General features: G+C 46.8%; 1 pseudogene; it reads left to right on the top strand.

The window, feature by feature from the left end:
- Positions 1–16446: 16446 nt before the first annotated feature.
- On the top strand, positions 16447–46831 carry LOC144253750 (transmembrane protein 132B pseudogene; annotated as a pseudogene).
- The last annotated feature ends 25258 nt before the right edge of the window (positions 46832–72089 follow it).

Here is a 72089-nt window from a genome sequence, read left to right as displayed (position 1 = left end):
GGGCACAGTGTCAGCAGGCACCCAGGTGCTCTCTGGAGCAGGTGGTTTATAGGGTGCTTACTTGTGTCCTTGGTTTTTGTGGCCACTTTGTAAGTCTTCCATGTGGTCTGATACCTTCTCTGAACAGCAACAGGTATTTATATTGGTCTTTTGGCCAAAATTTCAGTTTAAATTTCTAGTTAACTTCTAGTAAAACTACCTGCAGAGTGTCTGGCACACATAGGCACCCGGCAACTGGGACATGTTGGCTGTGTTACCATTTGTTGTTACCATGAGTTGGAGAATCTTCTGATGGTAGAGACCTGGGTCACAGATGCCCAAACCTCCACTGAGAGCTATGGTATGCTTTTCAAGGCTACCCATGACCTAATGTCCTCAGGTGGGCTCTCGTTCAGACAGGGGTGTCCTTAGTGTTTGGGAGCTCATGGGCTGTTGTTCTGGTCACGGAACTTGAGTTGCACAGGTGGGAGGACAGGGTGAGAGAAGCCAAGCTTACAAAATCTTCCAGAGAATGAATCACAATGTGGTCTATTCCCAGTGGAGCAGGTGACGGTGACATTCAGAGTGAGGTAGGAATGCTGGCCAGTGCCGCCGTATATCCACTGTGGTCAGCAGTGTCCCCAGCCAGGGGCTTCTTCAGTTTGGTCTTGGTTCCTCAAGGGGCAAGAACCTTTCATAGCTTGGGGAATGGAGTCATGCAGGGGCAAGGACTGAGTCTGCCCCCGGGGCTTCTGGCCCAAGTGGCCCCATGGCAGTTCCCTTGGCTGTGTGTGGCCTGCCTCTCAGGTCTCCCGCTCGCTGCTTTTGGTTCTGGGGCAGGTTCTGGTGCTGCTCATTGTGGGCTTTTCCCATGGCATCGCCCTGGCCTTCAGTCTCCCCTGATGGGCTCATTGGTCCCTGAAAGTCTGTCACTTAAGGACTGAAGTGCAGAGAGGTCAATCAGCATCTGGAAGCTGTCCAGACTGGCGGTGCCTGTGCTGTTGCTGGCCTCCTGGCCCAGGATGAAAACTGCCTCTGAAACCATGTCAAGGGACCAAGGCTGTCTTACATTTCCATACCCAGTAGTCCTCTCTTGTTTGGTTGCCTCCCAAATTCCACCAGCCTCCTGAAGATAGCCTTTGAGGGAGCCTCCTGACCCTGCCTCAGAGGAGAGCCCTCCATCTTTCAGGGGCCTCCATATGCTTTTTTAGAGCCAGACCTGGAGAAATCACTGGCAGCCAATGCCAGGCGACTTCCCCATGAGGTGAGGGCAGCAGAGCCCACACCCCAAGTGAGCACCAAGGCCAGCACAGCAGAGGGGCAGTGACAAAAGCCAGCGGCCTCCAGGTTAGGACCTGGCCAGGGACAAACAGCACGTTGGCACATAGAACAGAGTCATTTTAATGGCACTCAAGAAGCTGCATTGGGGTGGAACATTCCAGAACCCAAATGTGGGGCAAAAAGTCATGTGGGGTTTAGTGGATGGTGTGCTCTAGGCCAGGGCACAGATCAGATGGGAGACAGAGCATCCTGGGCCACAGAGCCCCGGTTTGCATGCCAAGCCCTGAAAGTCACTTTTCCTTTTCCTCTGTCCTTGTTCCTGCTAGGCGCTTCCTGCAGGGTTGGGGCAGAGGCAACCCCTCTGCATGTGGCACAACCCTGAAGCAGTCTGCTTCTGCTCAATTTGTTGGCACATTGTTTCCAGTTCTTAAAAGTGGATTTAGTATCTGGGGCTACCTGGCAGGAGAGACTGAAAGTTCTTGACCTTAGACAAGCCTGGTATTTGAGGCAGGTCCTTCTTCCGTTCCCATCTGATCGTGGTGGTCTAGAAAGACCACTAGGTGACCTCCCTGCTGTGAAGTCCACATTTTCTGTTCCTGGGGCCTGGTTTCCACTTCTGACCTACAGGACTGACCCCTTGGGTTTGTTTCATGGCCTCTGTCCATGGAAACAGCCTGCAGTGAGCCACCTTTGGCAAGGACCATTTAATCTGAAGGCAGGAGTGGCACACCGCTCCCCTAGTTTGTCACAGCTTTGGGGAATCTTGATCAGACACTGGAGATTCCTGAAAACTTGAAGAGGTGTGTATTAATTTTCTACTCCTACTGTTAAGAAAAAAAAACATGTATTTTTTATGGTTGGAAGATAGGATCCTGGCATGTCTCATTAGGTTAAAATCAGGGTATAGAAAGAGACATGGTTCTCTGGGGCCCTCTGGAGAGAACCTCTTCTCTGCAGCTGCCAGCAGCTGCCAGAAATGAGGGGCCCACAGCCCTTTCCTCTGCCCTGAAGGTTAGCATCTCTGATCCTTCTCATACAGATGTGCCTCTCTCTGACTATGGCTGGGGAGGTTCCCCACTTGTAAGGATTCATGGGGTTCTGTTGGGTCTGCCTGGATAATCCGGGATAATCTCCTCCATCAAGACCCTTAATGGTATCCTATCTGCAAAATCCCCTTTGCCACGTGAGGCAGGAACACATTCAGATCTTCTGCAGATCGAGATGTGAGAGGAAATGCTACCCTGCCATGAGCAACTTGTAAGGCTGGTGGTTTGTCCCGCTTTTTATTGATGATGTTCAAGTTTTTAATGAAAATTTAATTACAAGAATAATTGATGCCTACATTCTCCTATGGTGAAGGAGTAGCCATGCAGACACTGCCAGCTCCACTGGCCACCCATTTCATTTTCCAGTCCCCAGTCTAAAGTTGGCAGTGCTATCCTGTTGGAGTCTTTCTTCCGGATCTTTCTTGATATATTTACATACTTGTGTAGCTGGACAACTCATACATGGCATGTTTGGGGCATGGGGTGACTTTTAAAATAAGTCAGTATTCTTGATGAGTTACTCTTTACATACAATGTATCTTGAGGAACTTTCTTCCCAGTGTAAATGACCTCACCTCATTATTAAACAGCTGTATAGTATTTTATAATACAGACACAACAGCATATATGTTTTCTCCTATTTCTGGATAGTTAATTTATTTCCATCATCATTATTTTGCTGCCTCAATGCAGTCATGTTAAATCTCATCTCATGGGGGTGGGAAGTCTGCCAGCTGGTGGTATTTTTTTTTTAATATTTATTTTTTAGTTCTCAGCGGACACAACATCTTTGTTGGTATGTGGTGCTGAGGATCGAACCTGGGCCACACGCATGCCAGGCGAGCGCGCTACCGCTTGAGCCACATCCCCAGCCCCAGCTGGTGGTATTTTGAAGGGCAGGGCTGGGACAGACTGGAGGGCAGAGTGGAGGCTCCCAGGAAGGGTTGCGGGATTGATGAGCATCCTAGCTGCAGCTGCAGGAGGAGAGATGTCCACATTGCTCTCGAGGGTCCTGCATCCCATTTCTACCTTGCGTGGTGGATCAGCCCCTGGAACCCATCTCCAGTGAGAACCACTGTTCTGAATCCTGACTCCACAGACCAACAGGTCTGCAGCTCCAGCTCCACAAGAAACCTCTGTCTTTAGTGGCGTCACTGGGTCGTTTATGAGGACAGGAACTCAGATCTTAGGTACACTTGGAATTGACTTTGGTTTACCCTCTACTCCAGAAGGCCATGAAGGTGCGGCCTGCATCTCGCCCCCACAGCAGGCTCGTCAGGATTCGTCTGAGCCCACATGTAATCACGTGGCCTACATGTTATTTGGTGCTGGGCTTTCCAGATCAACTCCAGGCAGACGGCACCTTTGTGTTCTCTTAGGACCTGGATGTCCAGGTGTCCTGCAGCTGCTGTCATCAGAGTTGTTACCAAGGGTCACCCTCCTGAAGGGAGTGACTGACAAGGGGAATGTGCATCCACTGGGTGCACTCTGCAGGTGACCAGGAGCAGTCATCTTTGCCTGACCAGATTTGACACCCTGTGCTTTCCAACTGTCCCCTCACATGATGGCTGGAGAGTGGGTAGCCACACTTGTAATGGCCCCCTGCCCTGGGGATTCAGCCACCTGAGGTTAGTGCTGCTGAGTATCTGAATCCTGTGATTAGACTCAGCACAGCTCTGATGTCAGGGTTCACGTGGCAGGTTCAGCTGTCACCCATCACTCAGCATCTTCGCTGGAGCCACTCTGTTTCTGAATCTCACACCTTTCTGAAAATAATCCTCATTGTAAAATGTCTGAACAACATAGAAAGATGAGAGCAAAAGCTCCCTCAGATAAGAGCATCTTAAAATAACTGTGAGCATTAGAAGACCTTCGTTTCAGTCGTATGAGAACATTTCTCCATAAGGAGATTTACAAATGCATAGAGCAGGGGACATAATCTACTCTCAGTATTTCTGCATAAGATTCTTGATAAAATTACAGTATTCATTTTTATACACAAAGGCAAGGATCTGAATCACGTCTACACTGGATCAAGGGGAGAATCTCCACCTGCTCCAGGTTGAAGGGAGCAAACCTCCATCTACAAGGCCTCAAGGCAAGTGGGTGGCCATCTCCAGGGTTTCAAGGGGAGCGAGTCCTTGTCTGGTTGTCCCAAGGTGGGGGCAGAGGGGACTCCAGGTGGATGCAGATGTGCTCCTGGCTGGAATCCATGTGGAGAAGCTGCAGCCGTCTCACACCTCCCTTCCACGGCTGATGGACTCCATGCCTGATGGGAGCCTGTACCAGGACGTCAGGTTCCACAGCCAGGATCCAGCTCCTCTGGCTGCCATGGGCTCTAGCTGCCCCCTTCTCTCTAGAGCCATGTTTTTCTGAATGCTGGTGCACCGAGGCATGGCTGCCACAACACGGTTGTAGAGTGCAGGTGGCAGTCCTCCTGGTCATCACTCGCCCTTGCTGTTGTCATGAGGTGCCTTGTGGAGGTACCTCAGGAGGAATTGCTACTGTGTCCTGAGACCCACCAACTGAAGAGCACCCAGAGGTTGGGCCTGTGAGACCCAGGATCATGCTGGGAGCCTGTGCTTGGAGCAGGGGTCCTTGTGTGCAGGAAGAGGAGGAATGGCAGGCCAGCTGGCACTTCCGCCATCCTTCTGCCAGGGCTAAGTGGCCTTCTCAGGTGGCTGCTGCTCTCAGGGCCAGGGGAGGTGGGAAGGGCAGGCTCACTGGGACTCCTCTTTGGGTAGACAGGGAGTCTGGAAGGATCTGCAGGGACTCGAAAGGTCCAAACCCCCGCTCAGGCCTCTGCTTGTGTGTGCAGCTCCCCCTGGGTGGTGTGGTGCTGGATATCGGGTGTGTAGTCATTGCTTCATTGTATTTTTGATTTTCCAGGGACACCCAGGTGTTACAGGGATCATAATGCATGTCAACGTGATTGTCAAAGTTGCCGGGTCCCAGTGTTTGGGGAGTGGCTTTCTAGAATGACTGGGTGATTTTTCCTCACCCTAACTCTACTGCGCATGGGCCACCATCTGTTTTGATGGATGAGGCTCCACACTCCTTGAAAATGCCACAAGGAATGCCATACATTCCTTGCACGATCCGCTTCTTCAGCTGCTTAGAGGTGGTTGCCATAACAGGGCGTCTTCCTGTGAGCATCAAATGCAGAATGACCCCCAGGCTCCAGATGTCCACCAGGGCCCTCACACTCTTTCCGCTGGACGACTTCAAGTGCAATTTGGTCAGCGTCTGCCCAGCTGTGGGCCTGGTGCTCAGGCTGAAGTCAATGAGTTTGAAGTTGCCTCTGCCGTCCACCAGGATGCTGTCTACCTCAGGCCTAAGTGTGTGATGCCCTTCTGGTGGCAGTGGCCCACGGCTCTGAGGATCTACCACAACAGTCTCTGGGCTGCCTCCTCTTGCAGGTGACAAGCCTCGGGGGTGTGTTGCCACAGCTGTCCCCCACCACAAGCTCCATGATGACGCTGATATTTTTGATGGTCTCAATGACCTGGAAGAGTCATGTTTCCATGTCCCATGGCCACCCTCAGATCTGACAGGACAGGGATGTTCCATTTGACCTTTGGCAGGACTTTCATTGCCACCTCTGTCCTGGTGAGAAGATGGTGGGCAAGCTTCACCTGAGCACAGACACCCTGCCTGGTGCTCCTAGGGACCTGCTTGTGGTCTGTGGAGACGGTCACCTAACAGGAGCTGGGCACCTGTAGCACTACACGACTCGGACTGCGCTCCCTACTCATCCTGAGGAGGAGCACCAACCAAGGATACTAGCGAAAAGAAAAAATGAAACTCCAAGGTCAAAAAACTATAACCACCAGCCACCACCCCTCAAATGCACTGAGTATCTGGGAGCCTGACAGCTCACCACCAAGAGCTTCCTGTACTGAGGGGCACAAGCCCAGCCATAGGCCACTTCTTATGTGGCCCATATGTGAAATTCCTTCACAATGGCTCCTTGTGAGGTCAGAGCAGGAAGGCCCGTTCACACCTGGCCGTAACTCCCAGGGGTCATCTCATATTTCCTGGCCCCCAGGACCTTTTTGACTTTCATAGTAAGAATAAGAAAGGACCCCAGAAGCTTTTGCTTCCGTGGTTACAGTGAGTGATATTTACTTGTTCAGAAATTAAAATGTATAGAATGTTAAAAAAAAAAAAGATGAAGGATCCAAAATGAAATCGACATACATTAAATAAATGTACGGTGACCCTAGAGACACTGGTGCATAAGACATTCATTTTTCCATCATGATTTTGGTATGACCCTGGGGACAAAATGGAGATCGTGCTGTTTTTCTACTGTATTGGATGGGAAATCTCAACATGTTTTTTAAAAGGAAGTTGCTCTGTAATTACAAGGTATTTCCATCCAGTCCTGTGTTCAGTGATCATGGATTGATGGCCTAGGTGCCAGGCCCTGGGCCTGGAGCTGGGCCCGGAGGAGCGCTCCGTCTCAGCTGCTGGCACCAGCGAGCTCATGAAGGCCCTGGGAAGTGTCTTCTGCACAGCAACAGAATTCTACTTTCTGGCAGAAATTTCTCTAATGAGAAATGAAACAATATCTCATAATTAAAGATTGAGCTTAAAACACTGCTACCCTAAGGGGAAGTCATTGTGCCTTCAAATTCTCAGAGCCAGGGAAGAAGAGCTGGGATCTTTCCAGAGCTTAGGAAAAGGATGAGAAGCTTTTAGAAGAACAAAAGCAAAACAGCAAGAGTATTTGCCAGGAACCTCAGGACCTCAGATTTGCTGGTCATTTCAGTCTTACCAGACACACGCCTTCCACTAAGAAATGTTTATCTGTGGCTGAGGAGGGAGCTCATTTAGATGGTGACTGTGAAATCTTGCTTTCTTCAGGGCCAGCGCTGAGAGAGACAGGCGGAGATTTAGCACAGTGCTCTGCCCAGGCAGTAGGAAACCTAATGGAACAGAACCCAGTCTGATTCTAGGGAGATTTATGCAGCCGCGCTGATTTTACAACCACATAGAATTTTCTGGTGTGGGTCCCTTGAGGGCCATTCAGAATTCCCAGCAGAGAGGTAGTCATGTACAAAGTGAACTGGTGCCTGCAGGGAGGTGGAGTGGCTCTGCAGGAAGAAAGTCCCTGTTTCCTGTCTGCCAGCTTTCTCTAGGACCACTGCTGGCCTTCAGACCTGCCAAGGAGCGGGAAAGGGTCCTGAGGACAGTGTCCCACGTGGAGCAGCTGTACTGGCATACATCTTTATTACAGGGTGGTGACAGACTGCTGCAGAGTAAGAAAGATTGACACAAAATGGGTCATTTCCTAAGGAGAACAGTCACATTTTTTTCAAAATGTAACAGGACAACTCAAACATCCGTCATCTTGCGGAGATGGATTTGGCTGTGAACACCACATTCTTCTTGTGGATGCAAAACTCTCCTCTGGCTTCCTGAGGGTCTCCTCTTGCTCCCAAGGCTCTGTGTCTCATCCTAGGTGTCTCTAATCCCCTTCCCCATCTCCTGTATGAATTGCAGGATCTCACCGTTCTCTCCGTTGTCATCCAGGATGAGGCTTGACCACCCTAGTTGCAGCCATCCTAAGAGCTCACAGCAGGTGACATTCTCTGGTCAACAAAGACTTATTTATTTCTGTACTTCAAATGCTGCATTCATGCTTCCTGGCTTGGTCTTGTGATGGTGGTGGCTGTGGTGTCCTGGACGTGGCACATCAAAGATACTTAATAAATACTTCTGAATGCGCACAAGGCTGTTTCCGTGCTTGGCCCTACTTTCCAACCTCTGCTTCCTCTCTTCTCTACAGGAAGCAGGTCTGAGGCTGCCTGACCTCTGCAGCCAGTCCTCTGCAGCGGCCCCATGAGCTACTTCCATGATGTTGGACCATCTCATTGGTCCTGTTTCCTGCTGTCTGTCCCTGATGACCACCATGTTAAGTCACCTAAGTGCTCAGGATGATGAGGCCCCTCTTCTGTCACCACCATAGAACTGCTACTGCTCTACTTGTGGTCTTGTGCATTTTGGCCACCAGATCTAGCCACACACTGTGCTCATTTGTTGCTCGCTAGCTAATCCATTATTTTGTTTTTGGTTCAAGGGCAAATGCTCCAGGCCACCCACGTGAAGCACTGATAGAGTGAGGGAGGCTCATTCAGCACGTCCCAGTGTGGACTGCTGTGTCCCAGTGTGGACTGCCGTGTGGAATGGATGACTGAGCTACTGCCACGCGTTGGCACACTGAGGGTGAACTCTCCTGGTGTGCCACAAGGAGGCCACTTCTTTCTGGAGGTAGACATACTTTTTGAAGGGCTGAAGTCCTAATTCCCACACCTCAGAATGCCACTGTATTTGGAAATAGGTGTCTGTGTTATTTAAGGTGAGGTCATTACAGTGGGCTGCAACACAGTCCTGCTTGCATCCTTTTACAGAGGAAGTGGGGAGACACAGAGGGCCACCAGGTGTGTGCACAGGGGCTGCCAGCTGAGACACAGCAAGGGGGCAGCACACACACCAGGGGCAGAGGCTGCTGGCACCCTGGTCTGGGCTTGCAGGCTCTAGAGCTGTGAGAAGAAAACCTCCTGGAGTCTGGGGAGCTGTGGTGGTGGTGGTGGTGGTGGTGTCCTGGTCACTGTTACAGGGCAGGCTCCTATCCACCCTCCAGTCCTATGTGGAGATATGACTTGTATGTTCTCTGAGCAGTTGAGATCAACAGGAAGGCTGCGTGGGCAGGAAGTGTGTGGTGCCCTGGCCGTGGGCACGCATCTCCTGTGGTGAGCAAGGGTCTTTCTACCAAGCCTCGTCTCCTCAGAGGGAAAGGGCGCTCTAGACAGAAATCCTGTGTCATTTCTTCCTGGGAAATGGTCACCTTTTATTACTGCTCAGCATAAAGCTGACTGTGAGAGAGGTGTCACATGGTGATTGTTTTAGATGTTTCTAGAGGAGTCTTGATAGACTTGCCAATCTCTGTAACAAATCCAGCTTGGATTTTAATAAGGATTACATTAAATATATAGATTATTTGTTTAAGGATTGTTGTCTCACAACATCAAGTCTTCTATACATGAGCATAGGCCTTTCCATTTATTTACATTTTAATTTCTTTCAACATTTTAATTTCTAGTTTTCAGTATAAAATTTTGCACATCTTTTGTTAAATTGATGCCTATGTCTTGATGCCATTCTAAATGGAATTACTCTCCTAATTTCATTTTTCTTTTTTTTTTTTTTTTTTTTTTGGTACTGGGAATTGGACCCAGGGTCTTGTGCGTGCCAGGAGAGCACTCTCCTCTGAGCTCTGTCCCCAGCCCCTTCACTTCACATTCCGTGGGCACAGCTGGCATGTATAAATGCTGGTTTTACTGTTGAAGAAAGTAGCCACTCTGGAGGTAAGAGTGCCCGTCCCCATTCCTGCTGATGTCGGACTTCTTCACTGAGAGAATGCAGCCCGCAAATCTGGCCAAACCCTAGGAGTAGGGCTTCTCTGGGGAATTTGCAGGGGTGTCCAGTAGAGGTGGTTTTCTGTGGTTTGGGTTTACAGAGAACCTTTTCCCAGGGTTTATTTTCCATTCAATGAGGGAAGAATAGATGAAGGACAGAGGAAAAACTACCTGAAAATGTCCGTGAATCTTCCAAATCTGATGGCTTCGCTGGAGGAGATGAGCAGTTTCCTGAGAAGTCCCTGCAGGGGGACAGGTGAGGATGGGGCGTGACTTGGTCCCTCAGCATGCTTTCAGCCAGCTCACTGTGTACTTCCAGGTGAGCTCTGTATGCCACACGTGCACATCTACAAACCCAGATGCCCATGTGACCATGCCTGACATCACTCTTCCCCTCTGTGTTAATAAACATTCTCATTGGTCCAGAGGACTTGATTTCACTCCTCCTTATGGCTTCACCCTGTAGCATGAACCTTCCTCCCTGAACTTTATGGGAAATTAAAGGCCCAGGAGATGGCAATCTTCTGTGAGGAAGAAGGGCTCACAGCAGTGGGAAAAGGTGTGGAGACCCTAGAGGCAGGAAAGGCTGGGTGCTTGCCAGGATTGAGGATGCTGACCTGAGCTCAAGACAGAGTCATGTAAGTTATGTCAGGAAGGTGGGAGCTCAAGCATGCAGGTTCCTCAGGGTGCTGAAAGGGCTCGGGATGCTCCTTTAGGATCAGTGAGAAGGTTCTCAAGTTTTTTTACAATTGTATGCATTTGAAATAGAAAATGTTTTGATAAACATAATGAAATATCACTACCATCAAACAAACTAAAATATGTATACAACACATCATTACCATTTTACTGTTTTCTTTGGAGGGGCACCTCAAGTCAATTATCCCTGAAAATCTCCACTCTGCACCACAGAACTGCTAACTACTGTCACTGTGCAGTGCCCTGGACCTGTAGACACACCCATCCTGTGTAGACACACCTGCTGTGCCTTTGCCACCTCCTCCCCACCCCCTACCCTGGTAGTCATCTTGCTCCTCCATTTCTGCATAGTCAGCTGTTCATAGACTCCACATGTAAGCGAGATCATGTAGTATTTTGCTCTTCTGCATCTGGCTCATTTCAGTGAAGACTTCTAGGCAAAGGAGAAGGATGCTCTGATTCCTGTTAAAAATAAATAAACCACAATGGAGCAGGTGGCAGGGGAGTGGCTGGAGACCTGGGTGTGGCTTCAGTAATCATGCTTGTGAGCTGGGGCTGCTGTTCCTAGCAGGAGACAGCAGAAGTTCCAACAGAGGAAGACCCCTCTCTAGGCAAGCCCCCATGTGCCGGCTCAGGTCTCAGCACCCTGGTTGGCAAGATGGTGTCTGCAGGTTGGGATGCCCAGTGCATTAGGAACAAGGCACCCTGCTACTGGGTTCCCCTTTCCAGCATGCAGGATGCATGTGGCCCTGAGAAGACCCTGGGAAGACCCTGGGAAGAAGCTGTTCCTGCTGCATATGGAAAGTCTCGTCTCAGACAGACTTTTGGCAGCTGTTGTGACATATTGTTTGTCATTGTGTATCTTAAGAAAAAGCACTCCGTGTGACAGCCAGCAGTCTGTTGAAACAGCTGCCAAAACCTGGAGGCTAGTCTCCCTTGCTGAGGAGGAGAGTGCTCCTGCGCTTGCCCCTGGCTCCAGGACACAGTAGTGAGGCTGCTCAGAGTCTTCTAACCACAGAAGCAGGTCCCCAAACTGGATCTTCACTTAGCAAACCCTTTCAAATAGAGCAGAGTTCTTTATCCACAGAGGAAGTGCAGGTGGAAGAGGGAGTGGCAGCGAATGCATATGTCCTGTTGCAGCAGGCTGGGCTGACTATAGGGACAGAGCTTGGACTTCCCAGAGTACTTCAGGACCACATACTTAGGCATCCCCAAATGGCTTCCATTCTCACACATCCAACTCTTATTTAAACTGCTTGAAATATACAAATCACCTAGGCCTTTAGTGGACTCCATTTTTAATGAGTAAAAGGGATCCTTCTTTATAGTCTATCAAGTGTTAGAGGTTCGCAGGAGAACTGACCCTGGAAACTGCTAGTTCAGAGTGGTAGCTTTTAGCTTTTAGCATCGTTGAACTGCAGCACCAAGGTGGGTGTTCTGGCTTGGAATGCAGGATCCTGGGCCACCAGCACCTAGAGAATGATTTGGGGTCTGCGTGTGTCCTTGGACTCAGCGGTGGTGTTGGAGTCCCCAGATGAGTGTCCCATGGACCCCAGAACATGCCCGAGGGCCCTGGCAGCTCACAGCATTATTTGGTGCGCAGTCTTCACTTTGCTCCCCTGTGGCTTGGAGGGAGCTCTAGGTAGACGATGGAGACAAGAAGCAAGTCCCTGTCTACAGCCTCCAATTCCACACCTTTCCCTGAATGCCACTCCGTGTCTTGTTGTCTTTGTCTTCCAGTAACCTGACTTCTTTTCCCCAGAGTCTCCATAACAGTTCTTGTCCCTTTACAGTATGTATGAACACCCAAGAGTTAGGGTTTGGATATGAGGTGTCCCCAGACAGCCTTGTGTGAGACAAAGGAGGAATGTCCAGAGGTGGACTGATTGTGAGAGCAGTAACCTAATCAGCAGATAAATTCACTTGAAGAATTAATCATTTGAAAGGACTGGGTAGTAATGGGGGAGCAGGTTGGGTATGACTGGAAGAAGGAAGTAGGTCACTTCACTAGGGTGTCCTTGTTTTGTCCCCAGTGTCTGCCTCTCTCTTGCCGTCTTGGCCACCATGAACTGAGCAGCTCTCTTCACCACACCTTTCCGCTGTGATGTTCTGCCTCACCTCAGATTTAGAGCCATGGCGTTAGCCAACCATGGACTGAGACATTTGTAACCATGAGTCCAAAATAAACATTTCCTTCTGCAAATTGTTCTTGTTAGGTATTGTGGTCACAGAGGCCAAAAAGCTGACTAACAACAAGCTCATTTAAAGCACCATGTGACAGAATAGTCTATACAAATTTCTTCCCAGATACAAAGAAGGAAAAAAACGACCATAACCTTAGCACTGCACAGAGGCCAGAGTCTGCCCATGGTAGCTCCCTGGGCAGGAGGAGGGTTCTGTTGGAGTAAACTAGGCTCAGTAGGAAGGCAGCTTAAGGCCACGGGGTCCAGACTCCAGCCAGAGGTGTCAGCCCCACTCCCACCATTGAGCTGCAGCTCTGCGTGTGTCTGGACCTGCTGGGCTGCCAGGCACACTTGGGGATTTGGGTGTAGCACAAGGAACCACATCTGAATGGCCCCTTCACATCACGGAGCCTGTAGTTTGAGATCTCAGTAGTTCACGGTTACAGCAGATGGCAGTCCAGCGTCCTGTTCAGCCAGATCAATAGTTTATGACACCTTTCAGTCAGACAGAGGCATCTCTAGAAAGGGTCCCTTTTCTCATGTGCATAGAAGAGCTGTCGCTGTCCACACTGGCACCGAACTGGGGGTAGAACCTTCTCTGGATTGGCCCAGAGTAGCAATTCATGCAGTAACAGCACCCATCTGCTGAAGGCCTGCTGGGTGCCAGCAACTCTGCAGGGCTCTCTGGAGACAAGGAGAACAAAACAATGAAGCATGCAGTCCCTGAACTCCCCAGGGACAGGGAGACCAGATAACCACGGTCACTAGATAACACCTGGTCATCATGGGCCACAGGAGGTGAAGGAGAGTTCCATGTGTACATGGGTGGAGGGGCTGAGCGCTGTGGGAGGCCTCTGAGGCAGAGAGAGGTGCGTGGTGGGAAGTCCTTTGGATTCACAAGCTGCTTGTTAGGCATCTGTGCTGATTTCCAGCTTCTCAGACTTGAATCTGTGGCTGAAACCAGTGATGCAGCATTTTGGCTGAGGAGAGAGGATGTTGTGCTTGCCTTCTCCCTGCTGCCCCAGGTCATGATAAGGCTCTTGAGATGCACCCTGATAAAGTTAGGGTGGCATGCCCATCCATCACTGAACCTTTAGAGAAAGAGGAAAAATCCCAAGAGATCACTAAAGCCCTTTGGAGAAGGTACCATGGAGAAACGGTGACCAGGAAGAGAAAGGCAGAATCGTGCCATTGCCTCTGCCTCCAGCCCGGAATCCACCTTGCTTGAGTGGCCTTATGGTTCAGGAGGCAGGGGACAGGGCAGGTTCCCTCCTCGAGCTTAGTGATCTCTAACAGGAATGCCCTGGGGCAGGTCCTTGGAGGGGATCAAAGAGACCAGAACCAGGCAGACACTGAGAATCCAGAAAGGTCATTGACAACAGGCCCTGGTATAGGTGTCCTGCAGTCCTGTGCCAGCCTGGGACTCTGGCGCGTGGGGTGACCAGGGTTCACGGACTGGACAGTTACCAGATGATTGAGACTGCCTGTGACCAGTGTCCAGTGACCTCTTCTTCCTCTTCTTTGCAAGCAGTTTGGGGAGGAGTTTTCCTTCCCGGGACAGATGATTGCATGTACTGTCTGGAGTCTGTTTCTCACAGACACATACACATGGACATGCATCCCCCAACCCTCCTGCACCTGCCTACCTGTGTCTGTACACTCTCTCTCTCACAAACACATACACATGGACACACATCCCCTGACCCTCCTGTGCCTACCCAAGAAAACATCTCGTCTCTGGAGTTGGCATCAGAAGCTGTCAGAAATTCTTGGATCTTTCAGGTGACCTGAGGCGTGCCTTTTGATCTCTCCTTTGGCTGTGTTCTGCCATCTGTACCTCAGTGGCCAGCCCTGTATCATCTTCCCCTCAAGAGAGGTAATAGGTGAACCCAGAGCTTAAAAATCCATGTTTTCTGTATAAAGTCTGTGATGTGGACAGAACTAGACAGTCTGGCCTGAGGCAGATCAGACATTTGGAAGATAAACAAGATTTAAGAGGAAGGTTTTACAGGGGGATGTCATCAAGCTCTTTGAGTCTGGCCTGGGTGAGAATGGGCATTGGCAGGTGGGGGATTCTGGTCTACAGAAGCCACTGAGATCTCATGGGCAATTGGGAGAGACTTGGGGAGGCAGACGTTTGTGACATGGGGAAAGGAAGATGCAAATACCACTCAACAGCCAGGGTGTGACATTCACAACACAGATGGAAGCCGTTCATTCAACACAGTGCCTAGGAAACTGTCAGAAGAGTTGTGCTGTTCTTTTAATTTTCAAATTCGTTTAGTTATTTACCCACTCACTTATTTTAGTAGCATATAAATCCATTCTAACTTTCAGGGAGGTTGAAAGAATGAAGAAAGCTTTAGTTATCCTTACAAAAAATGGGTCATTAGAAAAGCATCATTATGTCCAAAGGACTTTGTTGTTAAAAAAACCTGGCCTAAAGATCAAGGTATTATAGGCAGAAAATAATCAATCCATTAATTACTTCATCCAGTGATTTATCCATTTGAAAATTCATTCACTCATCAACCTATTCATCTCTGTATCCATTCATCCACCTATCTGTTCAGCCACTCATCCATCCACCCATCCATCCATTCACCCACCCATCTACCCATCTATCTACCCATCCACCCATCCATCCATCCACCTACCACCCACCCATCCACCCATCCATCCATTTACCAATCCATCCATCCATCCACCCATCATAAATCCATCCATCCCCATCCATCTACCCATCTATCCATCCACCCACCCATCCATCTGCCCACCCATCCATCCACCCATCCATCTACCCATCCATCCATCCATCCACCCATCCATCTACCCATCCATCCACCCATCCATCCTCCCATCCATCTTCCCTTCCATTCATCCCTCCATGCAAGCATCTGTATTTCAGGTTTCAAGTGCTACTCTCAGCTAAGTACTGCTGTGAGAGAAGAAGACACAACAGTTAAGCAAGAGAGGTTTGTACTCTTTTGTGCCTGCTCTAGAGAAGGCTGTAGAAAGTGAGTAAGGCTCCACATAAACAAAATATTTCACATAGTGATAAAACAATCTGATGAAAAAGAGAGAATAATGGCTTTCCACGTGAGTTTAGATAGGTGGTCAAGCATAGCCCGTCTGAAAGTTGAGTAAATCAAGACCCAAATGAGAAAAATCCAGCCACACCATAACCTGCAATCTGGAGAGTGTTCAGGCTGTGCACACAGCCAGGGCATACCTCCTGCAGTGCTCACAATCCTGGGGTGGGGTCGGGGGCAGGCCCACATGGCTCGGGCCCAGGCAGGAGGGCAGTATGCAGGCAATGAGGTGGGCAGGGGCAGATAATGGCCCATCCTGTGGGCAGTGACCATGAACCTGTGTTCACTCACCTAAAGGAGCTTCCAGGCAGCGGCTCTGTGGAGAGCTCAAAGATTCCTTCTGTTTCTTGTGGGAAAATCTATGGCCCTGCAGGGAATGCAGTGTGCAGGAGGTATGACTGTGAGCGTGGCTGTCACTGGCTAGGCCTGCAGCAGACGTGCTGGGGCTGGATCACAGGGTGAGATCACATTCCAGCTGCAAATACACACCGTTCTTATAAAAAGCTGAGATGTTTCCACTTCCTGTCCACCCTGGCTGGGACCAGGGGCACAGGCAGGTCTCTGCTGATAATCAGGACCACAAACATTCCGGAGCCTTGGGTGTGCCCACCCCCAGAGAAGGTGTCAGCTTAGAAACTCAGGTGCTGGACCATGGGGGCAGGAGGACAGGGCACCTCCTTGAGGCTCTGAAGTTGGTATTTCAGATGCTGTGCAAGGAAGTCCTGCCCAGCTGTGCCCCACCATGGCAGCTGTGATGGGTGAGGACATGTGGGCTCATCCTGAGCAGATCCAAGGATTAGCAAGTGAGAGGGTGTTTGGCAAGAAGAACGATAGGACAGAGGCCCGTGTGTTTGTAGGCGGGTCCTTTATTGCAGTAGAGGGTGAGTGCTCGGGGAAGAGACAGTGGGAGACTCGGGTGCTCAGAACTTGCAGGGATCACTCTTAATACCCTGTGCGACTTTGTCTAAGCCAGGGGACCTCTTTGAACCTTGGTGTCTTCATCTGGTAAATGACAGTACCCCTTCCCTGCCTGCCTCCCAGGGTTGTTATGGCTCCCATAGGTGGGAGGTGTGCTATATTGGGAGAAGGAGGCAGATTCTTACAGGACCTGGCAGGTGGGCAGCAGCTCACTTATGTCAAAATGAGTCATAGCCACTGGTGCATAGAAGTGACTGGTTTGAAGCCACAGCAAATCCAGGAAAGTGTTCCTGCCTGAAAATGAAACTGAGTTTCTAAATGAAGCGCCCATGTAAATTAGGCAGCAGCTGAACTGCTGCCAGTGCTTATTGAAGGTTTCCCTGCGCCTCCTGCAAATTGGACGAGAGGCTGATGTGTTCAGTTCCTTTGACACTTAGAGTCATTGATGGTGCAGAGCCAGGAGGAAGATCCAGGTGATTCCAGCCCTGACACTCCCTGGCTGTATGTCCTTAGGGCAAGAGACTCAGCAGCTCTGTTTTTTGGCATTGTCACATGTGAAATGTAGCCGTGGGCTCTATGGTAGAATCAGAGACACAGGGAGGTGGGGTCCCTGGGAGGCCTGTACTTAGGAGAGGATATTTGAGTGGCAGGGGTTGGGACACTCATCCTGATGGGGTCACTTGTGTCTCATGCCAGTCTTGAACCGATCCAAGGGCTGGGAAAAACCCAGGGATCGATTGTTTTGGATTTAACACTGAACCTGGGGTGCTGGTCAGTGGTGGGCAAGTCTTCAGGCTGAAGGACTCAGACAGACAGGCTTATGTGGCCTGGTCGTGTTCATCTGGGTGTGGACAGTCTCCCTATGCTGAAATAATGACACCCTGCTTTCTTGCTGTCTTTGGGATTTATGACCTTCAAAATCTAGTTCCAGCTTCTATGGTGACAAATGAACATGTAGATTGGACCTTGTGAGTGCCTGATAGAGCCCAGTTCCGTGCAGTCTGAGGAGTGAGGACGATTCCTTGGTCTCTCTTCTGGAGTCCTCACTTGGTCTCCTCAGCACAGGAAACAGCTCCTGCAGGTGAAGTGCCCCAGGGCTGGGCACCTTTCCTTCCTGCCTCACAGCAGGTGAGCTGCACCCAGATGCCCCGGCTGCCTCTGAGTCTCCCCTGCAAATAGAATCTAGAGTTTATGTCTGTGAGCTTCAATTTCTCATATTAGAGAAAAGTAAAACCCTGTAATATGTATTTTAAACGGAATTAATGGACAAGAAATTGCCAAATGGAATTTGCTGACCTGCTGCCATTTAACCACAGATATTCTTGTTTTCCTTCTTTCTAGAGTTCAGCAGAGTTAATATTGCTGTTATTGAATGTCATCTAGTAATCCTCTGGATATGGTGCTGAGAGGTGTCATCAGAACATGTTTTGGAATTGCTAAGAGTAAATTTTAAATGATTTCCCAAAACTGATGAGCATGTGGGCTGATGGCTGCATTACTTCTCTGTTTATCACTCCACAGTGTCAACCCACATCCGCATGTTTCATTCTGTTCCACGAACATCTACAATTATTATTTGTCAATGAAAACTTTAAAAAGTAAAAACAGGTGACCTGAGCGTGAATGCCATTGGGTATCAGGAGGCACAGAGGATGGGGACACCCTGCAGTGCAGGAACTCATCATAAAACAAGTAAGCAAACTGTTTCTCCAATCTAGTGATGTCTATTAAAGGGTGGGTGAGGTTGAAGCTGTTCTCAATAAAGCTGGGGCCATGGAATTTGTTCTGTGTTTTCTTGCCAAGCTGAGAGTCAGGGCTGGTCCTTCTCACCTTGCTTTATGAGCAGGGGAGGACAGTTCACCTGTGTGGACGATGGTGATAGAACAAGAGAGTTGAGTGTCTCACATTGTGGAGGAAACACCTTTGAAGCCACCAGTTTCATTTGTGGGTCCTGAAATGCTCCACGCGTGTCGGATGCAGAGTTATTACTTGCTAAGTTGTTATAATAACCGAACAAAGCACCTAGGTCATTTTTAAGCTGAATGGCTGGGTTTATCAGTGGATGAATCTTTGAGTCCTTCCTAAGACCTCATGGTACCTCCTTTACAAGACGCAGCATGAGGCAGGAGCCAGAGAAAGGACAACACCATCAGAGGCTCTTCCTGAGCCTTGCTGAGCTTCCCCAGCCTTCTCTGACACGAGTAGTCACACAAGTAGGTAGGGAAAACCAGAAAATCATCATCTCTTTTTTTCTGTCATATTGATCCATAAATAAATTAACCCTGTTTTAATTATGTTCATACTTCTATGGAAATTTTACCCCAAAGAAGTCCTGCTGAGGTGAGCTCTAGTTCCTGGGACTTGGGGTGGATCATTGCAGGCCCAGTTCAAAGGACCCAGGGAGGCCTCCAAACATCTCTTTCCCTGCTGGTGTCCCAGTTCCTTGTCCCCTAAACACATCCACACTTGGCAAGACCACCCAGGTCAACTGAGGGGAGCTCCCGATAGTGTGGAGCTTGCTAATTACCTCACACACCCTCCTGATTGAGGCCTCTTTTAGCAAGGTAAAATTAAATCACACTCTCCTGTGCACACAGGAGCTCTCAGTGCTGCAGAGGCAGCCAAGTGAGCTGTTGTGTGGGCCCCTGGCGTGGGCACATCCCTGAGGAAGCTCTCATCTGTGGGGGCAAAGGAGAGATGGCCCCAGAATGGGGCCTGATGAGCACAGCCTGGAGGGGTGGGAGCAGGAGCAGGGCTGAGGCCAGCTGCTCCTGTGAGGCCCAGCGGCTCCAACCCGGCTGCCTGGGCTTCAGCCAGCACAGCCAGGCGGTGGACAGTCAGACTGCTGCATTTTTTATCTGTTATGTTTTTTTGTTTGTTTGTTTGATTGTGAAATCTACTTTCTTAACTAATTTTAAGTGCCATTGACTATAATGTCCACATTTTATCACAGGTTCCAGAGCTTTCTTCCCTTGCTTGGCTGAAACTTTCCACCACCTGATTCTGAAGCCCCCTCCTCCCCCTTGGGCCCTGGTGGCCAGCATTCCAGCCTCTGTTTCTATGACAGCTGTTTTACTCAGCTCACATTAGTGGAGTTGTGCAGGATCTGTGCATCTTCAACTAGACTGATAGTACGACGTCCTTGAGGTTTATTCCTCCTGTTGTGCATGGACAAGTTATTTCCTTTTTAAAGACTGGCTAGTACTCTCTGGTATATGTGTGCCACATTTTCTTTATCTTTCATCTGAAGCAGATACCAGGTGGTCTCCTTCTTTTGGCTATTGTGGACAGCAAAGAACCTGGAAGCATAGCCATCTCTTTGGGATCCCCATCTCAGTTCTTTTGGAGAAATAACCTGTAAGTGACATTGTTGGCTCATTTGCTGGCTCTCTTGATTTTTCGGGAGAGTTCCTGTGCTGTCTTTTGCAGAGGCTCAGCATCCTATAGTCTACCAACAGTGTGCAAGGGTTCCATTTTCCCCAGAGCTTTACAAAATTGCAATGCCATATATAAACCTGCAAAGACCCCTAGCATGTCCCAACCTGTGCCCTCGTAGTCTAGCATACCCTTTATATTTTTATTTTTACTTATTTATTTATTATTTAATTTTTTTGTTATCCAGGGATTGAACTCAGGGGCACTGAATCACTGAGCCACATTTCCAGCTCTATTTTGTATTATATTTAGAGACATGGACTCACTGAGTTGCTAAGCACCTTCCCATTGCTGAGGCTGTCTTTGAACTCAATCCCCCTGTCTCAGCCTCCCCAGCTGCTGGGATTACAGGAGTGCGTGATGGCACCCAGCCCTTTATATTTTCATATATATAAAATATCCCTTTCTGGTTTTGCTGTGCATTTTCTTCATCATTCAGGACACTGAACATCTTCCCATGTCTTCCTTAGAGATATGTCTACTCAGGTCTTTTGCCTCATTCCTAAGTCACTAGTTTTTCTTGCTACTGAGAACCAGTCTGAATTGCTCACCAAGGATCTCATTGTCAGTGAGGTCACCAGAGCTTCATGACAACCATACAGGAGGGTTAATTCATATTCCAGAGTCGTCATTGCTGCCTTGGATTCCAACCATCTTACAGATTTCCTCAGAGTGTTTACCTCAGCTGTCCTGGTTGATCTGGGTTGAGTTGTAATTAAACAGCAGTGCTTTGCTTGCTAGCTCTGCAGCCACTCAATGTTATATTAAATTTTAATTCAGCCTGGACTGGATAAGAGAATTCTTCCCGATGACAAGGGAACACTTTAGCGGGGGGGTTGCAGGCAAAATTAAGCAGAGGTTCTCTGAAATGCTCTCATGGCTTCCTCCAGGGGAGTCATTGATTGGGGGTAAGTGCTCAGAATCACCCCTTAATGTTGCAGCCCCCTTGAGAGAACAGCAGGGCCTGGGGGAGTGGGATGCCTAGAGCAGGAGAGAACTCTAAGCTTTACTTTTCCAAGTTTTTGCCTTCTCTCTGTGTCTCCCTCTGTTCTTCTAGGCATGCAATTGCAAATTGCATGTGCATCGGGGTGTGCAAAGTGGGCTGTGGCTCCCTCGTGCTCCCTCCTCCTCCTCCTCCTCCTCCTCCTCCTCCTCCTCCTCCTCCTCCTCCTCCACCTTGCCACACCTGTAAGTCACGGTTCCCTTCTGTTCTAGTTTGAATAGTTTCTACTGACATGTCTGCGTTCACTCAAATTTTCTTTTATCTTGTCTAATCGGCTGCTAATCCCACATGCTTTTTTTTAGTTTTCATTCCTAGAAGTTTGATGTGGGCCTTTTCTTTTCTTCTACATTTCTGGTTAACTCTTGAGATATTTTAAATAATTTCATGATGTCCTGTTGCCTACATCTGTGTCCATTCTCAGTTGATTTCGAGCGACTGAGTTTTCTCCTCTTTAGGGGGGTGGTAATTCCTTTCTTTTTCACATGTCTGTTAATTTTCAATTGGATGTAGAACCTTGTAGATTCACCTTGTGTTAGATACTTTTGGATTCCTATAAATAGTCTTATGATTTGTTCTGGGACAAGGTTAAGTTACAAGGGGAAAAGTTGACCATTTTGGATCTTGTCTTATATATTTTTTAGGCAAAGGCAGCTCTACATCTAACGATAATTATCCCCTGCTAGTAAGGCAACTCTTTTCTGAGTGTTTTACCAGATGCCCTGAAAAACATGAACTTGAAACTTGGAGTTTGTGATAATTAATGCAGTTTTTCTCTATTGACTGGAAACTTCTAGGGGGCAAAACCTAATATTTGTATTTTTCTGTTCTATAAAGCTCAGTGCAGTGCTTTTGCATAGAACTTACTAGTCAAGGTACTTTAAGTTGTAAATAACAGAAACCTCATTTCAGGCTGATTTAAACAAAGCAACTCCTGAAGCTAACATCCCAGGGGCAGCAGGTTCAGGTACAGTGTGATCCAACAACTTAGGTCTTCACAGGGAGTGACTCTCTCCACCTCTTAAGCCTGCTTTTCCTCGCTTGGAATTCACTCCCAGGAAGTTCTTTGCCTGGAAATGTTCCTAACACCTCTCAACCTGTGCCCTTAGTTTAGAAATCCCAGTGGGGAGATAATTTTATATGTCTTTTCTCAAACAGTTCCAGCCAAAGTTCTGGGATTCAGCATAGCTGGTGTGTCTTGGGACACATGATCACACCAGAACCTGCCACTTGGTCAAGAGAATAGAACCCTGATTTAGGATCCAGCAGCCTGTGGTCGATGGCAATGGCTGTCCCACCTAGCTTACACACACTGACAGTGGAAGAAGAATATCACCTGATGGAGAGCACCACCCTGCTGGTAAGGACATAGGGGACAGCCTGACAGGAGCTCCACAGTCACTGCCAACAGCACAGCTGGGGCCGAGATCAGGAGCCCATCGCTATACCTCAGTTGCCTGTGCACAAAGTGTGCACTGCCCCACTGAGGTGTGGGTACCACAGTGATGCCATTCTCCTCTTCCCCACCTCCCTGCTTCCTCTCCACCTCCGTGGCTTCCTCTCCACTTCAGCATTCGCATTGCACCCGACGTTTCCTTGGGGAGACTGGAAATGGATGGGTTTAGGCCATTTTTAAAATTTCTTTTGTGTTTGTTCCCTGTGTGCCCTGGGGGTGAGGGGGGAATCCTGGAAGGAGATGCATTCAGTGAGCACCACCGAGTGCATGGGGAAGTGGGCTTCCTCTGCCCGTACCTCTCCCTTGTAGCTTGTCATTGTTTTCAAACACTAATTTCAAAATTGCTATTCACTGTTGACAAGGAGCTATTGATTGTACCTTTAAATTCAATGACAAACAAGTGGTTTGTAGAATTAGTCAGTGATGGTATTTACCTCTTCTGGATCACTGTAAGAATGATGAGAGGAATCTAAATATATCCAACAGACCTTGAGGCAGATCCACGGTGTCTTCAGAGTGGCAAAGCTGTGGGCATATGGATTGTTCAGACCTCTTCTGGGTACAAAGCATCGTAGGAATTATAGAAAATATCATTCTCTGTGCTGTCAGCACCTTCATTTTCTTTCCTTAGGGCTGGGATGGGAGGACGAGGGGAATTCGTACTGATTTGGAAACTGGTGTGGGGGGCATGCTTGGCCCCTGGGTCAACGCAGATGTGTTGGACATCTACCTGTTCCACAGAGCTGGGAGAGAAGACCGTTGGGTGTTTGTACCCTATCACATGGGGGGCTGCACTGGCTGGGGTGTGCCAGCTGCTCTGGTCCTTGCTCTTCCCCACAGAAACAGGCAATGGCAGGCACAGCTGCACCCAGCCCTTTGGAACTCTGGGTCTGGAACAATATTTCTGAGTGCCTATGATAATGACAGTAGTTAAAATTGAGCATGTTCCCTATGCACTAGCCGAGCTGAATACCCTGGGCACCAAGTCGCCCCTCAGGTCCCAGAGCTCCCCTGTATGAGGAGCGCTATTGTGATCCCCATTTCCAAGATGAGGAAATCTAGACACAGGCACCTAAAAAGCACACTTTACAGGGCTAGACTTGCAGAGGATGGCCACGTGGATGCTGGCCGAGGGTGCCTGAGCTGTGCCAGCCAAGCTCCTCCCCAGGGGTTTCACCTCTCAGACTCCACTGCACCTGGGAGTCATCATGAGACCTAGAGAAGTGCAAGAGACAGAGTGGGAGGTGGGAAGAGAACACCCCAGGGGAAGTTGTGCCATCCCAGGCAGAGGGAACTAGTGGGATGGGAATGTTGCACCCCTTTGCCCCCATTCCTCCTCCTGTGACTAGGCACAAGCACTGGGCACCATGGCTGCTGCCACCTCACCACAGAGCATCCCCAGGCTGGTGGCAAGCTGCTGTCCCAGCCCTGTGACACTGAACCAAGGCCCTCACTGGCCTTCCTCCATGTTGCTGTGCTGGTGGGAGGAAGAAGAGACTGCTGCAGTTCCTGGTTTAATGCACCCAATCAAGTCCCCGTCACACAGGCTGAGCCTGGACTCCACCAGCCAGTCAGGCCCCAGGGCCAATATGCTTCAACTCCCTTCTGACTTTCTGCTGAAGTGTCAGATGTGATTCCAGGGCCCAGGAGTCACTGGGGACCAGAAATGCATGTGTGTGTTCTGGTGAAGCTCGCAGGCCCATATTTTTAAATGTTTAAAATGATAACAAATATGCTCTATTTAGAATTACAAATTTGGGGGACATTTGGCAAGGACAAACTGAGATCGTTAACTCTCTACAGTTCCCTGGTTTGGACTATGTCTGGCAGCGGGAGAGGAGATTGCTGGAATGTGATGGGGAATCCTGAGGTGGAGATGTTTATATTCTGTGATTGGCCTTCCTTTATTTTGTTTTTGTTTGTTTGTGCCTCTGTGCTTTTAAGTCTGAGCCAAAAACAGTGCTACATTCTACTCTATTGTAAGCTTAGCTGAGCAGATGGTCATTTCCAAAACAAATGTTCTGGAGCCATTTTGAAAAGTGTTAAGCAATTAACAAACCCAGGCTGATTGTGCGAGTGGGGCGCATGTGAGGATCGCAAGGCTTGGCGGACAAGGTGAGGGTACATACAGCAGGGAACCGGGAGGGTCCCATGATCACCCAGACAGAGCAGCCCCTTGTGGCCATCCCAGGTCACGGGGGGAGGGGCGGGGGACACCATCCAGGGGCTGTTGCTGGCCATGTGCTGTGAGCTCAGGACTCCACACACAGACGATCTTTAAACGCAAGGTGGGGCGCAGCCCATGCGGCCCCTGCATCAATGACCTTCTCCCTGCCAACCCAGAGGCTGCTGCCATGCACCTTTCTGTTCTTTTCAGGACATGGGGGTTTCAAACAGGGTCAACTCTCAAGGGAAAGGCTACTTGACTCTCTGAAGATTGTGGCCACTTGGGAGTTGGCTCTGCTCTCAGATCAGGCTGTGGCCCAGGACATGGTCTGCACATCACCTCATGGCTCTGCCCCTTCCCAAAACTAGGCTGGCTCAGCAAGCCCTCTGAAAAGCTAGGGCCAGGTGACCTTGCCCAGAGGGGACTATTGACAGCAGAGACTCTCCCAGATAGGGTGCTGGTGCTCCAACCTGCCTAAAAAGGGGGCCCTGGCCCTTCATCTTGAGCAGCAGGAGCCTCCTGTGTGGCCCTCCTGATGAGGAGAGTGCCCACCCTGTGTTCACAGCCATGCCCTCAGACCCCTGGGCCGTTTCCATAGGTGATGTGCACGTCTGCTTTCTTGTAGGTTTTCTTTAACTTTTTAACGTAACAACAACCTTTAACTTAATTCTGTAATCGCAAAATCCCTGGAACAATCAGAATCAGACTCCTTAGCTTTCTTAATATGTTAAAATAGACAGCTTATTGAAATGGTATCCATGTCCTCATTTGACATTAATTTGAATATTAACACATTTCCGTCTTGCCATAAGAGCGTCTGGTGCTTCTTGATTCTGGCTGACCCAGTTCATGTGTGTGAATTCATTAGCATTCGGTCCACAGTTCTTTCAGACTCTCAACGCTGTTTGAATCGTGATACTTTGTGTTTCTACCTATTTTTTTAACACACTGGTTGGTCTTTTCCTTGTGTAGCAGAGAACTCAGAAGTGAGCTCTTCCAGTGCAGAGTGGAGTCCTCAGAAACAGCCCTCCTCCTTCAACATTTAAAAAATCCCCTTGGGCTCCATCTAGTCATTCACTTTAGAAGAAAATACACCCAGTTCTGCTGCTCTGCGCAGTGGTTGAGTTGAAGTCTGCTTCCGTCTCAAGGACTTCAAGGTAGGCAGAAAAGCCTTGAAGGTTTCTCCTTCCATAGAAGAGATCTAAGAGGGGTTAATTTCTACCCATAGTCTAACGTTAGTGCTGATGACTTACGAAGGTGACTGCTGCTTAAGCTATAGTATTAAGGCAAGATTGCAATAAATCACCAAGTCAATCTTAAAGCAGGAGATGGAAACTTTATCCACCAGCCAGTGGTCTGGATCCACCAGCTGGTGGGCCAAGGGGCAGGCTGCAAGTCTCCACCCTTCGACCCCCTCCTGGGGTTTCAGTACACCAATTATAGTCCAAACCCACATTAATCATAAGTGGCTGTTGCTATGATTCAAAACCATAAACAAACATCATGAGATCTAAAATCACAAGCAGAAAAGGGAGTGGCCAAAACATCTTAGTTAAGTACAAGTTACAGAATGGTTACTAACGTCTGGACAGTCCATCTCTAGACAAGTGCATTGTCCAGGAAAAAATGGGAACCAAAGAGAGAACACTTTTACATTGTATAAGAATTGTCATTCTATGTTGCCAAACCTGCTGAGCTAAGCCACTGTGAATGGGCACAGAAGTGGGACCTTCCCACAGAAGCATTTCTTACCTGACGTGGAGTCTTGGGGTAAGATGGGTAAGATGGAGACTGTTTGGTCATTGCCCGTACAGCCTGGCGCATAACAATAGGTTGTCTTGGTACAGAAAAAAATGATCTTTCACAATCAAAACTGAAGAATAATTTTACTTGGAAACCCCAATTGAGCATGACATGTTTCTTGATTGTTGTGACTAAACTTTGTCATGAGACAAAGGTGAACTAATTCACCAGCTGCCTGGAGTCTTCGTGCAGTTGCCATATCACTGCTGGCCTTCCACAAATGGAAGGGCACGAAAGGGAGCCAGGTTCCAAAAGGTCTGAACCAGACTGCGCGAGGCCCTCTGCAGAGGCTCAGAGGCCTGTCTACCCGTGGTTAACTAGTTGTTCTTGGCGCCATGGGAACTTACCTCGCCTGAGGTGTCCCCTAAAACTCCTGTGTTAGTGTCAAAAGTGACATTAGTGAGTAACAGAAGTGAGCAGTGGGATCCTGAGGTTGAGGAGAAGGTTCTCCACACTGGGTTTACTGTACTGAGACTTCCTTTCAAAAAATCAATTTACCTACAGCCCTACCCATCCTAAGTCAGTAGGATACACTAAATTCCTCAGCAAAAACATATTATCTGCAGAAGAAAGCAGGACTGACGGGAGGTTTGGCATGTGCCTCTCATCCGATTGACTCAGGTGGCTGAGGAAGGAGGATCACAAGTTCAAAACCAGCCTCAGCAACTTAGTGAGGCCTAATTGACTTCAGTGAGACCCTGTCTCAGTATAAAAAATAAAAAGGGTTGGGGATGAGGCTCAGTGGAACAATTTTAGACTCGTTACTCAGAACAGTAAGTTTAGTCTCCAGTGCCAAAAAAAAAAAAATTCCTAAAAGAAATTGAGGCCTGAAAAGCTCCTCTCTGCCATTAAGAGGGAACATAAGTTGCCCCAAGAGGGTGAATATTTTGTGACCTTTACTTAGAGCAGATTCCAGAATTCAGGCAGATATAATAATTAGAACCAGTCAGTGTGGGTCACAGTGACCCACAGTTGCCTGGTCCTCAGCATGTCAAATCCCCCCTTGTGGGGTATGGCCATGTGCAGTGGGGACTTGAAAGTCTGAGACAGTCCTGTTGTCAGTCAGAAGTCAAGAGGTGGACCTGAGCAGGACTCTCCAGAAACTTCCCTGGGCCCCAATAAACTTGAAGAAGAGGTTTCCCTTTCATCTCCAAGAGGACACACTGTCTCCCTTGGGACTGTCCCTTTTCCTGTCCCACCTAATACTCAGGCCCGCAGCTCTGAGTGCCACAGCTAAGCGTTCCCAGTGTGCTCAACAGAACTAAGGTCAGGACAACCTCAGCAGCAGTGGCTTCACGTTGGGCCCTTGCTCTGTAACAAAATGATCTGTCTTGGAGAACTGTGGCCTCTCAGTCCGTCCTCGTCTGAGTGGACTGACTGGATGGCATCTAAGGGCAGGTGAGTGTGGCTGAGGAGGCGGGTCTTGGGGACTGCTCTGGAACCATGAAGTAAGGCAGATGGACCTCCCCATGCGGTGAGCACCCTCAGTCCTTCCTGGTTGGCTACAACAGAAAGGTGAAAGGAGTTCACACTGACTTTCTCTGACTGCTTGGGCTCTGACATCATCTCTTGCCCTTGGACTTGGGCTGATGCTGTTGGCACTCCTCCTTCTCAGGCCTTTACCCTGCACTGGAATTCACACCACCAGCTTCCCAGGTCTCCAGTTAAAGATTCTCCATAGTCACCAAATGAGTAAATTCTTCATTTTATATATATATATATATATATATATATATATATATATATATATATATAATCTATCTATCTATCTAAATGTATATATGTGTGTGTAGTTATGTATCTATTTATAATTGTTGATACCCAGGCTGTCCCCAACTTACGATGGTTCAATATTTCTACTTTATGATGGTATAAAAGGAATATGCATTCAATAGGAGCTGTACTTCAGGGTGTGAACTGTGGTCTTTCCCAAGCTGGCAGTAGTATCTCAGAGCTGGGCAGGTGCATAGAGCTCCACACAATCATGAGAGTCCACAGCAGTCTCCATGGAGCATCGTGTTACCAGCTATGGATATCCCTAGGTCAGCTGTAGCAAGCACATCTCAACTTAGGTTATTTTTATGTCCATATTTTGTGGACGTAATCACATTATAAATTGAAGGACATCTTTATTTATCTATTTATTTATCTCTAATACCCCTTGTTTTCATAATAGTCCTCCCTCGGTGTCCATAGGGAATTTTTTCCTGGACCTCCACAAACACCCAAATCTACAAATTCTCCCTTCCTTATATCAGACATTGTCGTGTTTGCACATAAACCGTGAGCATCCTCCCACATACTTTAAATCATTTCTACATCACTTACACTACCTACAAGATGTTATGCTATATTATGGGATGAGGACAAGAAGGGAAAAAAAAGTATATTCAGTATGGAAATGGGTTTTTATTGGTTTGTTTGATTTATTTGCTTTTGCTTTTCTAAAAAAAAAATACTTTGGATCCACTATTTGTTCACATCCACAGACAGGAACCTGAAGAGCTGAGGTCCAAGTGTGCTTCACCATCTCCTGTGGAGCCTGGAAGATGCCTCACTTTAGAAGACAACAGCTCTTGCCTCCTCCCCTGTGCGCTGCATAAAAATGGGGTTTTCTTCTCAGCAGTCAGCCTGGTGCTCAGAGGAAAACTCCAGGGTCTGCAGACCATCAGGTTCTGAGCATGTGAACACACTGCTGAAGGACCCCGGATTGCAGACCCAGGGGCCAGTGTCAATGGAGAGGATCTAATTAAGGAGCTGCCTTGTCAACACTGAAATGTCCACATTGGTGGCACAGTATACCGTGATGACCTGAGCATTGGGTGGGATCCTGTTTTTCTTTGACCTCTCTGACCCATCCTGGGCTCCTCCAGGACTCTGTGGTGCTCATCAGTTTTCTTCAGAAGATCTGCTCTTCAAAAGTGCAGCGACTGTTCCGCTCCCAGGGAGGGTTCTAGAGGCTTAATGTCCCTGAGCAGCATGCATAAGGAGAGGCTGCACAGAGTGGAGATTTGCACATTATTCAGGGAGGAAGCGTCAACAATGCCCATGTCAATGGCAGTAATGGGAAAAGCGCATCTTTTGTGTGGCCCAGGATTGTAATCCTTTGGGGTGACAGAGAAAGACATTTTTAAGAATCCACAATTTGGAAAAAAAGACTTAACAGTTTGGGCTGTTGACCTTAATGTAGTAAAATCAGAAGGAGAAAATGTAAAATTCAGGAAGCAGGTCTGAATAGAATGCCTTCGCAGTGTGAGAAGGCTGAAGGTGTGGCTGAGCCGCTGCAGGTGAGCAAGCTTGTATGGAACTGGGCCATTGAGGAGTACACGGCATCTGATGATCTGATGGTCCCTGTTCATGGGGTTTACCAGACGCACACTTGTCTTAGGACTTCAGTGAATAGAGGTGATTTCACAGTAAGGTAGGTAGGTAGGTAGATAGGAGATGGCTTTCTCTGTACAGAGCAATGTATATAGGGCTTTGGGAGCTATTGTGGAGTATCTATGGCTTCTTCCTAACCCAGCTATCAACTAACTCATGATTTCAATAGACTAGTATTTGTTGAGCAGTTATTATGTACCAGGCACTACTAAAACCATATTGACTGAATTAAACCATCTAACAAGCTATTGAAGGACCTAATACTACTTATCACACTGTTTATAGTTGAAGAAACAGAGCCATCAAGAGGCTAAGTAACTTACCAATCTCACACAGCCTGCTTTGCTGGCTCCAGAGCCAACATTCTTGACCACTAGGTATTAATGAAGTGCTGCTCAGTATGACCTTATAGAGCACAGGCCTTGTTCTTATGAAATAGGAACCCAGTGTCTGGTTCCAAAGGAGCTCACAGCAAAATGCTTGTCTTTCTCCAGCTGGGCATTCAGAAGCAGGTGATTGATGGCTTCCTTGTCTTTACAGGAAGAAGGAGCAGGATCTTGACTTCCATAGTGTGATGACAATGTAATATACGAACATGGACTTTCTGACCAAGAGGAGGGCTTATGTGTTCATGTATTGGCAATTGTATTGTTTATCAGCAAATCATGGTGTTCAGAGTCTCAGAAGCCTATCATCCCTCATTAGCTGGGGATGCTCTCTTTCATTCTAATGGAGTGAGAGAAGTCCACTCCTGCTCACCTTGGCGATGATGTCTGCCAGTTTATTTCTGCAGTAACTCACTTTCTCAGCCTTCTCTATCAGCTGAACGAGGCACTAATGAGGTGCTCAAGGGCCCATAATGAGCATCGGTGCCTTCAGGCCATCCAGCCCCAGGAAAGCTGCTTGTTTCCACCTCCTTCTGTGACAGGTGAGGGGAGGCAGGTGTCTTCTGATGGATGTGCTGTCAGAGGACATCTGAAGTTGCCTGCTGTGGGCTGGAAGGAGACATCATGTGGCCTTTGGAAAAGCATCACTGGCTTTGAGATAGCAGTGGATTTCCTGGGTTAACCTGTAGCGGCTTTAAGAAAGAGACTTGGTAACAAGTTGTTTTTTAAGGGTTGAATTTATAGAGAAGATCTGCTAGAAAGCCAGAGTCGAGCCAGTGTTGGAATCCAACTGCACCTGACTCCCAAATCTTCCATGATGAATGGCACCATCCACTGGCACCCGCATGCTCACAGATGGATCCTGTAGGGGTCGGGAATGCATGCCTTCACCTCTGATGGTGCTTAATTGAGTATGCATAGATTATGTTCTAAGTGCCATGTGGGGTGGCAGTTGAGGGACAAGGTCCTGGTCTCCTCGACCTGCCGTTTTTAGGATAAGGAGAGATCAGCAGAGTAATCAATGAGCACACCTACCTCGGGTGAGAGCAGCAGAGTCTGGCAGAGTCCACTGCCGCCCTTGGGCTAGAACTGGGTGGGAAGAGGCAGATCTCGGGAAGGAAGCCTGAGCACCCCAGACCCCTGAGCACTACCGTTTTGGCTGGGAGGGTGTCCTCCACACAGGTCGTCAGTGCATGTTTTCTAAGAATGTTCAGGTCACTCGACAGATGCTTTGGAGGGTATTGGCATGAGAGAGAGAGAGAACCCAGGCTCCCCAGAAGGTCCAGGTGTGTCTCTGAATTGCTATCATATCATTGTGTTGATTGTTATTTTTAAATAACTAGAAGGTTGCTAAGAGCCACAGCCAAGTAATATGATGCATGGCATTTTTGGTTGAAAGGTGATGCCAGCTAGCCATTGAAATGACATGATTATGTTAAGGTTTGCATTCATATGGATATTGGACTCCTGCTATTCACCTAGGCCTGCTACAGGACTCCTGGAGAGTTCCCATTGGTTGGGGAAGTACAGTAGGAGGAAATTCCGGGGGAGGAACTTGCTCTGGGGTTCCGGGACAATGCTGGCTGCGTGGGTTGATCTGGATTCTTCCTGGGAGCATACGGGCATTGGCAGCAGTTTCAAAAAATAAAGTTTGTTCCTGCTTGAGTGGCTCATGATTTTGTGCCTAGCCAGACTGAGGCAGAAGGTAATTTAAGAATTACCTTCAAGTGAAGCAGACAAATACCATTCCTGTATGGTACAAGTAAAAAGGGAAATAAATGAGAAGGTAGACCTCATTCTGTACAACTTCTTGGCTGTATCACAGGAAACATGCACACACACACCCTGCTCTGGTACTAGAGTTTAATAAATTAAGCAGGAGTGGGGTGGCCAGGAGTGATGGAGAGGAGGAGGGGCCTTCAGCTGGACTTTCTGTCATGCCAAGAAAAAAAGTCTTTGATCTGGAAACTTGCTCACAGTTGTAAAAGGACTTTCCCCATCCACCTTTGTGCTGCTCCTATGCAAATACGCACACTCACCAGGGGCTCCTGCTTCATGGGCCACACCCAGGAGATAAGCCCTGAGCAGTCCTCTGTCCCCAGCTCTCTGGCATGGAAGAAAACTTGTCTGCACTCTGCCTCTTGGATGTGAACTTCAGCTCATAAATTCACAAGCTGCTATGACTGGAAGACTTCCTTGGCCCTGGACTGAAATAAACCCTTCAGACAGTGGTGTGATGGACTCACAATTTAAAATCTCCTGAGCACAATATGATTATAGGGAGACCTGATGTAGGTCAAGGTCCTGTCTCAGGCCTTGCTATCTGGGTATCTCAGGCCCCTGATAGCCATTCCTGGTAGCTCCTGTATCTGCACTGATAACCTCTCTTCAGATGCCTGGATAATCTTCTTGGCAAGCGTCACTAAGCTTAGTACACCTCCAGCTGTCACCAGCCCTGAGGCCAGGGGTGCTATCAGCTCCCATCTGCAACCTGGAGAAGAGCTTTCCCTGTCTCACCCTAGCTGCCTACCTGGCCCACCTCCAGTGTCGTTAGCAAGTATCTTGATTGACTTTCTTTTCTCACAGACTGCAAAAGTTTCCCTGGGGGAAAATGTCATGACTTGAGCCTTTGGTAACTCAAATCATGTTCTGGGGTCATGGTTACTCGCTTTTGGCTCAGAATAAACTATTTCCTTACTTCCTTTCAGGCAGATCATTCTACTTTGACATTTCCTTATGGCAAGAACCCCATTCAGTATTTCCCCTTGTATCTCACTTGACCCTTCAAATCCATCCATCTGTGGGTCAGACTCTAACATCATTCACATTTCCCAGGTGGAGAGATGACTGGGCCAAGTAATTTTGGATAGTTCCAGAGGTGGCAGGTCTGAAAGTTAGTCACATTGGCCTCATATTAAGTTGTCTGCAGTCTGCTCCTTCCCTGGGCTGTTTGGGGAACGTATTTCCTCATCTTTCCTTGTTTAGGTAGCAGCCCAGATTTCCTGGCTCATGAGGCCTTTCTCCACCCTAGAGCAGCACAGCTGGGGGCTTCTTGCTCCTGCCAATGGCCCTCTGCGTGTCCATCTTCCCCCTCTTTAGCCCACTTGAAAGACACCTGCGACTTCACTGAGCCCACCTGAAAAAGGCAGGATCAGTGTCTGCTGATGAGGAACCTCGGTTTAGTCTGCAGTCTCAACCCTCAGGGCCTAGAAACAGCATTCACAGCTCACAGAACTGGAGGTAAAAACCTCTGGGTGGGGGCCGGAGGGCATTATTCCGCATGTCACAAGGAGGTGACATAAGAAGTCTCTGGAATTCCAGGGGCAAGCAGAGTGAAGGAAGGATCAGATTCTGCAAAAGTTGGAAAAAGTACACAAATGCCCCTGGGCATCCAGCCTAACCCCTGGCCACCTGCAGGGTGCCCAACAGTTGCATCTCAAAGCCCATGCATACTACAGAGGCACATCACGAAGAGCAGGCCTGGCTCTGTCAAATGTCAGCTAAGGCTGAGTCTTAACCCAGGCCAAAGTGAGCTTCCTGCATACTCCCTAAATATATTGCTCTCACCTTTGTAAAAACAATCACCCTGTTGAAGAGAAAAGTCTCCTAACAGAATCCACGAACACCCAGGCACTGTTCTGAGGGGCTGGCCTGCCACGTTGCTGCTCCATGGCCACCTGAAGTGTGCCCTTCAGCTGACTACTCTGCAGCTTCCTTCAATGCCCGTGAGCCATTCTGTGCCAGTGCGATGGTCAAGAGAGGTTTGATATTTCCATGGAAGAGGCCAGTAGTACCTTACAACAGTGTAAAAGGAGCCCAGGGATATCTGAACCAGCTCAGCCTTGGCCCCTACCCAGGGGTGAGGAAAAAAGTGGCTTTCTTCAAATCATTTTGGAAATTTTTCCCTGGTTTAGTGAACAGACCTTGCATCCTGTCATCTGAGAAGCCTGCTGAGGGCTCATGTCCTACAATGAGTAACATTGCACCCACTGGCTTGCTCATCCACCTGGACATTCAGTGCTGGGCCATAGCTGGTGACTTGAACACTCACTGATCAACTGAGTGTACAGAGTTTGTTGTCCTCTATGGCAGTCCTATGAAGCTGGTGGAATGAGCACTATTGGTATCTAAAAGGACTTTGTGGCTGAATGGGTGACTGTGCAGGCCCCAGAGTTAGTGACTAGGCCTGTAACCAGGGCCCCTGTGCTGAATGCAGAGGCTGAGGTGGTGGCAGGAGTTGACTCAAGCTACATGGCTGAGTACAGACCTCCCAGTACACACATCATCTGTGTTGAGTCGTTCACCCTTGGTGTTCATCAGTGTCCTTGCCTGTCACCTGAGGGTAATGATGTCACCTGCCCCCTCTGTGTGAGGATTAATGAGCTAACATATATAGACACAGAGAACCATGCAACAACCCAATCAATCAACAGGCAAGGGAATGCTCTTTGGACTAATACGTAGATCCCAATACTCTCAATTAAATAGCACCAAGTCTGCTTCTCTGATTGATGTTTGTTATTCTGTCCCTACTGAACAGACACTTCTCAGAAGAAGATATACAAGTGACCAATAAATATATGAAAAAGTGTTCAACATCTCTAGTAATTACAGAAATGCAAATGAAGACTAAGATTTCATCTCACCCTAGTCAGAAGGGCAGTTATCAATAATACATGCAATAATAAGTATTGGCAAGGATGTGGGGAAATGGTACACTCATCATTTCTGGTGGCACTGCAAATTGGTGCAACCACTTTGGAAAGCAGTATGGAGATTCCTCAGAAAACTTGGAATGAAACCACTATTTGACCGAGTTATCCCACTTGTGCATCTATACTTAAAATCAGTACACTATAATGACATAGCCACACCAATGTTTATAGCAGCTTGAATTCACAATAGCTAAACTGTGGAACCAACCTAGATGCCCATCAATAGATGAATGGAAAAAGAAATTGTGGTATATATACACAATGGAATATTACTCAGCATTAAAAGAGAATGAAATTATGGCATTTTCAGGTAAATGGATGGAGTTGGAGAATATCATGCTAAGCAAAGTAAGCCAATCTTAAAAAAACCAAAGGCCAAATATTTTCTCTGATAAGTGGATGCTGATCTATGATGGGGGAAGGCATGGGAGGAATGGAGGAACATTGGATTGGGCAAAGGGGAGGGTGAAGGAGGGGTTAGGGGGTAGAAAAGATGGTGAAATGAGATGGACATCATTACCCTATGTCCATTTATGATTGTACAAATGGTGCATTTCTATACCATGTACAACCAGAGAAGTGATATGTTGCACACAATTTATGTACAATGAATTATAATGCATTCTGCTATCATGTACAAATAAATAGAACAAATAAGAAGAAGAGGAAGAAGAAGAAGAAGAAGAAGAAGAAGAAGAAGAAGAAGAAGAAGAAGAAATCTAAAAGAAAAGATTGAGCAACAGTGGTATAATAAGTACTCTGTAGACATGGGCACTTGCTCTTTGCCAGCAGCTTCTCCCCTTTCTGATGGCTTTTTCAGAGTGATTAGACTTAGTAAAGTGAGGTTTGCCTGTCTAGCCTCATGTCATCACCCTTTCTAGCCACATTCCTCATTGAGAACAAACCTTCCCACTGTCCTTGTGGGGATGGGTCCACTCTGGCCAGTCATCACTTCAGGTCTCTGACCAAAGTGATCAATTAAAAAAGTGGGATGCAAACCAAGTCTTACCATCCAAAGACTTTGCAAAGACATTGCTAAAATTCTAAGGCAATTGATTTCTGGCTTGACATGTTCTGATTCAGAGGCTGCCAAGGAACTACCAGGGGAGACAGGACTCCATGGAGAGTCTAACAAATGTAAAGCAGAGGCCAAGAATGAAGGGCTGTGGGAACCTGAGCACGTTGTTCATAGCCAGGATTAGAGGATGCACTCAGCTCAGGGTTGAAGCCAATCACATCTAATCTAATTCTGATTCTAATCCCAGAATGGTCTTCCTGCTTACTGACCTTAACATAAATAGATCTCCAGGAGAACCCAGCCCAAGTGGTCATTCACAAGGAGAGAGAGCTAAGGTCCATTTGTTGGCCCAGATCCCTGAGGATTCATTACCTTAGAAGGAAGCCGGGTGTGGGTGCAGATGACCAACAGGTAGAAGTGAAAAGAAGCAGCCATGGCCATATATACTTGGTAAGGAAAGAAGCTGCCCCTGGGGCCACATTAGGTGACTCCTATATGTAAGGATGTTCCCAGAACATAAGACCTTCGTGGAAGACCCCAGGAAGAGAAAGGATACACAAATTAGTAGTGAAAGCACAAAGTCCCTGATAGTAGCCAAAGGCTAGAAATTCACTCCAGAGATCTAATGTATAGCATGAGGACTATAATGAATGACATTGTATTCCATGCTAGAAATGTGCTGAGAGATAATATTTTAGTATTCTTGATATATGAAGGAAAGAAAGACAACCAGGTGAGGTGACAGATCTGTTAATTTGCTTGACTGCATAATCACTGTGTACATGTGGTACAACTTATGTATACACAATACAAATAAGAAAAATGGAGAATTAGTCATACCTGGCCATCAGGAAATTAGACAATCTCTAATTAGGAGTGATAAGAGAATAAATTACTGTTATAAGAAAGAAATAGTGCCAAACACTTAAAATGCTACAACTAGAAAATTATTGTTTGTGAAAATCTTTTGAGAAGTATCAGTTTGGATCAAGTTTGATTGTTTCAATTTTAATAATTATTATAAGACTAGGGGGATATATAAGGGAGTAAAGTAATTCCCAATCTAGTCTCAGGCAGCAGGCTGATGGTCACATGGAGATCTTGGGGACTTAAAGAGGAGGAACTGTGTTTTCAATGGAGGTTAATCTTACAAAGATGTCCTGGGCAAGGGAATGGTCTTTGGACTAACAGGTGGAATCCCAATACTCTGAATCAGATAGGTCTGCTTCTTTGATTGATGTTTCCTGTTCTGTCCCTACAGAGGCTTTTGTTTTTAGCTCCTGCTTATCTGTTTCTTTTTTTTTTATTGGTTATTCAAAACATTACAAAGATGGCAGAATCACATCGGTTACACATCCACATTTTTACATAATGCCATAATAGTAACTGTTGTATTCTGCTACCTTTCTACCAGCACTTCATAGAATACTCTGTGCATATAATGGTCCTGAACATTAGGCCTGTGTTACACTACTGTTAGTTAAATTCTACCTGCACACAATCATCAGGGTTAGGGTGATTTATTACTGGTGTAAATCTAGATTTCTCATTTGGGAGATTGAGAGTATGGAATAATTATAATTCTCCATAACACTGGTGAGTGTTATGGGTTTTACTTCCCACATTGTTCAGGACAAGAATTTTATTCCCAAAAGTTGCAAATAACCTTTCCCACGGTGGAATGAACTAAAAGTCCAAAAGAGAACACATTCCAAGGAATTATTTCTTGATACTTTGGGTCCTTGGGCATCAAGCCTGCCTCCAGGAGCCATTGGAGACTGGCTCTACTTTCAATTCCTGAGTCTTTCTGGAAGTATTCACTAGAGTGTAAATTTGGAAATTCAGCTTCTTGGCTGCGGCCAACATTACCAGGCTTTCCCAGGTGTTTTTGACTTGGTCCTTCTCTTCCACAGAAGCCTGGAAAGCAATCCTGCAGATCTCCTTATTCCTGTGATTAATTTCCTATTCAAATCCCAAATACCTAAGCTTGTTCCAGCATGTGTGCCCATGGTTCAGTGAATCCAGAGGTAGAGAAAGCTGCCTAGCTCCGTATGTCCAGATTTAACCAGGCAAAGAGGTCTTAATCCCTTCTGGGCCATCTTTTGATGCATTAGCATTGCCTGGATCCTGTCCTAAGCTAACATGTGTTGGTGCTATTTTTTAAGCTCCAAAATTCAGGCATAAAATGCTTGAAATGAAAGAGCTCATGAAATGTGATCCTTATCTGGCCAAGATGGAATAACAGGAATCAAAATTTACATCTCAATGGCAACAACTTAAAAATGGACCAAGTACATAAAACAATGGTTTTTAGACATTGCTGTAGGCAGGGCCCTGTGCTGATCACTCGACCAGGGAAAGCACATTAATTGGGCTCTCTGACCCACGTCCCGGTGCATTTCCTGGAGAACATTTCAGGGCCAGCACAGATAGGGAATCCCAGCAGAGCCTGGCATTTCCCAGAGCTGAGAAGAGAGAGATAGAAGTTCAAAAAGAGCTCCCTGCTCTCGGAAATGCAGAATTAATATTGTTAACAGGGCCATGTTACCAAAAGTGATCCGCAGATTCAAAGCAATCCTTTCAAGATACCAATGGCATTCTTCACAGAACTGAAGAAACAGTCCTGCAATTCATATGCGAGAATAAAAAACTCGGAAGAGCCAAAGCAGTCCTGAACACTAGAGGCTCCCAATACCCGACTTCACACTCACCACAGAGCCTTAGTAACCACCAACACAGTGCAGCCTAAAACCAGCCATGCAGACCAATGGAATACACTAGAAGACACAGAAACAAACCCTCACCGACAATTGTCTGGTGCTTGACAAGGATTATTAAAATAAAAGTGATCACACTTCATCTGAGCTGATACTTCTCAAAACTACCTTCCAGTTAGAATGACATCATCAAGAATACAAATTTTAATAAACATTCGCAGGATTTGAGGAAAAAAGGAATACCAACACACTGTTGGTGGGCTGTAAATTACTACAACCATTTTGAGGACATTCCTCAAAAGACTAGGAATGGAGCCACCATATGATCCAGCTGTCCAGCTCCTCAGTAAGCATGCAGAAGAGTTAGAGTCAGCACACTGTGTTGGGATATGGATACATGTGTTTACAGCAGCATAGTTCACCATGGTTGACATGTGGACCAGGCTGGGTGCCCACCAACCCACAAATGGATAAAGAAAATGTGGTGTATATAGACGATGGAGTTCTACTCAGCCACCAAGAAGAAGGAAATGTGTGTTTTGTTGGTAAATGGATAGAACCCAAAGCATTACACTAAGTGCAACAACAGCCTCGGACAGTCAAGGGTTGTACATTTTCTCTCATGTAGATGGGAGGGCCAAGAAAAGAGGAAAGAAGGGGGATCTTATGAACATGGTAAGCAACAGAGCAGAGGCAGGTGACCTTGAGGAGGGAGCGAGGGAAAGAGGAGGTACCTGGTACCTCAGGCCAGTCACTCTGTGTGCGCACATGAAGACGTCCCGGTGACCTCCCCCATGGTGTGCAAGTAGAGCACCAAGACTATAACAGGGAAGGGACTGGGGTCTGAGAGGTCAAGGCTCCAGAGTCCACAGGCCGAGTGGAGGTCCACCCCACCAGAGAGACCTTCAGAATCAACCAAGAGATCAAGAATGGCCTTGTTGAACTGAAACCCTGGGAAGAGCTTGTGGCCAGCTCCAACTCCAACTCAGTCCTAAATTCCTGAAAAACTGTTCCACGTGGAGTCCCTGTGTGAACACCACCTGCCCTTGGAGGCTGGATGTGGAGATGGAATGCAGAGTTCTCCACGTAGCCTCTTGGGTCTGGAGGCCAGGTAGGCTCTACATGGCCTGTTTGATACTGTATTTTATATTCTTCTCAACCTCACTTCTTTCTCACTAAAACCTGGATTTGCCTTCTCACAAAGAAAGAAGTCCCCCTGATCCAGTCTGCAGATGTGAACTTGGCACCCAGTTAACAAATGGTAATCAAGGGAGGCTCAGGGAAGTGTTTTCTGGTTGACAGTGTAAGCCTTGGCCATGAGTCTGCCTCTGGGTTCTGAGAGGACAAGGCACCAGTACAAGGCTATGCACCAGAGCTCTGTGGCTATGTCTTGCAGCCAGAGGCAACAAGTTCAAAAAGACAGCAGAAGTCTCAGGATGACAAAATGCAGAGATCAGAAGTGACATCCCTGAACTGTGGAATTGTAAAGGTACGGCGAAACGTTGGAGGGAGAGACCACCCAAGAGACTGACTCCATGCAATTGGCAAAAGGGGATATTTATTGGGATCCATTCCAGCGCGCTGGGACTCTGTGCTCACTCAAGAAGGGAGAGCAGCCCAGAGCCCCGAGCAGAGGTTCAAACAGAGCTTAAGTACACTTTTTGGGGAGGGCGGGAGGCTTTGCATACATCAGAACAAATCATCATGAGGCGCGGGAAAATTGAACAACAACTCTGAGACGTGATTGGCACATTCATTGGTGGGAACAGATTGGGCGGGGGTGATTGGTCATTCCTAAGCAGGGTACACATTCAAACTGATTGGTTCGGGCCCTGTGACAAACTGCACAGGGCCCTAGGCTAAATGGCCAGTAGGGCATTGTTTTAACTATCTCAGGAATCTGGGTGTAACAGAGGAACTCAATAATACCTAATCTTTTACATTTAAGCTTTCCAGCTTAGAAACTTTACCCTTTCAGAATCAATCAGGAGCCTCCTCTCTTCTCACTGTGTGAGAAAATCTGTGGCCATCACTGTGTCTTCCATAGTTAGAGGAAAAGACTAAAGCTGGAGGTCAGAGCAGCTTTTCAGTGGAGAACCAATATAAACCTTGAAGATCCTTGAGGCCAGGTGTGGATTGCTGGATACTGGAGAATCCCTGAGAGCCTGGACCTACAGGGCCTGAGAGATCCCCTTGGTGTTCCAGGACCAGGTTCTGAATGTGAGACAGGAGAAGCTGCATTACGTGACAAGCTTCAGGATCCATGTGGAGACAGGTGGTGGTGAGATGTTGCTGAGCAACAGGCACACCACGCACCCAGAACCTGCACCCACTCCAATACCCAGGTTAAGTCCTCTGCCACTAAGAGGGGGCAAGGAGCCGAGCAGATGTGGTCTCGGAAGCTGCAGGGGTATGCAGGCTGGTGTGGCACGTGACCTCCTTGCTGACCTGTGAAACTATGATGGCATCCCCACTTGGACAGCAGCTGGCTCATTGCTTTGGAGGTTATTCTAGAAGTGAACCTTCAATCTCTTGCTCCCCAGCATTGTCCTAAAAATTTTTCAGCACCAGCAACTTACTCTTTATAATGGTATTTCCTCAACTAGTATTTCAGAGAGACTGGTGAGAGCCCCATTGCAAACACTCTGAAGGGGGGGAGGAGAAAATAAAGATAAAACTTCTGTAAGCACCACAAAGAGCTAAGTGATCAGTGCCCCATCCCCAACACACACACTTTAGAAATGGTGTGGGCTCAAGAAATGGAGAGTTTTAGTCAGCAGATTCCTTGGTGTGTTGGATTAACCAGATTGCAGAACTGGGTGGCCTGGGGGCTGAGGTTCTGGTTTTCCAGACAGAATAGACATGCAAATGGAGCTATGTGTGTGGCCACCTTTGTTCCCCAGTTTTGGGAACAAAGACTGAAAAAGAGGCTAAGGAGCTTATCTCTATAAATAAAGTCCTTAGCTTCTGGTGTTCCTGGCTGGGCTGATGGCCTCCCTGCCCATCTTCCCTGTTAGGAAGCTTCTCGGATCAAAAAGAACCATAATAATAATAGGAGTGGGAGAGAACAGAGCCAGGCTGTGTGAGTAGAGCATCCAGTGGGGGCCGTGAGCCAACCTGGGGAGTGCCCATGGGCCTGCTCTAAAATGTCTATGACACTGAAGCTGCTGAATTAGGCAGTAAAGGCTCTCTCCTTATACACAGCAGCATTGACTTAAGCAATAACATGAAAGCACAGCGGAAGGAGAGAGGGGGAAGAGAATACCCCACCAGGTTGTGAAGCACCAACCCCTGAAGCCAGGTAGCTGTGCGACCTTCTTCTCAGGGTCCCGACTGGGGAGTCCTGGCAGAGCGTCCTCTCCACCACCGAGGCTCCAAAGCTTTTGCTTCCAGTGGGCCTCTTTAAATACCAGCAAATAGAACACATAAGACACTGCTCCAACAGCCCTCAGGGTTTAGCCTGGCTTCATCCCCCCAAGGATGGGCCAGAACCCCAGAGGATGTGCACCTGGAGATAAGAGAGATCACCAAGTTCCTCTGAGCCAGCCACTCCCAAAGAAGACAGCATTCCCAGGATGTTTTGTTGGGGACATCCAAAGGTGACTACAGGCAGGGGACAGGGAAGGTCTTGATATTTTCCTCAACCTGGAGTGTTCTCAGTGATGTTTTTGCATGAATTAGCTCTCTTCACTCTCACAGTGACATCATAAATGACTTTAGGCTTGGTCACTGTTTTGCAGGTTTGGGCCCATGGCTTCTGTGATGCACCAGGTAAGGAAGGAATTGGGCCTAGATTATGTTCAGCTCACTGACTCCATGCCCACCCCAAGTAGCCATGTGACCCCCTAGGCAGGCTTCTTGCCCAGGTCAAGACAGGCCAGGGCCTGGGGTTCCAGCGCTCCCTGCTGGGTCTGAGCTTTGCCTCCAACCTTGATTCCCAAAACCAAGATGGAGTTGGAATAAGGAAGATCTGGTGTCTGCTGCCCCTTCTTGGAGGACCAGGAAGCCCCGCATGGAGGTCTCTTTTGCCCTCCTGTCCACAGCCAGCATTTGCCTCACTTCTCTGGGGAGCCGTGATGGTCACCAAGAGGAGTCCAGTGAGACTTTGAGTGGACGCTAATATCTGCAGCAGGAAGAAACACTAAGACAACTCTGTGTCCTGGGTTTTACTGGAGCCTCTCAAGTTAGGAGGATCCTGATTTTGATAAGGAGCCATAGTACCTGGTGTGCAGCCGCAGGAATGAGAAGACATTAGAGGCACTCAGCTGCCCACGGAATGTGGACTGTGGCATCCAGTCACATTCCCAAAGCTCCTTGGACTCAAGGGAAATGAGTGCCCTTCAGGAATGTCATGATGGCTCAGGTGGCTGAAGGTGTGGACTGAAAGATTGGGGAGTGGAAGGTTTCCGAGGCCATTTGGTGTATGGGTAGCATAGGCAGGAACCCTAACCTCTCCCAGCTAGTCATTGTCTGTGAGATGAAAACAATGATCTATATTTTTCTATCTCACAAGATGATGCTGAGAAAAAAATAAATGAACATCATCAATGTGACCTCTTTTAGTAGAAAAAGCTAACCTGAAAAATGAATGAAAGCTGTTTTCCTACAAATATAAGCCTCCACTTTCTGTGTTACTAACTGAAGACAGAGAAACCATCAGGATTTTATTTTCTAAACTTGGAATTGAATTCTTTAACTGTATTGGACTTGGGCAATGGTTAGGAACATGAAAAAATTATTTCTTGCTGAAAATATGAAATTACCAGATCTTGTATCTTTCCTCATGCACCTGTGGTAAGTATTTTCTAGCTAATACTGGTGGAATGATATTTTGGAAATTGAGCAACAGACATTCTCAATAAAAACTATAAATTCTCACTGTAAAGTGTTAGTCTACAATTGAGTTGTTTTCTAATGTCTGTTTAATACATGCAGTTTTAATGTCCTCTAGAACTAAATTGTAAATAGAAGGTAAATTGGAGGAATTGATAGTTTTAGGCCATAAAACCCCCTTTCCTGCTGTGCTTTCCTGGGGCCCTCAGATCTGTCATAGGGACTGCCCACCTCTGTGCATGAACGTGGAGGCTATACTTGGAGAGTTATGGGGTGGAGGGAATGATGGAACCATCTTCTCAACAGCTTTCCTATCTTTACATCACTCTCTGAGCACAGATTAATTTTTTAATTCATGATTCTTTACTCTGAATATCCGGCACCAAGATCTGCATCATTTTTGTAATACTCTTTACTGCTAAATCAACCAAAATCTCTTTTAAAGCATACATACAGTTACCAGTCTTTAAAATCAATTTATTCTTTAAGTCAAAGAAAAAATGCTGTAAGTTGTCCTTTTTAAGAATGCTTTAATTGGAAGGTGAAATCAAGCAATTATTGAAAGTTTTAAAAATCATTTCAGCAAACGTTTAGTTTTGAAAGTGAATTAGGAAATATTTTGGTGTAAACATTAATTAGTGTTTTAAGTGATTGTGATAAAATTGCAATTAAAAATAAAACATGCTTGTAATTTAGAGGTTCATTTTTCTTACACCTATTTCACCTTTGGTGCTTTTTATTTGGTGGCACCTTAATGAGCAGAGACAAGAGTTCTTGGTGTCACTTTAGAATGTCCTCCATCTAGACAGAAAAGACAGTGAATTTCCAGTGTGGCTGGTCCACAGCAAATGCCAGACATGGACTGCCTCTCCCTCCTCACTCTCTTCTCAAGTCTCCACCAGAGATAAGAGAATGGTTCCCTGGGAGGTTCTTCAAGTTCCTAAAGAGATGAGATTCTCAGAGACCTTTAAGACCCTGGCTAATGGAGAGAGCTTGTCCCTCTCAGTCTTCGTTCCCAAAGGTGATCAGCAGAGGGCATGTGCAGCCGAGATGGCACCCGACATGTCTCCCTGCCTCTTCCCCAGTCTGCCCCCAATGCATGGGGAACACTTCTTCTCAGATGCTCTTTAAATGTCCATGACAGGTCCCTGTGCCATTTGCTCTGCAGCAAGTTCATCTGTGCAAATGACTGTCTACCGTAGACCATGACAGAGAATCGTATTTTTCCATTTTTATGAAAGCAGGCAGCTTTTGACACTTAGAAATTCCATTTCAGCTACTGTAAGTAGGCACCAAATTGCTGTCTACTTACTGTAATTATGAACAATTCTAAAACTTTCGCACATTTTCAGAGTTTTAGTGAATCACTTTAAGAAGATATCAGGGGCACTGTGTCTCTCTAGTGGGATGGGATTATAATGCATTTTCCCCCAAGTACCTTCAGCCAGCACTGTGTGGCTTTATCTGCATTGAATTTCTAACGTATCATAGTTCAAATGATATCTTGGGTGATGGCTGGTTAGTTGCCCTTGGAAATGACTTGGATGTACAGCCTAATTTTTCAAAAAGCTTTAAGAAGGGTCACAGCAAAATTCAATTGTAGGACATGAAATAAAATATGTGTATTTTCCTGCCCTTTTTAAACTGTATTGTTTATTTGTCATGTTACTGGGATGTAAATCATTATTAATGACAGTCCAGAGTGTCTCAAGTATGGATTAAGGTTACAGAGCACTGGGGCATATTTTTTCTAATTATATACACTTAAACAATGTTTGGGAATTAACATTCCTGTGATAAAAATTTGCAAATGTGAAGAAGAGTTATCACAAAAAATATTTAGTTTTTTTTTCTTTTAATTTTGTTTAATTCAGTAAGTAACACTTAGACATTTATGATCCCAAGGATTTTTCCATAACTGTCTCATCATTGGATGAAATGGTGGTGTCTGTTCAGCCAAACCTGCAGTCCCAGTGGCCAGTTGTGGTTTCAGAGGGCGAAGGACAAGGGCCCCTGATCAAGTTGGAAATGATGATCTGTCCCGTCCGGCAGGACACATCAACGTGGGCAGCGAACCTAGATGGGGAGGAATGAAGAGACAAGAGACACGAAAGGTGACAGCAAGACAAAAGTTCTGATCAAGCTGCAAACTTTTATTGTTCACACAGGGGTATTTATATGCTGGGGATGGGGAAGCTCTTCCCAATTGCTGGATGTGGGTGGGTAAAACTGCCAGCTGCAAGATGTCTGATGATCCTGATAACCGCAGGGTGTTCCAGGGAGATAGGAAGCTGCAGGATGCCTTCAGGGCAGCATGTCTCCCAGGGGGCTGTCAGGCTAATCTTTGAAGGAGAATTTCCTTCTAGTTTCCGACAATGATCAAGGAGTCTTGCCAGAAGACCAAGAGAAAAAGTGTTCTTGCTGTGGGTAAAGGAAGCATCAAGGTCAGGTTTGCACTGGGCATTGAGGAGGAGCACCGAGGAGGCAGCAATGACATTGAGGGCGTGAACCAGGAATACAAAGATCACCTGAGCAACTCCATAGAGCAGGAAGGGAGCCAGGAGTGAGCGGTCCAGGAGTGGCTCCAGCGTGGGGGCCCTGCTGGCCCAGAGGACAGGACCAACAGGAGCACAGCCCTGCTGCTGCTTGGGGAGGGGAAGAACAAGAAGCTGCTCAAGAGTGGTGGTGCAGACGCCTTCACCAGCTTCCCCACCCAGGGGAAGTTTCCAGAATCCAGTAACCCTAGTGACCTTACAGTGGCCTCCAGGGGCTTGACAGACTTGGAGATCAGCATGTACACCCTGCTCTGCATCTTCTGCCTGGCCATCCTGGTCTTCCTGATCAACTCCGGGGCATTTGCCTGGAAGTACAGACACAAAAGGCTTGTGGTGAGTGAGCAGGGCAACATCCCCCACTCCCATGACTGAGTCTGGCTTGGGAACGAGGTGGAGCTTTTGGAGAACACAGTGGACATCACGCTCCCCTCGAAGAAGTGCACGACCATGATAGACAGGGGGCTGCAGTTCGAGGAGAGGAACTTCCTGCTGAACGGAGGTTCCCAGAAGCCCTCCCACAGTCAGCTGCTCAGACCTTCTGACTATGTCTATGAGAAAGAGATGAAAAACAAACCTGTAAACTCTTCTGGCCCAAAGAGGAAGAGGGTCAAGTTTACTTCCTACACCACCATCCTCCCCGAGGATGGGGGTCCGGCCCGTACACCAACTCCATCCTGTTTGACAGTGATGACAGCATCAAGTGGGTCTGGCAGGACATGGGGCTGGGGGACTCACAGACTTGATATACTGTGTTATATTTGAATTCACTGATGTGCCTTCTGTTTTTCAAACAGCTGGAGTTGTGTGCTTGTGCAGCAACAGAGGGTGATTTAATAAGGATTTATTTGTTGAAGCCTGGTGTTGGGGGGCTGGGGAGCAGGGGGCAGGGTCCTCTTCTAAGCACATGGAAGTGGCCTGAAGAGTTAGTGCAGCTTGTGTGTAAGCCAGGATGAGCACCTGGCATGCCCCTATAGTACTGCTGCAGCACTGGGTCAGCAGTCGAGAACCACCTGGTACTCGCTCATTACCAGTGCGCCGAGTTCTTCACCGAGGATTTTATCCGCCAGCTCAGGACAAACAAATGTTTAGAACTGGGAGGAGTTTGATGGTTAATTTTCCTATAGTTTGACATCAGTCAGGTGCAGTGGACAATTCTTACTCTGGGCCTGAGAACTCTTCTGTGACAGGTGAGTGACTGTGGCCACCCTTATTGGTGATGTGCTCCGCCCATTGTTTTTATGCACATTTATACCAACACCTATTGTTGTTTTATTTGGGGGAGAGTTGTTTATTGTTTTATTTTTTACTTCTGGGAGGCTTTTTGAAACATACATGGTTTCTCTCATTTAACTGATATTTGCTTGGATGAGACAGGAGTTGGGCTCCCTGGAACCAGCCTTGCCACATCCAGATTGAATTCCCAGGGCCCTTCTCTGCTTCACTCTACTGTTTATGGATACAAAGTAACTGAATCCTCGTTTTCTCTAGCCCTTGTTTTCTCATTGACACATCTTAAATCAGCATTGCATGGCAGATTTTTAAAAAAATATATTAACATTCAGTGAAAAAGATTCACATGAATTTTGCAAAAATTGGGGAATATCTGTGAATCACAAAAAAATTTTGTTTTAAAAACATAGTATCTGAAAATCCATGTGGGAAATTATAGAGTCCACTCCTAAGGGGAAAGGGCCCACTTAAGACACTTAGTCACATAAACATTTTGTGGAAAACATTTCACTCACTAGACTCAAATATGAAACTGGTGTGGACATTCGCAAAAAGAAGATTCCTTAAAAACAGATATAGACTAAACTGCCATTTTACTCAAGAAGAATAGAGAAAGCACAGATGAGATTCTGTTTATCAGGATGGAAATCCATCTATTCAGTGACCAGGAAAACATTCACATCTGTGCTGCTGGCCAAGAGAAAACATCACAGAATGTGTCCTGAGGTAGGAAAGCAATGAGCACACTCAATACAGTCATGAAAATAAATGGCCACTCTAAACCTCAAGATACAGTTGTCAGGAAATCAAGGGTCAGAAAAATAAGGGGAGGAAGAAAAAAAATCAGTCTTCAATTCTTTTTGAAAAAATAAACAGCAGTTGGAACAGTGGTATGGAATGGAGTTAGAGCAAGCTTCCGAATGAGAGAATGAGACAGCTTGTCAATTAAATAAATTGAAATGGCTGCAAACAGATACTGGACATCGCAGCTTCCTTGAGAACATCTTTTAGCACCAGCGAGGGATCTCAGGAGGTCTCCCAGAAGAGAGGCCCTTGCAGGGTCTTGACACATCTCACAGAAAAACCCAGGATGTGTCAAAAACAGGCACAGCAGAGATTTATTTAGAAAACAAGGAAGGTGCACTTGGGCAGCCTGAAAGTGGATGCTATCTCGAGAATAAGTGCTTTCAGGACCTTGGGCTCTTCTTTAAGGGAAATTTTGTGCTTAGTGACCATGTCAAATGTGTGGGTGGTGTCACCTGGTAGGCCCAGTTCTCTTCCTCAGGGAGCACAGGGCTGTCAGGGTGCTGTGTTTCTCTTAGGGATATCTGGGTGCATGTCATCCAGGCGATAAGGTTTGGAAGGTACCCACATGTGGCTTCTCCAATATCTCCCCTTTGGCTCTGTTCCGGCAGCGCCTGCAGGCATTAGTGACTGGACTCACAGTGCTCCAAGGCTCACGGGCCTCTTAGGAATCCACATCAAGAGGAAAATAGGCTGGGGCCCATAGGTGGGACAGGGCCTTTTAGCATTAGACTTACAGTTTCTTCTATCTTGTCTCACTTTGAGCCACGACAAATCTAAGAACTTGGGAAGACACAGAGGAGGCATCTGGGGCTCTGCCATGTCTCTGATGGGCTGATGGCTGAGCCGGTCAGAACAGAGGTGTTCAGTTGGCCCCTTGTTGCGTAGACTTCCACGTGGGTGAACCCACCCTCCAAACCCATCTGCTCTGAGGTCTCCTCAAATTGGCAGCCAACTTCATCTTCCCTCTCATCACAGGGCTGGAGGGTTTGTGGAGAGAGGGTCGGTCTCACCACAGGTGTTCTCTGGGTCCTTTGCTGTTGGAATGGTGCTTGAGAGTCCAGGACCTGGAGCCTGGGAATCCTTGCCGTGGTCTGGGGAAGGAAACATTTGCAGGATGGAGAGTCTGCAAGGCTGGCTGACTCCTGGAGGAAGGGCTGCCCAGGAGGCCCGAGGAATTAATGCTGCATTTCTCTTTATTATTCTTTTACTTTTAATTGGGTATTTTGTTTATGCCACTGTTTTTCAAAGGATCTGGAGGTGAGGTAGCCCCAAACCCACTTATTGGATAAGTCCACAGGTATGTTAATGGAGCACAACTAACAACTAGGCCTGTGATTTCTAGAGGCCACTGTCCAGTTCTCCCCACTGTGTCCTGGCTGGACAACACTACAGAATATAATGAATATATATATATATATATATATATATATATATATATATATATATATATAATTTTGTATTCAAATTTTTAGCACTCATCAGTGATCTCTGTAGATTTGTAAAAGTCATATGTGTTATGGAAATCTCTCTGTTATTTGTTCTTAGATTTTTTTTCTTAGAGAAAAAAAATAGAATAAAATATGACCTGGGTTTCAGTGTTTATGTTGGATAAGCTTACTCAAGATGATCAGGACACTAGGACTTTCCCGATGGAAAATAAGAACCCCAAAGCTTTAAAGTCCACTAGGGAAATTATCTTCCCACTTCAAGAAAGCAGTAATGCCGTCAGTTCCCACACTGGGCAGGCTTCATGTTCTGTGCCCTGCCGTCAAAATATTATTGCTACTCAAAGTCAGTTTTTCCGATTAAAAAAAAATTTCAATATGCAGAATTGTCTTTTTAGGTTCTGTTAAATATTTTAATGTATCTAAATATTCCTCCTAAATACAGCACTTTGCAAATAGTGAAATTCCATTTTTCATTATTAAGGTTAGAACTAAAATAGCTCACTATTTGATTTCTAGAGAGATCACAGACCCAAGGGTTAACATTAAAAGAATAAATCTTTAAACAGAACCTAGAAATGAAAAATAGAATCTATTTTGGATTTAACAAAGACTTCTTAACCATGTTTCAAAATTGTTTAAAATAAAATAATAAAATAATTGCCCTTTATAAAACATTTAAAAATATTTCTGCAGATGAAAGATACAGTTACAAAATGAATTGGCAAACATAAATTGGGAGGAAAAATTGTAGTACATCTCGTAACAAATTGTATACAGATAGGTAATTCTGCTATTGTTCCAGAATAAAAGACAATCTAATTTTTTAAACAGGCAGAAGAAAATGGCTTTGGGCTGGAGTATAACTCAGTGGTGGAGCTTGCCTTTGGGCACAAGGCCCTGGGCTCCTCCCCAGCACTGCAAAAAGAGAAAAAAAAAGAAAATTCATTTCAAAACTACAGTGACTTAGCTCTAATTAGTCTCTAGAAGAACCAAAATTTTAAAGTCTGAAAAACTCCAAAGTTAGTGAAAATGTGGATCAGCTAAAACTGTCCAATATTGCCAATTAGTTGGCAGTTTTTATAGCAAATTTCTAAAAAATTTTACACATATTCTATAACTAAGCAATTTTTCAACTTAGTATGAATACAAGGGAAACTATTCATATGTAAATATATAGTAACACATGTTTATGTCACACACAGGCCAAGGAAACCTGATGAGGACATTTGTAGCAACTTCAATTACAATAACAAAATACCAACTGGGAACAACTTTAATGTCAATGATGAGGGGGATGTTGCTCAGATGGGTAGATCTACATAGCAGAATGCCATTCACAGCCCAAATCGTGACCTCCTGATTCACCCAGCACAGGTACCCTCAGTAGCGCTTTATGATGAAAAAGAATGCAGGCTGAGGCGGTGAAGCAGCGTGGTGCTGGAGCTCAGGACTGGGAGGGAGACAGCAGGCAGGATGCCTGCCTAAGTGTTTCTCATCCTGGCCGGGACCAGCCACCTGTGTGTTTGTAGTGATCAACTGCTGTGATCTATGTATTTTACCACGTTAATGACACCTCAGCTGCAGTACAACTCAAGCATGTTGTGTGACCATCATATGCAGAATCATTGACCATCATGGGGAAATAAGTAATAAAGACCTTTCTATGGTCCATTATTTTTCAGCCCTTGTGCTTATAACTGGACCAGCGACAAAGTAACTCCTTAAACACTGTATGACACTGAGTGTGCCATGACTCAGAGTAATTGGAACAGCTCCACCACATTTGTAAAGAAGAAAGACAACTTCTCAACAGACGCACAGACAGTCTCAGTCTCCATGGCGGGTCTTTATATGGCTCATAGTTAGGACCTGTCATGGTTCTTAGAAGAAAAAGCCAACAGTTTTAAGACACAGAGGGATAAGTAGCTTCAGAGCCTGGCGGAGAGTGAATGGCAGCAGAGGAAAGACTGGAGGGCACGTGAAAGAAAATGCCAGGCTTGGCAAAAATAATCCACCATTATTCTCAAAAGTAATTGAAGATTATTTATGGAAATTAATTACTTTCACAAGTAAGTTGTAAGAGCAGAAAGAAAAGAGAGGTGATTTGACCCCCGCCCCTTCCAAAAAGCTTTAAATCACTAATGAATAGGAAACACAGCTGCTAATGGGCAGACTTGTTCTGAGTTCCTGATAGAAACCTTTCTTTTATTTTTTTTTTCTTTTTAGTGCATTGTAGTTACACGTAATGGTGGGTTCGTTTTCACAAAATCATGCAAGCATGGAATGGAATTTGGTCCATCGAAGTCCCCAGTACTTCCCCTTTCCCTCCCCTCTGCCCTCCCTTTCCTCTGTTCTCCTGATCTTCCTTCTATTTAGTTGTAGTCTTTTAAATCAGTGCTTTATAGATAGACATAAGGTGCAACTCACTGTGGTACACTCAAGAATGGGCATAGCATGATTTAGTCAATTTCACTCCAACTTTCTCCTGTTCCTCCTCCCGCCCCGACAAGCCCCTCCTACATTAGAGATCTCCTGTGTTTTCACCTTCTTTCCTCTTATTGCAGTCTCACTCATGCATATGAGAGAAAACACTGGACCCGTGGCATTCTACTCATTTCACTGAGCTCAATCCGTTTCCTGCTGATGCCAGAGTTCCATTCTTCTCTGTGGCTGAGTAAACTCCACTGTGAATATCTGTCACATGTTCTTTATCCATTCATGCGTCTAGGTTGATTCCATTGCTTGGTTCTTGTGAGTTGTGCTGCTGTGAACACTGACGTGGCTGCTTCCTTATGATGTGCTGAGGGACAGCTGGATATTATGGTGGCTAGTCTTTGGAGGAATCTCCATACAGCTTTGCAGAGTGGCTGCACTCATTTGCAGTCCCACCGACAATGTAAGGGTGGGCCTTTCCCCACATCCTCCCAGCACTTGCAGTTGTTTGTATTCTTGATGACCGCCATTCTGACTGGAGCAAGGACCTCTCCTAAGGTGACCCACGCACCTGCTGCCCCGAGAGGGGATGATGTGAAGGGTGGAAAGCTGGGGATAGTCCAGTGAATAAGGGAACATTGAGGACCACGGTGCTTGTCAGGCAAGGTGGCTTTAGAAACCATCTGGATTGTTGAGGGAAAGGTTCCTCCTGACAGAGAAAGAGGAAGTGAAGCGGATGCACTCAGTGAAGACAACCCAGTAAGTGATGCTCCGGGGACTCCAGGGGCACGTCTCCAGCTGGAACAGGAGGCCTCACATCAGAGGAAGCCTCGCCGGCCACGAGGACCCCAGCCTCTGCAGAGATGTAGACCACCTTTGGCCCTTTACCAAGCACATGCCCCTGCGCGTGGGAGAACACTCAGGTGTGGGAGGAGGCCTCTGCTGGACTCGCTGAAACTGGGAACCTAAGGGAGAAATGGACTCAGGTGGAGTGAAAGGGGCATTCTATTTTGTGAAAACTGTCTTGTCTTCCAAAATAAGGCAGCTGTCAGGGACGGAGGAGCGGCCCTGTGCACTGAGAGAAAGCTCCCTGACCTGAGTGAGAAAAGACACTCGGGGAGAAGTGAGTCTGTGCTACATTTGAATGTGAGTTTTCCCAAATGGTCCTTAAGAGGACCAGGCCACCCTCTGATTTCCAGGTCCTGGAGGAGAAGCACTAACCAGCAATGGGTCACCAAATGGTAAAACTAGGAGCTTTTCCTGTCGCCTCTGCAAAATGCATCTCCTGGAGATTGGTTTCAGGTGCTCTGTCTTGTTCGTTCTCTCAGAAGGCAGGGGAGAGTCACATCTCAGGGCAGGTCTTAGCATGAGCCTTCACCACTTGAGCATTTCAGACCCTCCTCTCCCAGCCCAGGATTCGTCTAGTTTCAGCAAATGGAAACCAGCAGGCAGTTCAAGGCCAACATAAGTGCTGTCATTTGTGAACCAAGGGCACACCTCTCTCCCAGCCAGCCCGTGCTGTGCTTCAGGACCCCTGGAAGGAGGTGACCTGTGCAGGGTGGCCGGGTCTTCCAGGTGCTGGCAGGATGCAGCACCCAGTCTCTACCTGGTACAGAGCAGGGCTAGGTGACAAAGTGCTGTGTGAACAGGTCTACAGTAGTGTCAGATTGCGAAGAAGGTAGTCTCAATGATGAATCTAAGCACCATCCAAGCACCCCTTTGTTGGCAGCTCTCTGGGGCTGGCTCCTCCGTGCTGTTCAGAATGAAGGAGCTGGCATTCCCTTTGCAGTTTTCAATCCAACTTAAACTGTACTAGAAGCAGCTGTTGCTGATCATGGCACTGTAGGAGAGCCATGATTGACTGGGTTCTATTAATCCATTAAAAAGTCCTAAAGTTTGGCTTCCCCCTAAGAAGATGAAAGCTGCCTGAGAATCTTGCTCTCATATTAACAATAAGATGACAAATTGGTTAATCAATATAACCACAGGATTTTTGAAATCCAGGATGTCACTGGACACTGTTGAGCTAAATTCAGAATGACAGGCCCCACATAAGAGAGTGGGAGACACAGCCTTTGATAAAGCACAGCAGGGAAAGGAGACAGCCATAAAATTAGACAAAAAGTTAATTAATTCTTAAGAGATAAAACTGAACTACTACAGCAGTTTAGGAGATCTCAGATGCCTCAAGCATGGGGAGTGGGTACCTGCTCACTGGCACTTTGCCGTGGATCTCCAGTGGGTGCATATGAAAAGAAGCAGGTGACCCACATCACAGGTGATACACAAGGTCACCTTGGAAGCAAAGACTGGCAGGTGAGCAAACCACCATCACCAGGCAGGAATAAAATTACTCATGTCTCCAGTTCTTCTCGTCAATGGCAATGTGTGAAGTGCAGGGGAAACAGCACATAATGTTCTCCTGCCTTTTAAAAATGGCTCAGTTTAGGCTGTTGACTAAATAAATTTGCTCCCTTAATTCCATATGGACTGTAGGTGAAATGCACCTGCTGTCCAGCAGGGGACCGAGAGGCTAGCTCAGGCTCAGTTTCATTCAGGCCCAAAAGACTGCACTGATGTGAAGGAGAACATTGTCAATGCTGGTGGCGCAGGACTAGCCAATGGTCCTTGGGTTGCACCAAGACCCGACACATATGAGAAAAGAGTTCCATGTTGGTGCCCGGGAAGGAGTGGGCAGCAAGGCTGAGCAATTCCTCCCAGGGACTAAATTGCACAGGAATGGTCTGCTTCTGAGACCTGAGCAGCAGCATGTGAAATGCCCACACCAGCATGGCTCACTTTGCTCCAGGCAACAGTGACAAGTACCAGCCACATGGAAGGGTGGGCACAGACAGAGACAGGGGTGAGGGCTGAGGAACGCTGAGATGATGGCAGTGCACAGAGAAGCTCCTGGCGCTCCAGGTCTTCTGCTCCATGATGGGGTGGCTTCGAGACCTGAGGGCTGTGAAGGTCTCTGGAAAAACCACCGAAAACCCAGCCAGTTTCTCACCAGATCCACTCAACCCCGCTCACGGCCAGCAAGATGAAGAGGAGGGCACTTCCTGGGCCTCAACAGAGACTGCCACATTCCATACAGTGTCTGATATTCAATACAGAATCATGAGAGACACAAAACACCAAAGGAGGACGATGACCACATCATGTAAGCAAAACAAGCAGGAGACAAAAAGGCGAATACTGCAGGATCCCATGCATGTGGAATCTAAACTAGTCAAGTTTGCAAAACAGAGAGAACAGAGATCTCCAAGGCCTGAGGTCAGTGGGCAGGGGGGAGGGGCAGCTAACACAGGACACAGATTCAGGTGTGTAAGGTGCCTGTCCAGAGGCCTAATGCATAGCTATGTGACCACCCTGCACACTGGGAATTTGCTGGGGAGATGAATGTTAATTTAATCTTCTTGCACACACGTGCAGGCAGATGATAAACCTTGTGGTGATGGTGTATTGTGACATTTCATTACTTGTATTAAAACATCTTTTTGTACACTAGCTACACATGGCATGTGCACACATAGAGTACAAGGTTTTAATGCCAGGGATATCTCAATAAAATTGCATTTAAATTTAAAAAAGGAGTGGAATTAGATTTCCCAGCTTATATCTTGAAGAATCTTTTTTGAGAAGACTGCCAACATTGCAAAATGGATAAGGATATATCAGCAAAGAAAAACTGTAAAAACAGTCCAATAATGTTAGAAATGGAAAAGATGGCATGGGGGCAGGAGAACATCCTCTGAGAGAGTCACTAGCAGCCTGAAAAAAAGCAAACTCAAAAGTAAGCAACAAAATGTATACTACTAAAGCAAAACCAAAACACAGGAAGATAAAAGTGAAAAACTTCATGAAGAATTTGAAAATTGTGAGACCATATCAAACTGTGCTAAGTATGTAGCACGGAAATCCTATTCAGGGAGGCACAAGACAGGAGAAAGAAATGTTTGAAGATATTGTCTGATAATTTACTACAATTCAAAAGACACAACTCCCAGGTGCAAAGAATTGAGAGAATACCATGTCCACAGATAAACCCCACTGTACACATCCCACTGAGGTGAAAATACAGAAGGCAACTGCAGGAAATGGAGATGTTACATCTAAGGGACAGAAATGAGCAAGGCAGCAGGGCCATCAGAAGCTATGCAAGGCACAAGATGATTTGTGAAAAAGAAAACACTCAAAAGTTGAAGTGAAAATACTTTTCAAACAGTAGAGAAATAAGCAATGTTTTTTCTTCCAAAAAATAGATAAATAAATAAAATCTGAGAGCATCCCTTACTAAAAATCTTGCACTATGTGAAACTGAATAAGCTATTGCTGTGCAGGAGAGACCTGTCAATGGTAGGCTTGGTGCTGGGGATGGAGCGCAGGGCCTTGGGCATGCTAGGCAAGTGCTCTACCCCTCTACCCGCCAAGCCACATCTCAGCCTCATGGCAGGCTGATTCATGAGTCAAGGGAGGAAGGACAGGTGCTTGTCCCTTGAGAGTACACCAGCCAGGCCACCACTCGGTGGAATTGTCCTCAACAGTAAGAAGAAACGAGACACTGCCAGGACTGGTTCTGACTCCTGCCACTTGCTAGTGTCTGACCACAAGGGTCTCTAGCATACTCCCGAGTGCCCAGTGTGTGCTTAGGAGTGTGCTAGAGACCCTTTTGGGGACAGAAAGTTCCTTGTCCCTCAGGAAGGTTAGTGGCAGCAGCGAGTCAGGTTCAACCTTAAGAACGTAGTGTATTGTCAGACTAATGACCTCCATGAACCTGCTCTGCCAAACCAGCATGAGAAATCCTGGCAAAATCAGCTTCTTGGGAGCTCTGGAAGTTAATTGAAGGTTGCCCACAAGCTGAAGAGGGTTTGTTCAGGAAAGAATTGCTGAGCCCGAGGAAAAGCAGGGTTGGTGGCATTCTGACTTTGGGGGCAGCTGCTCAAAACACTCTATCCCCAGAGCCTGCCACTGCTTGACCTGCTGACTGCTCCCTGGAAAAGCCCATGCACGGGGCGTTGACATCAATTGACTTGGACTCACCCTGAAGCTCACTCCCCAGGAAAGCCCTAACCCCAGGAAAATAACCAGCCACAGTTTAGTATCACACAGGCCCAACACAAAGACCCCAGGGGCAGGGGGCCAGGGGTGGCAGGGGACAGAAACACATAGCCAGAAGTGCCAAATGGCATCATCAAATTCAAAGCTGTTGTTCCATAAGCTACATCATCTTAAAATGAAACAAAAGCAAGCCACAGACAGGGAGAAAATATTTGCAAGTATATATCCTAAAAAGGATTTACGATTTATAAATGACTCAATATCACAAAAGTAAGACACAACTGTAAAAACTGGGCAAAAACTTGTTAAATAAATTATATGAATGGCAAAATGTACACACAAAGGATGCAAGACGTGGTTGTTCATTAACACAAAGCAAAAAAGAACTGCAAACAAGGTATCATGTGACACCCTCACCAGGGAGATGATAGAGGGTGTGGGGAGGCTGCAGAGTGGAGAGGACCCCCTGGTGCTGCTGGGGGAAATGCAGGTTAAACTGCCTCCCAGAAAGCTGATCCTGGGCGTGTCTGGAAGCCCTGCATCCATCCAGCACCCTCCCCTGAGGCACTTCACCCCTGTGCCATGTCCCCAACCCTTCTTACTTTTTATGTTGAGACAGCGCCTCACTTGGGGCCTTGTGGAGTTGCTGAGGCTGGCCTGGCCTGGAACTCGTGATTCCCCTGGGGGCCAGCCTTGGTCCACACAGACACCCCCCTGAGTGCGTGGGCAGCAGTGGCACTTGAAGCACACCAAGCTGGCAGTAAAGCTGCCTGTCCCCACACAGTGGGTAAGCAAGCCTGGCCGACCCGTCCAGCAGAACGTCATCAGAAATTAAAAGAGCCACGGATTCATGCTACGGCACGTGTGACCTCAAAGCATTATGTCACATGGAAGAAGCCAGCCTCAGAAGAATCATCTCATATGACTGGACAGAAATGAAACAACAAGAAAAGGCAAAGTGTAAACCAGAAAGTAGGTCTTCGATCTGCCTGGGCTGGGGTCCGGGCCTTGGGAGCCCAATGGGCACAGGAGATAGTGAAGTACAGAAATGTTCTCATTCATCTAGGACCAGGGTTGCTCCACTCAGTACAGTTACTAAAAATCATTGAATTGTGCCCTGGAAATGGGCAAATTTTATGATATATAAAATTTATTTCAATAAAGCCTTTTAACTTTAAAAAAAAAAAAAAGGAAATTAACCAATCAAAATTTCCTGGACAAAGCAGGCAAGAGTTGCTTTGGAAAGAGGTCCCCACGCTGCTAAGCCAACTGCATCTCAGAAGCCCGAGGAGGCGACATGAAGGGGTGCTGGTTGTCCTGGGGAAGGCAACCTGTGGGCCTGCTCCTGTGGCATCCTCTCCTGGAGAGAGTGGCCCTTCTCCTCCTCCATTTATCTGATAAACAGAACAGTGTTGGGAGACGGTAGTCTCTAAACAGGTATCCATGGGATGAGTATAATCCTGAGGTTGACGTCCATGTGGTAGAAGCTCCTCTTATTCCTATTTTGGAAACAAGGAAACTGAGCAGGAAGCTGTGATCACACAGTAAGAGGTGGAGCTGGGATTTGACCCAGGGGATCTATTTCCATCCTCAGAACCCTCTAAAGACCACCCACGGAGCGGGGCTGACTCTCCTGGGGCAGCCCTGCCTCTGAAGACAACCAGGCATCCCTGTAGCCACTGTGACTTAGGGGAACAGATGTTTCTGGTTGCTTAGCAACCCCTTTGTCAAGCTGCCCCACCCCCACCTGTACAGATCTTGCTCCTCACAGAAGCTGCAGGTTCTTAGGTGTGTGTCAAAGGTTTTCTCCAGCAGGTTGGGTGGGAAAGTAGCAGGACTCTCAGAAATAAATACCAGCTGTACTGGATCCTCTCTAGAAGCAGGAGAGAGAAAGGAAGGAGGGTCCCCAGGCTGCACTGGGCAGAGTCTGTGCAGTAGCTACCTATTGTCATGCTCCACAGGTGTTCCCTGCACACCTGCTCTGTGACCACCAGCACTCCAGGGGCAGGGGCTGTCCTCATCCACAGAAGAGATAAGACTCCTTGACACTCACATTCTTGCAGGGGGAGGAAGAGGGGCAGATGTTAAGGCACTGTCCCAGGACGGGCCATGTGATCAGCCAGCAGCATGTGGGGTTGCTATTTCAAACTCATCCTCAGCAGACTCTGATGATAAGCTGTCACCTGAGCAAAGACCCAAAGGCAGCAAGGGAAGGGCTCATACAGCTACAGCAGGAAAGCACTGTTCAGAACTGATGGAAGGGGCCGACAGCGCCCTCGGACATCCCCCAAAACACCCAAACTGCAGGACATGGGGGCCCCTGGGGGTCGATGGCAGCCCATTCCCTTCCACAGCAGGAAGCAATGGCTGTATTTCCAGCTGAGCCCAGAGTGCTGTAATGCCAGATTCGTAGGACCCCATAGACCTCCAGGAGCCAAATCCAATGCAATCACACAGAGTCTTTATTGTAAGCTCAAACCTGGACTCACAACCATTTATGATGCAGCTGTCCAGAGAAGTGAGTCCTGACCCTTAGTTCAGTGAGGATTTATAGGTTTTTTAGGGATACTCTATGCATCACATCATCTCACAGCAAATCATTTCATACCATGGGAAAATCAAACAACAACTCTTAACATTGCTTATTACATTCATTGGCAGGAACAAGTTGGGTAATAGTGATTGGTTAGTTCAAGTGGTGGATACAATTGAACTGATTGGATTAGGCCATGAGAGGTGTATGCGCTAAACTACATGGTTTCCTCATGTTATCAATCACTGAAACTACTTGGAGGGTCACCAGGCATTTCAGATATTTTCTCTGTCTCATGCTGATAGGTGGTTGCTAGGGGCTTGCTATGGGTCCTCACCTAGTGTAACTGAGTCAGGGACACCTGGCTCAGCAGATCTCTCCTGTTATTTACAAACAACTCAGCAGGGTGGGTATGTGCCTAGGAGTGCTCTGTGGGTTTTTCCAAGGACAAAGATCATGGCCCCTCCCTTTGGTGAGGCCTTGAAGTAGAAGCTGATTTCTCAAAAATGGAGTCACATCAGTTTCTCAGTGCCAGGGATGGACACTTCAGGGCCCTGGTACATGACTACATGAGGGTGGTATTCAGGATGACATGATTCTCAGTGACTCCAGGGGGCCACAACAGAGGGGCACTAGGATTATGCATCCTCTCTTTGTTGATCTAGTGACTTTGCTCACAGTGTGGACCGAAGGCAGCCTTGAACCATTTAGATTATCCTCTTTATCTTTACTTTTCTCTCTCCTCATTTCTCTGTTTCTTTTCTCTCTCTCTTATCCTATATACCTGACTATCTGATTTCTGGCACCCCTATGTACTTGGAGTTGGCAGGTGAGTGAGGCACACTTTTACTTTAAATTTGCAAAAGGCAAAACTCTAAAGAGCAGATGGAAGCCCTCGAGAAAGGGTTCCCTAAACAGAACCCCACAGGCTGAGCTGGGCTTCCCTGAGCGCTGAGCTCCCAGTCTCTGTAGGACACAGGGACGCGAGGAGCTCCCGATGTGGTAGAGGTTGGTGGACTCTGACTGCTGCAGCAGCAACAGGGCTGTGCAGCCTTAGCAGACACTGCTTTACCGAAAGTGAATGGTAGTCAACAGAATCCAGGAGAAGAGTAAAAGGGGCCAGTGGAGGCTGGTGGGTCTGCGCGGGAGCCCTCTGCTGTCTTCAGGGCCCTGCTCCCAGATTCCAAGGCCAGCACCTCTTCCTGAGTCTGAGCTGGCAGGAGACAGGCAGTGAGTTCCTGATCTCACCTCCCATCTTCAAAGGGATGTAGAACCTCCCCCTCCTTGGGATTCACAGGAGCTGTCTGCCTAGCAGAAGAGTGTGACCTGGCCCAAGGCAGCCCCCAAAGTGGGTGGAATGTCCCTAGAGACATTATAGAAAGAACTGCTGAATTGGGTGATATGTAAAACCAGACAACCTTAGAAATATCTTTCTATGTCTAAGATTCGTAAGTAAAAAGTGTTCTGGAGCAAGCTCCTAGGAGAGGAATCTCGACGAGCACTCCTGTTTTCAGAGAACAACACTCTACGCTGACCCGTGTCAAGTTCTAGACTGCTTGGGCTTCATTTCAATTGACCAGATGGGTCAGTTCACAAGCCCAGCATGTGCTGGACCCTGTGAAGCTTGTACTTCATAGTTGCGTGAGAAAGAGATGACCTCATTCAGCAAAGACCCAGGAGGACTGTGGTGGAAGCAGGATGCCATGAAGCATGAAAGAGCAGCCACTGGGCTTAGACATGGAACTGCAAAGGTCCTGGGGTTGCCTTCCTCAGCTCCCCCTCATCTGCATGCTTTGATCTTCTTGGCAACAGATGAAGTCTTCTTTAAACAGTCTGCTCCAGTGCTCAGGCCGACCTCTCTGTGGAGCTGTTTTGCTTTCCATGGAACTAGGTGTACAAGACATCATCCAAGTCTTGCAGAAAAATAGCTACCAGGAGCAGGTAGCAGGTGACATTCAGATACCCCTTGTCCCAGGGTATACTGGCTCCTGGGACATGTCATTTCAGTTTCAAGCCACAGTTAAACTTGACCTCCAATTATAGCCACTATTGGTTCCTAACACAATTGCACCATAATTAACTGCCAAACCGCCACTAACAAATCCAGCTAAGTAACATAAATTTCATCTCGTTATGCATAAATGACCTGTGAAGGACAATGTTTGAATATCAAATTATTCTCCCATGCAAAAAGCAAAATTTTCTGATAAAGGAATCTTTTGGGGCTAAGAAAGAAGAAACTAATTTTACACCATAATCATCTCAATCATTAATTTAAGTGAGTTCTTTTTCATAGCAATATATTGAGGATATCATTTTGGATTTTACAAAATTATGGATGTTGTAAATTCCAGATCACAGGGTTTGAGAGGTTTTATTACTTTTTGTTTATATTTGTTTACTTTTTGACGTATGTGGATTATCCTGTTTTGTTATTAGAGCGTGGACCAATAGTACGCCTGTGTTTATTTGTCCAGGAGCATCTGATGGCTGAATGGATTTGGAGGAAGTTTGTAGCAGGATAACAGTCTATGCAGAGCCTGTTCACAGACACATCTGTCACCAGGATGTCCGAAAAAACAGAACCTGGGTCACATTCCTGAAAAGCTCATGCATCGTGCAGGAGTATTCCGTGGTGGAAGGCTCGGAGGATGAGCTCTGATCTCACCAGGGCCTTGATCCGTGTGATGGATTAATAATCTGAAGAAACTGCCGGGTGGCAACTGTAGGCAGGCGAGGAGGGCCTGGGAGAAGCAGGTCTCTGGAGGCATGACTGGGACTACAACTGTCCCTGGCTCCTTGCCCCCTCTCTGCTTCCTTCTGCCCTGAGCTCAGTAGCTCTCTCTCTCTCTCTCTCTCTCTCTCTCTCTCTCTCCACACCCTTCCACCATAATGTTCTTCCTCACCTCCACCCACAGCTCTGGACTCAGCTGACCTGGACTGAACATTTGAAACCATGAGCCCAAAATCAACTTTTCCTCCTCTGGGTTGTTCTTAGCAGGGGTGCTGGCCACAGCAAGGGAGAGCTGACCAGCACACATTCCCACCAACAGTGGGTGAGAGTCCCCTTTTCTCCACGTCCTCAGTAGCATGCCGTCCTCTGTGCAGTTGGAGTGAGGTGGCATTTCATCATGGTTTTTATTTGCATTTCCCTGATGATTAGTAATTTTTAGCAGTATTTCACAGTTCTGTTAGCTATTTGTCTTTTTTGAGAAATGTCTATTAAGCCCTTTAGTCCATTTTTAAGTTGGCTTATTTGGTTTGTTATTGAGTTTGAATCATTTACATATTTGGAATATTACCCACTTCTCAAATGTATAGTTTCTAAATTAACTTTCTAAATATTTTCCCATTCTGTAGCTTGTCTTCTCATCCTGTTGATTGTTTTCTTTGCAGTGTCAAAATTTTTGAGCTTGATGTAATCCCATTTGCCAATTTTTACTTTTGTTGCTGTTTTATTTCTTCTTTCTTTTTAAAATTGGTTCTTTTTAGTTATATATAACATTAGGATTCATTTTGTCATGATTGTCAAAGCATGGATTATAATTTGCTCTAATTCAGCCCCCAGTCCTTCCCCCTTACCTCTCCTTCTCTCTTCTCCTGTTCCCTTCTCTCTACTCCACTGATCTTCTGCTATTCCCGAATAGTTTTTTTTTTTTTTAATGAGTGTCTTATGGATATACATATGGTTGCCTAGGATTTCAAAATCATACCCAAAAAAACCTGTTCCCAGACCAGGGTCCTAAATATTTCTCTATGTTTTCTTCTGGCAGTTTCACAGGTTTTGCACTTAAGCTTTGAGCTTGATCTTTGTAACTGGGGGGAGCCGAGGGTCTCATTTGTTTCTTATGCATATCCAGTTTCCACAGAGCCATTATTTAAGGACTGACTTTCCTCCATTGTGCATAGTCAGCTTTTTCATCACTGTGATCAAAAGACTTGACAAGAACGATTTTAGAGGAGGAAAGTTTATTTCACACTCACAGTTGCAGAGATCTCAGTCCCTAGATGGTTGCCTCCATTGCTCTGGGACAGAGGTGAATCAGGATGTCATGGCTGAAAGATGCAGAGGAAAGCAGCTCAGGGCCTGGTGATTCAGAAGCAGAGAGAGTTCTGTGCTCACCAAAGGCGCACCCCAAGTGACCTACTCCTTCCACCCATACTCTGCCCAGTTACCACCCAGTTCATCCATTAAGTGGATTAAGGTACTGATTTGGTTAAGGCTCTCTCAACCCAATTATTTCATCTCTAAAATTTCTTTCATTGCCTCACACATGAGCTTTTGGGGGACGCCTTATACCTAAACCATATCTGTATTCTTGGCTTCTTTATAAAAATATCAATTATCTATAAATGTGTAGAATTATTTCTAGGATCCCTTCTCTGTTTTGTGGGTCTGTGGATCTGCTTTTATGGCAGTGCCATGCTGTTTTGATTAGTATGGTGCTGTAGTACATTTTGATACCAGGTAGTTTGATGCCTCCAACATTTTTCATTTTGCTCAATGTTGCCATGTCTATTTGGAGTTTTCTGTAGGGTTCCATAAGTATCCAGGACTGCTTTCCTAGTTCTGTGAAGAATGTCATCAGTGCATTGACAGGGATCTCCTGACTCTTAACTATTCATCAGTGGACAAATGGATACAGAATATGTGGTGCATACACAGAATAGAATACTACTCAGCCATAAAATCATGAAATCGTAGCACAAGTGACAGCATGGATGGACCTGGAGGACGTTACATTAAATAAAATAAGGCAGGACCGGAAATACAAGCACCACCTCATCTCACTCATGAATGGAATCTAAAAAAGTGGGATCATACAAGTTGCGAGTAGAATAGTAATTTTCAGAGACTGGCAGGAGAAGAGAGTGGAAGAGGAGGGTCTAGGCAACAGTTAAAGGGGAGTAAGCAACCCTGTGTCTACAGCATGGGAGGGTGACACAATGTGAATCTCAAAATAGAAGACTTTGAATGGGGTCACCATAAAGAAATGATAAAAACTTAGGTGAAAAATATATTAATTATTCTGATCCCATCATTATCCAATTAAATATCACATTATACTTCCTAAATATATAAAAAAATAATGTATTCATCAAAAAGTAAGTTAATCCTGGGGCTGGGGCTCAGTGGTTGTCTGGAGCACCTGAGGTCCTGGATTTGATACTCAAAACCCCAAAAACAAAATTTAAAAAGAAAGTTAAAATATGATTAACAAGTTAAAAATAAGCATTTTTAAATGAACCCTTGATTGCAAAGCAAGAGAGAAGAAGAGAGAGGAAGATACAAACATCCCAAGGGCCCTGGATGAGAAAGGACAGACATGAGAAGGAGGGAGAGGGACAGGAAGAGATGGAGTCTTTCTTGGGGCTTGGGGGGCTCTTAAAGGTGAAGTGAGTGGTTGGGTTGTTTCCGCCTGGGTGGGCTCTTTCTAGGACTCTGAGCCCAGGTTCAGGTCCTGGCAGGGAGACAAGGCTGTACACTGGTCTGAGTGTTCACCCAGGAGGAACGGTTAGGGGACATTAGCACGGGGCCCACTCTTCCAGAAGACCTGAGTCCCACCAACAGGGACTGGTTCTTAGGAGTACAGGCTCCTTCCCTGGGTTCTATAGCCCCTGAGCAGGAAAACTTTTCCTCCTGGTTCTCACCCTTGGCTTTCCATGAAGAGCTGACTGCCCTTGGCAGGCAGTCATAAAAATCAGCGATTGACCTGTCCCCACACAAGCACATGGGCAGCCAGTCAGCACCATAAATGCTGAAATTTGGTTAAAGGAAACTCAGGACTCATGTTCTAAGAGCACTACCTGCCCACACTGTAGGGCCTCGCCCATCACAGGATCCAGATCTGCAGAGCCGACATCAGTAGCTTTCTAGTCCAGCAGCAAAGGATGCTGCAAGTGGCTTTTGTGGGGCCCAGGCTGCGCAGGGATTAGAGAAAGTGCAGCAAATGATACTGAGAGGTGTTTAATCTGAGAGCCGCTGACCTAGAAGAGACGGGTTGAGAGCTGCTGTTGTCATCAGGAGAGACACCTGAGGCATCTTCATCTGAAAAATACCGTTTTCTGCATTGGAGCTTTGAGACCAAAGCTGCTGAGTTAAAACTATCCCCAAACCCTCCTCTGGGAACAATTCTGTGCACTGATTTTGTTTTTTATTCTATTTCCTCCTTTGAGATCTGAAAGGAATGTCCTGTTCTCCCCGCTGGACTTCTATGATGGTTTATTCTGTAAGATGCATCTAAAAAAGACACTGAACGCCTGCACAGTCTCTCAAAGCTGTGGACAGGTCCTTCCAGTCAGAGCAGCACATCCCTGTGAGCTGGCAGAGACTAGGGCAGGAAGTGAAAGGAGACTTTCAGATCAGGAGGGATCTCACGTTGCAGAACAGTCTTGGGGGGTGAGTGCTCTTGAAGATTTTCCCTGAAGTGGGGGCTTCCCTGACTGGCTTCTGGGTGCCTTTGGTGGTCTTGATGGGCTCACTGTCTTTTGGTATATAACTGGTTCCCACCTCCACTGTTAGGATCTCAGTCCTGGACTTGAGGGTGAGAGTCTTGCATGAACAGTTACTCGGCTCACATCCTCCTACCACTTGGAGCTGAGGAGAGGAGCCGTGTTGAAACCAGAGTCATGATATGTGCACTCTTTTCTGACCCGATGTAGCATGTCTATCTGTTATCCTTAAAAATTAAAGTGTCTATTTAGGTCTTTCACCATTTATTGATTAGGCTATTTGTGTTTTCCTCGCATGTATGATTTTGTCAAAATGAAGCCAGTTACTATGTGTAATTATGATGCTCTAATAAAAAATTAATATATATCCTTTCTCTTCATCTGCTACCTGGCTATGATCTTTACCTACCTGCACATTAATCCTAGAACAATAATTTAGGGACTTGGGGGAAATCAAATATTGGGTCTCTAGGCAGTTATGTGATTAGAGAGTGGATATGACTGCAATGTCTACACTGTACTGAGAGGCATCATCATCCATGTTAAACAGTCTCTACAGAGAGGAATACAGAGCTGCTTTGAAAAAATGTAATAAATGAGTAAATAGCCACGTTATTGCCACTTATGGCTCCTGCTCCTACATCAAATGCTCATCTATAAAAAGATGAATCTGCATGAAAACATGGTGTTGGCCTCAGCAACAATGTTTCCAGCACAGGAAACATTGATATATGTCATTCCAAGTCCCAAGTAGTCCTAAGAACACTTTCAAATCTAGTTCTCACAGCTAATGGCGACAGTGCACTTACTAAGCCCAGCCTTCGGGTATGCTAAGTTACAGGAGTAAGCACTTAGCCTGTGTCCGTGGTTATCAGCGAGGTTAATTTTGCCCCCAAGAAGATGTTTGGCCATAGTTAGAGCCCGTGTGGGTGGCACGACTGAAGACATGCTGCCGGCACCAAGTGATGAGCTCCAGAGTGTCCGTTGAAAATGCTGCTGTGCAGAGCGACTGGCCCTGTGTAGCAACAGCCTGGTGGCCAGGGAACACCTGCGTGACTGCATTATCTCCTCACATCCTCTCAACACCCCCACACCAGTGAGTGGGTCACACTGTCCTAGCACGGCTGGCTTCACAGTCAGTGGACTCTCTTGCTTTTCCTCCTGGACCACACCTGGATGTTTCTCATTGCTAAGACTGATTTCTGGCCATGGTGACGTGTATGGAGTGAGGCTTTGGCCAGCACTGTTAATTTACGATGCCTTGCACTTGGTCCTTCACATTCCCCCTTGCCTGGCTTCCTGCTGGCTGCAGGAGCTTCTGCAGAACACTCTGAGCCCATAGCAGACAGAAGGGCCTAAACCCAGAAGAAGCCTTTGAGTGACCACATGGTCTTCTGTGTGTTAAGCCAGGAGGTCTGGGTTGTCTGCTTCATCAGTCACTTGTTTTAACTGACACAGCTATTATATTTTTAAACTGAAGGACAAAGAGGACTCTGGAGTCTAGCCCAAGGTCAGGTTAGGTGTCATGAAGTTCTCTTAGCCTGTCCTCCCCACCTCCCTTTCAGGCTCAGGTCTGCTGCAGTACAGGCCTCCTGGAACCCACTGTCCTGAACATCCATGCCCCAGGACAGGGGAAGTTTGGACTTCACCAGCTGACCCAGGTTGGGTTACCTGCAGCCTCGAACTAGTCTCTATGTCCAGGGCAATGCCAAGCACTGATTGTCTTGGGCTATCTGCCTAATCCGTCATGGAGACCAGGTCACAATGAAGTTAGTTCCAGCCAGTTCAGTTCCAACCTTGAAGCAAACCTCCCGGCTCCTGGCCTGCCTGCTGTGGGGCTCTCCTCTCCCAGGACATGCATGTGATGGGTGCTTTTGTGTACTTAGGCCATCAAGAGCCTGGAGAGCAACAGCTGTCTCCTAAGGCAGCAGGGACCATGCTTCCCACAGCTCAGAGACAACATGCTAAATAAATGGGAAATTTATATTCAAAAGTATGAGCAGGAGATGGCACATCATATTTAGCTAGAGGAACTGTGTCCCTGTACCTGCTTCAGCTGCGGTGTGATTGACGTCCAAAGGAATGAATCCAGAAGCAATCTTGATCTTGCAATGGTCCTGCTCCAGAAGTCAGAGGGTTTATTCCTGCCTGCTGGAAACATATCCACTGCCACTTTAGGCGGCACTTTTGAGTTTATGTTCCTGAACTGCTCAGTCATGAAGCAGTGTCCATTGAGCAGCCTGTGTTTGTTTGTTTTGAAATACTGAAGACTGAACCCAGGGCTGCTCCACCACTAAGCTACACCCCCAGCCCTTTCTAAATTTTTAAAATGTTGAGTTAGGGTTTTTCTGAGTGGCTGAGACTGACTTCAAACTTTCAATCTTCCTGCCTCAGCCTCCCGAACCTCCCGAGCGGTTGGGGTTATAGGTGTGCACATGGGCCCAGCTCCAGTGAATCATTCTATCTAGGTAAACTTTTCCCAGGTGTCTCTCCTGCCTGATTTAAAGTCACCACTGGAATTAACACATGGACAAAGATGGAATTGAGTGGCCAGAAACTTGGACTTTTGTGAGGTTCATTAGATGACATTTCCTGGGGACCAGGGGAATATTCTTTATGTGAAACTCTTTAAATAATGACCAATGTTTCTAAACCTTGCCACACTTGGAATAAAAAAAAAAAATCTTAGCTCTTATCATGACCTATGCAGCATCATAGTAGGGGTGATGGGAGATGAAGAAAAACAGACACAAAGAAGACACAGAGATGTTTTCATGAAAAGCTGGGGCCAGGTGGGAGTCTGCACTCTGAAGGAGGAACAGTGACCCAGAAGTAGTTCCGGGGTTTATCATACAGGGTCTCACAATGAGGAAGTTAAACTGTAGAGGCACTGTAAAGTGTTCAAGGCTTGTGAGATGTCAGAGGCTTCCTTGTGCATTAAAAGTTTACAGAGCTAGAAACATTTTGCAATTGTTCGTTGCATAGGGGACCCAGGAGAAGGAATAAGTGAGGGACAACCTGTGGCCTGCAGGCCTTGTGTTAGGTTAAAGATGGCGACACACTTTTCTTCTCTCCTTCTGCAGAGAGATAAGATCCAAAGTGCATCTCCTTGAACATGGGACAGTGTGTGGTTAGATTCACTAGCTACATCTGGAGCTGCAAGCCACACCTACACCATCCAAATCCAGGCTGTGGAGCTTCACCATGGGGACGTGCCAGCTGTGAAGCTGATGGAAAGACTTCCAGCAGGCACCTGGTCTCACCCTGACTGTAAGTGGACAAGGGCCAGAGAACCTCAGTTTAGGACTAAGCAGACCCCTGTTGCCTCACTTGCATTGTGGAAATCCCCACTCTGGTAAATGTTCTCAGATGCATTAGTGACATTTAACAGTTTTGCAACCTCCTGTGACATTTCCTTATGCATGAGAAGGGATGAGTGATTAGTACCCAGAGAACAATTGGACAAGTGAACTAGAAATGCCAATCTCAGGGAAAGGTCAATCATCAAAGCCTCCCAGAACATTTTCTGACCTGAAGAACGGGGCATTTTGGAGCTCCCTCCTCCTGCACCATTAGACAGACCACTGACCGCTCAAGGACATTTATTTGCATTGAGTACATATTAGAGTGAATGGCATCTTAGGCATTTATTTTGCATCTTCTTAGTTTAACACAGGAAAGTAAATGACCTGTAAAGAAAAGAAATATTTTTTTTCAATCAGAAACAGTTGTAAATATGCAAACAACACGGTGCCTATTAAAGCCTGGGGAAAAAAGGGAGTTTACTTCCTTTTCTTGATGGAAGTTTCACAAGCTTTTACAGGCACATGGATTACAGAAGCAGTTAAGCTCTTGCTCCATTAGGTCCTGTACCTGTTCCTGATGAACCTCCTCACTTCGTCACTAGTGTGATCTTAAATGTTAAGGACACCGTGGCAGACAATGAGGGGCTTCTGAAGCCTTAGTGATTTCCCTTGAGATCACCCTCTCAATGATGTCAGGACGTTCCCTGCTACTCTGGGCTTATGATTGTGTATTGTGAGTGTCATCACGGCACCTGTGGTCATTAAGGCAAGTTGATGAGCAATAGCATCAACTCACGGTATCAGTCAGGGTCCTCAGACACCACCTGCTCTGCTCTGCAGGGTCACCTGGGGACCCAGCCTTCTCCCGTACTATACTACGACACCCCTGAGACCTCAAAGTCACCCTCAGTTGTGACATCATCTCTCTTTTTGACACCGTGACACCTGACTTTCATGTGACAACTAGTCACTTGGGCTTTTCCATACCAGTGATTTATGTTCCAAGGACATCACGGTATTATTTCATGTCACAGTGGTGGGCCACGTATTGGTCCAGTTTGGGAAATACCACGCGGGCTGTGTCCATCTCTTTCCACACCTGCTTTTCTGATCACTGACCCATTCCAAAGCAAGCAGTTCAGTCCTTGAGCTGTTCTGAAAGCGAGTTCCCAGAGAACAGGGCTGTGACACTTCTTTCCTTCTCCTCTTGTGCATTGAGGCCAGTGTCTGATAAGTGAGTCATTGTGTGAAGATTATCAATGTCCAATACCAGGCCTCTACCAAGGGTCCTCTGAATCGTGGAATCCATATCATTATTTGTGGTTTCTTAGAAGTGATTTCCCAAAGGTCTAGATGAGAACAGCTTCTTCAGCAAACTTGACTGCTTTATGTCATGACAGCCCCGTTAACAGTCCTTCACTTGCTGATGACATTTGAAGACTAGGGACAGTGCTCTCCCTTCTGATATCTGCATACTTGATGGCTTTATTCCAGGTGGCATCCTTTGGGACAGAAAAATAAGATCTCTGGGGAAGTTTCCAGGCTCCCTGTGTAAACTCTCCCAATTTCTCAGATAGGGCGGTCAGTTAACCCTGGTTCTCACTGTCACTCTCACTCTTGCTCTTAACAAGCCCCCGACCCTCCCTTCCTTCCCTTGGCTATTTCTTCCATAAAACCTTTCCCCCAAAGTCTTCTGTTTTATCTGAGACACATTATCCTACCATGAGTGATATGTGGTCTATAAATGTTCTGGTGTAGCACAGTGGTTTAATATGTGGTATAGCATGATGTAGCATGTGTTTAGCAAATGTGAAGCCATGGGTTTAACCCCCTGCACCCAAATTATGATGATGATGGTGATAGTGATGATGGTGATGATGGTGGTGGTGATTGTGTCCTAATACGCTCTCCTTTGGAAGGCAACGTGGAACTTGGATCTCAGGAATTTCCCACCGTTCCCTGAGAATGGTTCAATGTTCAAAATTATGGTTTATAGTGACCTCCTGCTTTTCTTTTGAGAGTCTGGGACCTTGGTGAGGCCGCCTTGGTCACCAGCTCACAGTCAAGTCCCTGTAATGGTAGATGCATTTTGGATGTGCTGTTGTGAGGCAGGAGGAACTGAGAGCTGGTGTGTGGCCCTCTGGGAGGGCTCTGGAAGCTCATTTCTGATTTCCTCTGAACTTCTCCTCCTGTACCTCTGCTGTGTACTTTTTTCCATAATCATAGGATTGGTTTGATTCTGTGCCGAGTCCTGCCTAGTGGACCTGGGGACCCTGATACACTAGAAGGCTCTGTAATTGCAAACCTGGTTAATGTGACAGATCCAACACAATCTCTGCTCTCTGAGAACTTCAGCAGAAAGCATGTGTCCATGTGTCCCCAGATGTGTCCACACATGGTTTCGGACCAGCTGGGATTTTGATGGTGTTGCTGTGCACTGTCCACAGGAACCATGATACTGGGGTGCAGGAGGAAAATAGACTCCAGACTGGAGGCAAGGCCTGGTCAAGTGGCTAGCTGAGGGCAGTAATTAGACATTTCAGGGGGTCAGTCAGGGTTTCAGGTATTTTAGGGTGGTGTGGCTGGGGAAATCAGAGTCTTGGCCAACCAGCTTGGGCTTCCTGGGAGCTGCTGGGACCTTGTCCTAACAGAAGGAATGTAATTGTCTCTAAGGCAAGGAAACAGGGTGGTCAAAACTCTGCCCTTGCCAAGCATCCCCCACAGGTCCCTG

This window comes from Urocitellus parryii, chromosome 3 (genome assembly GCF_045843805.1).
Source record: "Urocitellus parryii isolate mUroPar1 chromosome 3, mUroPar1.hap1, whole genome shotgun sequence".
Taxonomy (NCBI): Eukaryota; Metazoa; Chordata; class Mammalia; order Rodentia; family Sciuridae; genus Urocitellus; species Urocitellus parryii.
Note: the sequence above shows the minus strand (reverse complement) of the source record. Positions and strands in the feature narration are given on the sequence as shown.